General features: G+C 49.9%; 3 protein-coding genes across 3 annotated transcripts; all 3 read left to right on the top strand.

Moving 5' to 3' along the window:
• Positions 1-15,595: 15,595 nt before the first annotated feature.
• Positions 15,596-19,919, top strand: LOC142909684 (uncharacterized). The gene is made up of 2 exons (XM_076059820.1): positions 15,596-15,787; positions 18,615-19,919. Exons 1-2 carry the CDS (start codon positions 15,740-15,742, stop codon positions 19,917-19,919), a joined length of 1,353 nt encoding a protein of 450 aa, XP_075915935.1. The 5' UTR covers positions 15,596-15,739.
• A 4,338-nt stretch (positions 19,920-24,257) lies between these two features.
• Positions 24,258-40,798, top strand: LOC142909678 (uncharacterized). Its single transcript, XM_076059798.1, has 3 exons — positions 24,258-24,353; positions 36,922-38,017; positions 40,788-40,798. The coding sequence occupies exons 1-3, from the start codon at positions 24,303-24,305 to the stop codon at positions 40,796-40,798; spliced, it is 1,158 nt and encodes a 385-aa protein (XP_075915913.1). The 5' UTR covers positions 24,258-24,302.
• A 15,447-nt stretch (positions 40,799-56,245) lies between these two features.
• Positions 56,246-60,641, top strand: LOC142909685 (putative RNA-binding protein 46). The gene is made up of 2 exons (XM_076059821.1): positions 56,246-56,286; positions 58,918-60,641. The coding sequence occupies exon 2, from the start codon at positions 59,081-59,083 to the stop codon at positions 60,218-60,220; it is 1,140 nt and encodes a 379-aa protein (XP_075915936.1). The 5' UTR covers positions 56,246-56,286; positions 58,918-59,080; the 3' UTR covers positions 60,221-60,641.
• The last annotated feature ends 11,014 nt before the right edge of the window (positions 60,642-71,655 follow it).

Consider the following 71,655-nt stretch of genomic DNA (forward strand, 5'->3'; position numbering starts at 1 on the left):
TGGTGGTGGTGGTGATGTTGGTGGTGGTGGGGATGTTAGTGGTGGTGATGTTGGTGGTGGTGATGTTGGTGGTGGTGATGGTGGTGGGGATGTTGGTGGTGATGTTGGTGGTGGTGTTGTTGGTGGTGGTGGTGATGTTGGTGGTGGTGATGTTGGTGGTGGTGATGGTGCTGTTGGTGGTGGTGATGTTGGTGGTGATGGTGGTGGTGATGTTGGTGGTGATTATGTTGGTGGTGGTGATGTTGGTGGTGGTGGGGATGTTGGTGGTGATGTTGGTGGTGGTGATGTTGGTGGTGGTTATGGTGGTGGTGATGTTGGTGGTGGTGGTGATGTTGGTGGTGGTGGGGATGTTAGTGGTGGTGATGTTGGTGGTGGTGATGTTGGTGGTGGTGATGGTGGTGGGGATGTTGGTGGTGATGTTGGTGGTGGTGTTGTTGGTGGTGGTGGTGATGTTGGTGGTGGTGATGTTGGTGGTGGTGATGGTGCTGTTGGTGGTGGTGATGTTGGTGGTGATGGTGGTGGTGATGTTGGTGGTGGTGATGTTGGTGTTGGTGGTGATGTTGGTGGTGGTGGGGATGTTGGTGGTGATGTTGGTGGTGGTGATGTTGGTGGTGGTGATGGTGCTGTGGTGGTGGTGATGTTGATGGTGGTGGTGATGTTGGTGGTGGTGATGTTGGTGGTGGTGATGTTGGTGGTGGTGGGGATGTTGGTGGTGATGTTGGTGGTGGTGATGGTGGTGATGTTGGTGGTGGTGGTGGTGTTGGTGGTGGTGGTGATGTTGGTGGTGGTGATGTTGGTGGTGATGTTGGTAGTGGTGATGTTGGTGGTGATGTTGGTGGTGGTGGGGATGTTGGTGGTGATGTTGGTGGTGGTGATGGTGGTAGTGATGTTGGTGGTGATGTTGGTGGTGGTGGGGATGTTGGTGGTGATGTTGGTGGTGGTGATGGTGTTGGGTGGTGATGTTGGTGGTGGTGGTGATGTTGGTGGTGATGTTGGTGGTGGTGATGTTGGTGGTGATGTTGGTGGTGGTGGTGGTGGTGTTGGTGGTGGTGGTGATGTTGGTGGTGGTGATGTTGGTGGTGATGTTGGTAGTGGTGATGTTGGTGGTGATGTTGGTGGTGGTGGGGATGTTGGTGGTGATGTTGGTGGTGGTGATGGTGGTAGTGATGTTGGTGGTGATGTTGGTGGTGGTGGGGATGTTGGTGGTGATGTTGGTGGTGGTGATGGTGTTGGTGGTGGTGATGTTGGTGGTGGTGGTGATGTTGGTGGTGATGTTGGTGGTGTGGTGATGGTTGGTGGTGATGTTGGTGGTGGTGGGGATGTTGGTGGTGATGTTGGTGGTGGTGATGTTGGTGGTGGTGGGGATGTTGGTGGTGATGTTGGTGGTGGTGATGTTGGTGGTGGTTATGGTGGTGGTGATGTTGGTGGTGGTGATGTTGGTGGTGGTGATGGTGCTGTTGGTGGTGGTGATGTTGGTGGTGATGGTGGTGGTGATGTTGGTGGGTGGTGATGTTGGTGTTGGTGGTGATGTTGGTGGTTGTGATGTTGGTGGTGATGTTGGTGGTGGTGGGGATGTTGGGGGTGATGTTGGTGGTGGTGATGGTGGTGGTGATGTTGGTGGTGATGTTGGTGGTGGTGATGTTGGTGGTGGTGGGGATGTTGGTGGTGATGTTGGTGGTGGTGATGTTGGTGGTGGTTATGGTGGTGGTGATGTTGGTGGTGGTGGTGATGTTGGTGGTGGTGGGGATGTTAGTGGTGGTGATGTTGGTGGTGGTGATGTTGGTGGTGGTGATGGTGGTGGGGATGTTGGTGGTGATGTTGGTGGTGGTGTTGTTGGTGGTGGTGGTGATGTTGGTGGTGGTGATGTTGGTGGTGGTGATGGTGCTGTTGGTGGTGGTGATGTTGGTGGTGATGGTGGTGGTGATGTTGGTGGTGGTGATGTTGGTGTTGGTGGTGATGTTGGTGGTGGTGGGGATGTTGGTGGTGATGTTGGTGGTGGTGATGTTGGTGGTGGTTATGGTGGTGGTGATGTTGGTGGTGGTGGTGATGTTGGTGGTGGTGGGGATGTTAGTGGTGGTGATGTTGGTGGTGGTGATGTTGGTGGTGGTGATGGTGGTGGGGATGTTGGTGGTGATGTTGGTGGTGGTGTTGTTGGTGGTGGTGGTGATGTTGGTGGTGGTGATGTTGGTGGTGGTGATGGTGCTGTTGGTGGTGGTGATGTTGGTGGTGATGGTGGTGGTGATGTTGGTGGTGGTGATGTTGGTGTTGGTGGTGATGTTGGTGGTTGTGATGTTGGTGGTGATGTTGGTGGTGGTGGGGATGTTGGGGGTGATGTTGGTGGTGGTGATGGTGGTGGTGATGTTGGTGGTGATGTTGGTGGTGGTGGGGATGTTGGTGGTGATGTTGGTGGTGGTCGTGTTGGTGGTGATATTGGTGGTGGTGATGTTGGTGGTGATGTTGGTGGTGGTGATGTTGGTGGTGATGTTGGTGGTGGTGGGGATGTTGGTGGTGATGTTGGTGGTTGTGATGTTGGTGGTGGTGGGGATGTTAGTGGTGGTGATGTTGGTGGTGATGTTGGTGGTGGTGAGGATGTTAGTGGTGGTGATGTTGGTGGTGGTGGTGATGTTGGTGGTGGTGATGGTGATGTTGGTGGTGGTGATGGTGCTGTTGGTGGTGGTGATGTTGGTGGTGGTGAGGATGTTAGTGGTGGTGATGTTGGTGGTGGTGGTGGTAATGTTGGTGGTGTTGATGGTGATGTTGGTGGTGATGATGGTGCTGTTGGTGGTGGTGGTGATGTTGGTGATGGTGATGTTTGTGGTGGTGATGTTGGTGGTGGTGATGTTGGTGGTGGTGATGGTGCTGTTGGTGGTGGTGATGTTGATGGTGGTGGTGATGTTGGTGGTGGTGATGTTGGTGGTGGTGATGTTGGTGGTGGTGGGGATGTTGGTGGTGATGTTGGTGGTGGTGATGGTGGTGATGTTGGTGGTGGTGGTGGTGTTGGTGGTGGTGGTGATGTTGGTGGTGGTGATGTTGGTGGTGATGTTGGTAGTGGTGATGTTGGTGGTGATGTTGGTGGTGGTGGGGATGTTGGTGGTGATGTTGGTGGTGGTGATGGTGGTAGTGATGTTGGTGGTAATGTTGGTGGTGGTGGGGATGTTGGTGGTGATGTTGGTGGTGGTGATGGTGTTGGTGGTGGTGATGTTGGTGGTGGTGGTGATGTTGGTGGTGATGTTGGTGGTGGTGATGTTGGTGGTGATGTTGGTGGTGGTGGGGATGTTGGTGGTGATGTTGGTGGTGGTGATGTTGGTGGTGGTGGGGATGTTGGTGGTGATGTTGGTGGTGGTGATGTTGGTGGTGGTTATGGTGGTGGTGATGTTGGTGGTGGTGGTGATGTTGGTGGTGGTGGGGATGTTAGTGGTGGTGATGTTGGTGGTGGTGATGTTGGTGGTGGTGATGGTGGTGGGGATGTTGGTGGTGATGTTGGTGGTGGTGTTGTTGGTGGTGGTGGTGATGTTGGTGGTGGTGAGGTTGGTGGTGGTGATGGTGCTGTTGGTGGTGGTGATGTTGGTGGTGATGGTGGTGGTGATGTTGGTGGTGGTGATGTTGGTGTTGGTGGTGATGTTGGTGGTTGTGATGTTGGTGGTGATGTTGGTGGTGGTGGGGATGTTGGGGGTGATGTTGGTGGTGGTGATGGTGGTGGTGATGTTGGTGGTGATGTTGGTGGTGGTGATGTTGGTGGTGGTGGGGATGTTGGTGGTGATGTTGGTGGTGGTGATGTTGGTGGTGGTTATGGTGGTGGTGATGTTGGTGGTGGTGGTGATGTTGGTGGTGGTGGGGATGTTAGTGGTGGTGATGTTGGTGGTGGTGATGTTGGTGGTGGTGATGGTGGTGGGGATGTTGGTGGTGATGTTGGTGGTGGTGTTGTTGGTGGTGGTGGTGATGTTGGTGGTGGTGATGTTGGTGGTGGTGATGGTGCTGTTGGTGGTGGTGATGTTGGTGGTGATGGTGGTGGTGATGTTGGTGGTGGTGATGTTGGTGTTGGTGGTGATGTTGGTGGTTGTGATGTTGGTGGTGATGTTGGTGGTGGTGGGGATGTTGGGGGTGATGTTGGTGGTGGTGATGGTGGTGGTGATGTTGGTGGTGATGTTGGTGGTGGTGGGGATGTTGGTGGTGATGTTGGTGGTGGTCGTGTTGGTGGTGATATTGGTGGTGGTGATGTTGGTGGTGATGTTGGTGGTGGTGATGTTGGTGGTGATGTTGGTGGTGGTGGGGATGTTGGTGGTGATGTTGGTGGTTGTGATGTTGGTGGTGGTGGGGATGTTAGTGGTGGTGATGTTGGTGGTGATGTTGGTGGTGGTGAGGATGTTAGTGGTGGTGATGTTGGTGGTGGTGGTAATGTTGGTGGTGTTGATGGTGATGTTGGTGGTGGTGATGGTGCTGTTGGTGGTGGTGGTGATGTTGGTGATGGTGATGTTTGTGGTGGTGATGTTGGTGGTGGTGATGGTGCTGTTGGTGGTGGTGATGTTGGTGGTGGTGGTGATGGTGGTGGTGGATGTTGGTGGTGGTGGGGATGTTGGAGGTGATGTTGGTGGTGGTGATGGTGGTGGTGGTGATGTTGGTGGTGGTGGTGGTGGTGATGTTGGTGGTGATGTTGGTGGTGGTGATGTTGGTGGTGATGTTGGTGGTGGTGGGGATGTTGGTGGTGATGTTGGTGGTGGTGATGGTGGTGGTGATGTTGGTGGTGATGTTGGTGGTGGTGGGGATGTTGGTGGTGATGTTGGTGGTGGTGTTGGTGGTGGTGGTGATGTTGGTGGTGGTGGTGATGTTGGTGGTGATGTTGGTGGTGGTGATGTTGGTGGTGATGTTGGTGGTGGTGGGGATGTTGGTGGTGATGTTGGTGATGTTGGTGGTGGTGGATGGTGGTGGGTGATGTTGGTGGTGATGTTGGTGGTGGTGGGGATGTTAGTGGTGGTGATGTTGGTGGTGGTGATGTTGGTGGTGGTGATGGTGGTGGTGGTGGGGATGTTGGTGGTGATGTTGGTGGTGTTGGTGGTGGTGGTGGTGATGTTGGTGGTGGTGGTGGTGGTGATGTTGGTGGTGGTGATGGTGCTGTTGGTGGTGGAGGTGATGTTGGTGGTGGTGGTGATGTTGGTGATGTTGGTGGTGGTGGGGATGTTGGTGGTGATGTTGGTGGTGGTGATTGTGGTGGTGATGTTGGTGGTGGTGATGTTGGTGTTGGTGGTGATGTTGGTGGTGATGTTGGTGGTGGTGGGGATGTTGGGGGTGATGTTGGTGGTGGTGATGGTGGTGGTGATGTTGGTGGTGATGTTGGTGGTGGTGGGGATGTTGGTGGTGATGTTGGTGGTGGTGTGTTGGTGGTGGTGGGGATGTTAGTGGTGATGTTGGTGGTGGTGATGTTGGTGGTGATGTTGGTGGTGCTGGGGATGTTGGTGGTGATGTTGGTGGTGATTGTTGGTGGTGGTGGGCATGTTAGTGGTGGTGATGTTGGTGGTGGTGGTGATGTTGGTGGTGATGTTGGTGGTGGTGATGTTGGTGGTGATGTTGGTGGTGGTGGGGATGTTGGTGGTGATGTTGGTGGTGGTGGTGATGTTGGTGGTGGTTATGGTGGTGGTGATGTTGGTGGTGGTGGTGATGTTGGTGGTGGTGGGGATGTTAGTGGTGGTGATGTTGGTGGTGGTAATGTTGGTGGTGGTGGGGATGTTGGTGGTGATGTTGGTGGTGGTGGTGTCGGTGGTGGTGGTGGTGATGTTGGTGGTGGTGGTGATGTTGGTGGTGGTGATGGTGATGTTGGTGGTGGTGATGTTGGTGGTGGTGGTGATGTTGGTGATGTTGGTGGTGGTGGGGATGTTGGTGGTGATGTTGGTGGTGGTGATGGTGGTGGTGATGTTGGTGGTGCTGGGGATGTTGGTGGTGATGTTGGTGGTGGTGGTGATGTTGGTGGTGGTGGGGATGTTAGTGGTGGTGATGTTGGTGGTGATGTTGGTGGTGGTGATGGTGGTGGTGATGTTGGTGGTGATGTTGGTGGTGGTGGGGATGTTAGTGGTGGTGATGTTGGTGGTGGTGGTGATGTTGGTGGTGGTGATGGTGATGTTGGTGGTGGTGATGGTGCTGTTGGTGGTGGTGGTGATGTTGGTGGTGGTGATGTTGGTGGTGGTGAGGATGTTAGTGGTGGTGATGTTGGTGGTGGTGGTATGTTGGTGGTGTTGATGGTGATGTTGGTGGTGGTGATGGTGCTGTTGGTGGTGGTGATGTTGGTGATGTTTGTGGTGGTGATGTTGGTGGTGGTGATGGTGCTGTTGGTGGTGGTGATGTTGGTGGTGGTGGGGATGTTGGTGGTGATGTTGGTGGTGGTGGTGATGTTGGTGGTGGTGGGGATGTTAGTGGTGGTGATGTTGGTGGTGGTGGTGATGTTGGTGGTGGTGGGGATGTTAGTGGTGGTGATGTTGGTGGTGGTAATGTTGGTGGTGGTGGGGATGTTGGTGGTGATGTTGGTGGTGGTGGTGTCGGTGGTGGTGGTGGTGATGTTGGTGGTGGTGGTGATGTTGGTGGTGGTGATGGTGCTGTTGGTGGTGGTGATGTTGGTGGTGGTGGTGATGTTGGTGATGTTGGTGGTGGTGGGGATGTTGGTGGTGATGTTGGTGGTGGTGATGGTGGTGGTGATGTTGGTGGTGCTGGGGATGTTGGTGGTGATGTTGGTGGTGGTGGTGATGTTGGTGGTGGTGGGGATGTTAGTGGTGGTGATGTTGGTGGTGATGTTGGTGGTGGTGATGGTGGTGGTGATGTTGGTGGTGATGTTGGTGGTGGTGGGGATGTTAGTGGTGGTGATGTTGGTGGTGGTGGTGATGTTGGTGGTGGTGATGGTGATGTTGGTGGTGGTGATGGTGCTGTTGGTGGTGGTGGTGATGTTGGTGGTGGTGATGTTGGTGGTGGTGAGGATGTTAGTGGTGGTGATGTTGGTGGTGGTGGTAATGTTGGTGGTGTTGATGGTGATGTTGGTGGTGGTGATGGTGCTGTTGGTGGTGGTGATGTTGGTGATGTTTGTGGTGGTGATGTTGGTGGTGGTGATGGTGCTGTTGGTGGTGGTGATGTTGGTGGTGGTGGGGATGTTGGTGGTGATGTTGGTGGTGGTGGTGATGTTGGTGGTGGTGGGGATGTTAGTGGTGGTGATGTTGGTGGTGGTGGTGATGTTGGTGGTGATGTTGGTGGTGGTGATGTTGGTGGTGATGTTGGTGGTGGTGGGGATGTTGGTGGTGGTGATGTTGGTGGTGGTTATGGTGATGTTGGTGGTGGTGGTGATGTTGGTGGTGGTGGGGATGTTAGTGGTGGTGATGTTGGTGGTGGTGATGGTGGTGGTGGTGGGGATGTTGGTGGTGATGTTGGTGGTGGTGGTGTTGGTGGTGGTGGTGATGTTGGTGGTGGTGGTGATGTTGGTGGTGGTGATGGTGCTGTTGGTGGTGGTGATGTTGGTGGTGGTGATGGTGCTGTTGGTGGTGGTGATGTTGGTGGTGGTGGGGATGTTGGTGGTGATGTTGGTGGTGGTGGTGATGTTGGTGGTGGTGGGGATGTTAGTGGTGGTGATGTTGGTGGTGGTGGTGATGTTGGTGGTGATGTTGGTGGTGGTGATGTTGGTGGTGATGTTGGTGGTGGTGGGGATGTTGGTGGTGGTGATGTTGGTGGTGGTTATGGTGATGTTGGTGGTGGTGGTGATGTTGGTGGTGGTGATGTTGGTGGTGGTGGTGATGTTGGTGGTGATGTTGGTGGTGGTGATGTTGGTGGTGATGTTGGTGGTGGTGGGGATGTTGGTGGTGGTGATGTTGGTGGTGGTTATGGTGATGTTGGTGGTGGTGGTGATGTTGGTGGTGGTGGGGATGTTAGTGGTGGTGATGTTGGTGGTGGTGATGGTGGTGGTGGTGGGGATGTTGGTGGTGATGTTGGTGGTGGTGGTGTTGGTGGTGGTGGTGATGTTGGTGGTGGTGGTGATGTTGGTGGTGGTGATGGTGCTGTTGGTGGTGGTGATGTTGGTGGTGGTGATGGTGCTGTTGGTGGTGGTGATGTTGGTGGTGGTGGGGATGTTGGTGGTGATGTTGGTGGTGGTGGTGATGTTGGTGGTGGTGGGGATGTTAGTGGTGGTGATGTTGGTGGTGGTGGTGATGTTGGTGGTGATGTTGGTGGTGGTGATGTTGGTGGTGATGTTGGTGGTGGTGGGATGTTGGTGGTGGTGATGTTGGTGGTGGTTATGGTGATGTTGGTGGTGGTGGTGATGTTGGTGGTGGTGGGGATGTTAGTGGTGGTGATGTTGGTGGTGGTGATGGTGGTGGTGGTGGGGATGTTGGTGGTGATGTTGGTGGTGGTGGTGTTGGTGGTGGTGGTGATGTTGGTGGTGGTGGTGATGTTGGTGGTGGTGATGGTGCTGTTGGTGGTGGTGATGTTGGTGGTGGTGATGGTGCTGTTGGTGGTGGTGATGTTGGTGGTGGTGGGGATGTTGGTGGTGATGTTGGTGGTGGTGGTGATGTTGGTGGTGGTGGGGATGTTAGGTGGTGGTGATGTTGGTGGTGGTGGTGATGTTGGTGGTGATGTTGGTGGTGGTGATGTTGGTGGTGATGTTGGTGGTGGTGGGGATGTTGGTGGTGGTGATGTTGGTGGTGGTTATGGTGATGTTGGTGGTGGTGGTGATGTTGGTGGTGGTGATGTTGGTGGTGGTGGTGATGTTGGTGGTGATGTTGGTGGTGGTGATGTTGGTGGTGATGTTGGTGGTGGTGGGGATGTTGGTGGTGGTGATGTTGGTGGTGGTTATGGTGATGTTGGTGGTGGTGGTGATGTTGGTGGTGGTGGGGATGTTAGTGGTGGTGATGTTGGTGGTGGTGATGGTGGTGGTGGTGGGGATGTTGGTGGTGATGTTGGTGGTGGTGGTGTTGGTGGTGGTGGTGATGTTGGTGGTGGTGGTGATGTTGGTGGTGGTGATGGTGCTGTTGGTGGTGGTGATGTTGGTGGTGGTGATGGTGCTGTTGGTGGTGGTGATGTTGGTGGTGGTGGGGATGTTGGTGGTGATGTTGGTGGTGGTGGTGATGTTGGTGGTGGTGGGGATGTTAGTGGTGGTGATGTTGGTGGTGGTGGTGATGTTGGTGGTGATGTTGGTGGTGGTGATGTTGGTGGTGATGTTGGTGGTGGTGGGGATGTTGGTGGTGGTGATGTTGGTGGTGGTTATGGTGATGTTGGTGGTGGTGGTGATGTTGGTGGTGGTGGGGATGTTAGTGGTGGTGATGTTGGTGGTGGTGATGGTGGTGGTGGTGGGGATGTTGGTGGTGATGTTGGTGGTGGTGGTGTTGGTGGTGGTGGTGATGTTGGTGGTGGTGGTGATGTTGGTGGTGGTGATGGTGCTGTTGGTGGTGGTGATGTTGGTGGTGGTGATGGTGCTGTTGGTGGTGGTGATGTTGGTGGTGGTGGGGATGTTGGTGGTGATGTTGGTGGTGGTGGTGATGTTGGTGGTGGTGGGGATGTTAGTGGTGGTGATGTTGGTGGTGGTGGTGATGTTGGTGGTGATGTTGGTGGTGGTGATGTTGGTGGTGATGTTGGTGGTGGTGGGGATGTTGGTGGTGGTGATGTTGGTGGTGGTTATGGTGATGTTGGTGGTGGTGGTGATGTTGGTGGTGGTGATGTTGGTGGTGGTGGTGATGTTGGTGGTGATGTTGGTGGTGGTGATGTTGGTGGTGATGTTGGTGGTGGTGGGGATGTTGGTGGTGGTGATGTTGGTGGTGGTTATGGTGATGTTGGTGGTGGTGGTGATGTTGGTGGTGGTGGGGATGTTAGTGGTGGTGATGTTGGTGGTGGTGATGGTGGTGGTGGTGGGGATGTTGGTGGTGATGTTGGTGGTGGTGGTGTTGGTGGTGGTGGTGATGTTGGTGGTGGTGGTGATGTTGGTGGTGGTGATGGTGCTGTTGGTGGTGGTGATGTTGGTGGTGGTGATGGTGCTGTTGGTGGTGGTGATGTTGGTGGTGGTGGGGATGTTGGTGGTGATGTTGGTGGTGGTGGTGATGTTGGTGGTGGTGGGGATGTTAGTGGTGGTGATGTTGGTGGTGGTGGTGATGTTGGTGGTGATGTTGGTGGTGGTGATGTTGGTGGTGATGTTGGTGGTGGTGGGGGATGTTGGTGGTGGTGATGTTGGTGGTGGTTATGGTGATGTTGGTGGTGGTGGTGATGTTGGTGGTGGTGGGGATGTTAGTGGTGGTGATGTTGGTGGTGGTGATGGTGGTGGTGGTGGGGATGTTGGTGGTGATGTTGGTGGTGGTGGTGTTGGTGGTGGTGGTGATGTTGGTGTGGTGGTGATGTTGGTGGTGGTGATGGTGCTGTTGGTGGTGGTGATGTTGGTGGTGGTGGTGGTGATGTTGGTGATGTTGGTGGTGGTGGTGATGGTGGTGGTGAAGTTGGTGGTGGTGGTGATGTTGGTGTTGTTGGTGATGTTGGTGGTTGTGATGTTGGTGGTGGTGGGGATGTTGGGGGTGATGTTGGTGGTGGTGATGGTGGTGGTGATGTTGGTGGTGATGTTGGTGGTGGTGGGGATGTTGGTTATGTTGTTGGTGGTCGTGTTGGTGGTGGTGGTGATATTGGTGGTGGTGATGTTGGTGGTGATGTTGGTGGTGGTGATGTTGGTGGTGATGTTGGTGGTGGTGGGGATGTTGGTGGTGATGTTGGTGGTGGTGGGGATGTTAGTGGTGGTGATGTTGGTGGTGGAGGTGATGTTGGTGGTGGTGATGGTGATGTTGGTGGTGGTGATGGTGCTGTTGGTGGTGGTGATGTTGGTGGTGGTGAGGATGTTAGTGGTGGTGATGTTGGTGGTGGTGGTAATGTTGGTGGTGTTGATGGTGATGTTGGTGGTGATGATGGTGCTGTTGGTGGTGGTGGTGATGTTGGTGATGGTAATGTTTGTGGTGGTGATGTTGGTGGTGGTGATGTTGGTGGTGGTGATGGTGCTGTTGGTGGTGGTGATGTTGATGGTGGTGGTGATGTTGGTGGTGGTGATGTTGGTGGTGGTGGGGATGTTGGTGGTGGTGGGGATGTTGGTGGTGATGTTGGTGGTGGTGATGGTGGTGATGTTGGTGGTGGTGGTGGTGTTGGTGGTGGTGGTGATGTTGGTGGTGGTGATGTTGGTGGTGATGTTGGTGGTGATGTTGGTAGTTGTGATGTTGGTGGTGGTGGGGATGTTGGTGGTGATGTTGGTGGTGGTGATGGTGGTAGTGATGTTGGTGGTGATGTTGGTGGTGGTGGGGATGTTGGTGGTGAAGTTGGTGGTGGTGGTGTTGGTGGTGGTGATGTTGGTGGTGGTGGTGATGTTGGTGGTGATGTTGGTGGTGGTGATGTTGGTGGTGATGTTGGTGGTGGTCGGGATGTTGGTGGTGATGTTGGTGGTGGTGATGTTGGTGGTGGTGATGGTGGTGGTGATGTTGGTGGTGGTGGTGATGTTGGTGGTAGTGGGGATGTTAGTGGTGGTGATGTTGGTGGTGGTGGTGGTGGTGATGTTGGTGGTGGTGATGTTGGTGGTGGTGGTGGTGATGTTGGTGGTGGTGGTGATGTTGGTGGTGGTGATGGTGCTGTTGGTGGTGGTGATGTTTGTGGTGGTGGTGATGGTGGTGATGTTGGTGGTGGTGGGGATGTTGGTGGTGATGTTGGTGGTGGTGATGGTGGTGGTGATGTTGGTGGTGGTGGTGGTGATGTTGGTGTTGGTGGTGATGTTGGTGGTGGTGATGTTGGTGGTGATGTTGGTGGTGGTGGGGATGTTGGTGGTGATGTTGGTGGTGTTGGTGGTGATATTGGTGGTGGTGGTGGTGATGTTGGTGGTGGTGATGTTGGTGGTGATGTTGGTGGTGGTGGGGATGTTGGTGGTGATGTTGGTGGTGGTGATGGTGGTGGTGATGTTGGTGGTGGTGGGGATGTTGGTGGTGGTCGGGATGTTAGTGGTGGTGATGTTGGTGGTGGTGGTGGTGATGTTGGTGGTGGTGATGTTGGTGGTGATGTTGGTGGTGGTGGTGATGTCGGTGGTGGTGATGTTGGTGGTGGTGATGGTGATGTTGGTGGTGGTGATGGTGCTGTTGGTGGTGGTGATGTTGGTGATGGTGATGTTTGTGGTGGTGATGTTGGTGGTGGTGGTGATGTTGGTGGTGGTGATGTTGGTGGTGGTGATGGTGCTGTTGGTGGTGGTGATGTTGGTGGTGGTGATGCTGGTGGTGGTCATGGTGGTGGTGATGCTGGTGGTGGTGATGGTGGTGGTGATGTTGGTGGTGGTGGTGGTGTTGGTGGTGGTGGTGATGTTGGTGGTGGTGATGTTGGTGGTGATGTTGGTGGTGATGTTGGTAGTTGTGATGTTGGTGGTGGTGGGGATGTTGGTGGTGATGTTGGTGGTGGTGATGGTGGTAGTGATGTTGGTGGTGATGTTGGTGGTGGTGGGGATGTTGGTGGTGAAGTTGGTGGTGGTGGTGTTGGTGGTGGTGATGTTGGTGGTGGTGGTGATGTTGGTGGTGATGTTGGTGGTGGTGATGTTGGTGGTGATGTTGGTGGTGGTCGGGATGTTGGTGGTGATGTTGGTGGTGGTGATGTTGGTGGTGGTGATGGTGGTGGTGATGTTGGTGGTGGTGGTGATGTTGGTGGTAGTGGGGATGTTAGTGGTGGTGATGTTGGTGGTGGTGGTGGTGGTGATGTTGGTGGTGGTGATGTTGGTGGTGGTGGTGGTGATGTTGGTGGTGGTGGTGATGTTGGTGGTGGTGATGGTGCTGTTGGTGGTGGTGATGTTTGTGGTGGTGGTGATGGTGGTGATGTTGGTGGTGGTGGGGATGTTGGTGGTGATGTTGGTGGTGGTGATGGTGGTGGTGATGTTGGTGGTGGTGGTGGTGATGTTGGTGTTGGTGGTGATGTTGGTGGTGGTGATGTTGGTGGTGATGTTGGTGGTGGTGGGGATGTTGGTGGTGATGTTGGTGGTGTTGGTGGTGATATTGGTGGTGGTGGTGGTGATGTTGGTGGTGGTGATGTTGGTGGTGATGTTGGTGGTGGTGGGGATGTTGGTGGTGATGTTGGTGGTGGTGATGGTGGTGGTGATGTTGGTGGTGGTCGGGATGTTGGTGGTGATGTTGGTGGTGGTGATGTTGGTGGTGGTGATGGTGGTGGTGATGTTGGTGGTGGTGGTGATGTTGGTGGTAGTGGGGATGTTAGTGGTGGTGATGTTGGTGGTGGTGGTGGTGGTGATGTTGGTGGTGGTGATGTTGGTGGTGGTGGTGGTGATGTTGGTGGTGGTGGTGATGTTGGTGGTGGTGATGGTGCTGTTGGTGGTGGTGATGTTTGTGGTGGTGGTGATGGTGGTGATGTTGGTGGTGGTGGGGATGTTGGTGGTGATGTTGGTGGTGGTGATGGTGGTGGTGATGTTGGTGGTGGTGGTGGTGATGTTGGTGTTGGTGGTGATGTTGGTGGTGGTGATGTTGGTGGTGATGTTGGTGGTGGTGGGGATGTTGGTGGTGATGTTGGTGGTGTTGGTGGTGATATTGGTGGTGGTGGTGGTGATGTTGGTGGTGGTGATGTTGGTGGTGATGTTGGTGGTGGTGGGGATGTTGGTGGTGATGTTGGTGGTGGTGATGGTGGTGGTGATGTTGGTGGTGGTGGGGATGTTGGTGGTGGTCGGGATGTTAGTGGTGGTGATGTTGGTGGTGGTGGTGGTGATGTTGGTGGTGGTGATGTTGGTGGTGATGTTGGTGGTGGTGGTGATGTCGGTGGTGGTGATGTTGGTGGTGGTGATGGTGATGTTGGTGGTGGTGATGGTGCTGTTGGTGGTGGTGATGTTGGTGATGGTGATGTTTGTGGTGGTGATGTTGGTGGTGGTGGTGATGTTGGTGGTGGTGATGTTGGTGGTGGTGATGGTGCTGTTGGTGGTGGTGATGTTGGTGGTGGTGATGCTGGTGGTGGTCATGGTGGTGGTGATGCTGGTGGTGGTGATGGTGGTGGTGATGTTGGTGGTGGTGGTGGTGTTGGTGGTGGTGGTGATGTTGGTGGTGGTGATGTTGGTGGTGATGTTGGTGGTGATGTTGGTAGTTGTGATGTTGGTGGTGGTGGGGATGTTGGTGGTGATGTTGGTGGTGGTGATGGTGGTAGTGATGTTGGTGGTGATGTTGGTGGTGGTGGGGATGTTGGTGGTGAAGTTGGTGGTGGTGGTGTTGGTGGTGGTGATGTTGGTGGTGGTGGTGATGTTGGTGGTGATGTTGGTGGTGGTGATGTTGGTGGTGATGTTGGTGGTGGTCGGGATGTTGGTGGTGATGTTGGTGGTGGTGATGTTGGTGGTGGTGATGGTGGTGGTGATGTTGGTGGTGGTGGTGATGTTGGTGGTAGTGGGGATGTTAGTGGTGGTGATGTTGGTGGTGGTGGTGGTGGTGATGTTGGTGGTGGTGATGTTGGTGGTGGTGGTGGTGATGTTGGTGGTGGTGGTGATGTTGGTGGTGGTGATGGTGCTGTTGGTGGTGGTGATGTTTGTGGTGGTGGTGATGGTGGTGATGTTGGTGGTGGTGGGGATGTTGGTGGTGATGTTGGTGGTGGTGATGGTGGTGGTGATGTTGGTGGTGGTGGTGGTGATGTTGGTGTTGGTGGTGATGTTGGTGGTGGTGATGTTGGTGGTGATGTTGGTGGTGGTGGGGATGTTGGTGGTGATGTTGGTGGTGTTGGTGGTGATATTGGTGGTGGTGGTGGTGATGTTGGTGGTGGTGATGTTGGTGGTGATGTTGGTGGTGGTGGGGATGTTGGTGGTGATGTTGGTGGTGGTGATGGTGGTGGTGATGTTGGTGGTGGTGGGGATGTTGGTGGTGGTCGGGATGTTAGTGGTGGTGATGTTGGTGGTGGTGGTGGTGATGTTGGTGGTGGTGATGTTGGTGGTGATGTTGGTGGTGGTGGTGATGTCGGTGGTGGTGATGTTGGTGGTGGTGATGGTGATGTTGGTGGTGGTGATGGTGCTGTTGGTGGTGGTGATGTTGGTGATGGTGATGTTTGTGGTGGTGATGTTGGTGGTGGTGGTGATGTTGGTGGTGGTGATGTTGGTGGTGGTGATGGTGCTGTTGGTGGTGGTGATGTTGGTGGTGGTGATGCTGGTGGTGGTCATGGTGGTGGTGATGCTGGTGGTGGTGATGGTGGTGGTGATGTTGGTGGTGATGGTGGTGGATGGAGCGTTTGTGTGAACTAACATAAATGATGGTGTCAAAAATCATTACGTGAAAGGATTTGGCCTTTAAAAGGTAGCAAAGCATTTATTTGCAAGGCAATTTTAACAAATTGCATGAACATGAACCATTCAAAAACGTGTCATAACGTGAATGATCAAACATCACGAAAACGTCTGAGGCCTGCGCCCAGAACAATTACCGCACTCCCGGTCAAAGTGCGCCGTCTAATCTGGGAAACGGGGGCATTACAGGAGCAAGGTAAAATTTAATTTAACAACAACATCAATAATAATATTTGGACAAGTTCGGCAGGCCGGATTAAAAAGCCCAACGGGCCATCCTTTGCCCACGTCTGGCCCAGCCCGTGTAGAGACGGAGCTACGGGATCGCTTCATGACGCAGGAGTGAAGTGTAACGTGGCCCTTGCAGTACCGAGAGCAACTAACAAGGGGGGTGCCCTTCACCCCGCAGCGGATAGACCACGGCTGAGACTGATGACGGACCGGTTGAGGGTCACGGCGTTCCTCTGAGGCCGAATGAATCAGCCTCGCCCCCCTCCGCTGCACTCCGGGCTCTCACGTGATGTATCCTGTACACAAATTGAACGTCTCTGAATGTAGATTGAACTGTCGCCGGTTCCAACGTGCAAGCCTCATCTCCCCTCTTACACCAGGCACCGCCTCCGTGCGCTCTGCGCTGCAGGAGCCGAAGCTTTCTGATCGAAGCGGCGAGTTGACCTTCTTCTTGTGTAGAGGTCAACCCTCGATTCGTCATTTGCCTCGCCTTCTCCTCTTGCTGCCTCCAAGATCTGGAACTTACTTCCCTCAACCATCTGTCCACGTCCAAGCTAAATACATTTCCTCCTCTTCTCTGCCTATGGCCGTCTCTCTCTTAAAATACCGGACAAGTATCACGCCTCGTTGTTACCGGTTAGGTGCACGCGTCTGTTGTGGTATAGCGTCGTGAGATTCGGTTGCATGTAGATGCTCTCTAAATTAAAAATCGTGTTAACTTATTCTGTACAAGCTACACCACTGTCGTCATGTATAATTATCACACACACACACACCACTCGCGCTATTCGCCACCGCAGAGTTAATCGTGTAGGCAATGTCACAACAGTAGCGCAGCTACCGACCTACTCACCTACAAAGAGTGCAGTATAGCTAGGAGCTTATATGATTAAGCGATTAAGTGAATTGACCAAACTTATAACTTTTGTGTGCATGTATGTTGTTGAACTTCTTTCGCGCTGTACGGTAGTTAACCGTGCCAATCAGAGATGTGGGGGAAGGACGAAAGACTAAACACAAAGCAGTTAAATTTTAATTTAAAGCTTTCGTGACTGCAGTAATTCATATTCTTAGCTCTTTCGGTAAAGTCACGTTGAAGGGAAACAATAAAATAATAAAATATATATAAAACAATAAAAATCATGATGACCGTTTGTGTTATGGTCGAAACGTCGTGAGAATTTTTATTTTTATATATTTTATTATTTTATTGTTTCCCTTCAACGTGACTTTACCGAAAGAGCTAAGAACACAAAAAGCAGTTCTAAAGAAATGAGTTTTAAATCTAGATGTGAATGTGTATAGCTCCAGTGGCTTCCTAATATGGTAATAAAAAGTATTCCAGGCGGCTGCAGAAACACATCTGACAGCGTGCGATACAGTGACCGTCTTTGTTCGGTGACTGAGGATTAATAAACAGCGACCATTTCAGCGTCACGCTTCCCGAAGGTAGGAAACCCCCTACAAGCCACGCCCAGCATAATACAACTGATTATGCCGCACCCATAACCTCCCATCCAGTGGCACATATGCGGACAAATTTTTAAAAACTAATTGTTATCCAATTTGTCGAGTAATGAAACCGATATATTTGGTTGAGTGATCAACGACTTAAGAAATATGATGATACCCCAGCTCTAATTATAAATGCGGTTATTTAAGAGATGGTCAAAGCAAAATTCATCACCCTAATTCATGACACAAATTTATAAATTCTGATATATAAAATATTTTACTTAATTAAAACCATGCGATATTATTTATTTCGTCGTTGAGCTGCGTGAATTGTAAAACATGCACTCCATTGATTTCAAATATCCATTTAAAAATTGTATCCTTTTAGCAATTTGATCAAAACCTATTTGCGATTTCGCATCTTCATGAGATCAAAGATGAATCGGCCCACTCTGAAACACAAGCAAAATTAATATCTGAATATGAATGGCGTGACCAAATAAAACATATCCTGGATCGTTTTGGTGAACGCTACACTAACAACAATACTCATTTCTATACAATGTCTGGCTCGCATGATTACTCTGTGTGGTTCATAAGGTGGGGCGTGTGCTGCTTTGATGATGGCAATTCAATCAACCCCCGACCCACCACCCTCCCCAACAACTCGCTCCAACCATTCTGCGGTCATGATTTGGGACTGTGATTCCATTTGCAAGTAAACTCACATTTCAACAACGAGGGTTTGAAAGCATTAAGCATTAAGATCTGTCTGCATGTCTGCTCTGTTGTAAAGATGATCCAATATGAACACAATTGTAATACAACAGCTCTGTTGCTGTTAGGGACCATACAATGTTGAAAACTGGCCACAGTTGATTAAATGGCCCACTCATGGTCCAGAGCAGAACTCGGTACCACCTAAGTTAGCAAAACTTTAGTCGTACCCATTTATTTGAATGGAAAATGAAAGTAAATTACTTGATAGTCTCACTCATTGAATTTGTTTATCCCTGGCCACGTAGAGAAATTGCAACTGCTCAATTTAGGCCACCTCACGTGGTACCGACAAAGGAGACATCTCATGGGCTATGGAAAAATAAGAATAGGTTGTATCCTTTCTGGCAATAAAATAGATCTTAAGATTCATTGAAGAAGGTTTCTGTTTGGTGTTTGAACATCTAAACACCCGTTTTGTTGCCAAAAAAGGATCAAATCTATTCTTATTTTGTCATACTTTGATACCGGCAAAACGGTCTCATTTTGAAGCGTCTCATGGACTATTGGATGGGGAGAAAAAAAACGGCGCTAAAAGTCAGCGCCGACCTCTCCTGTCGTGCCCAGTGACGTCATCACGGGCAAAGTTCACCGCGCGAAGTCAAACGCCGCCTCGTGAGCGCCGCTCGAAACGCAAAATCATCGCTCGGTGAACATTTCCGAGGACAAACAAACGCATGCCGGGAACCGTGTGAGTTTGTGTTTCTTGTTTCCTCTGTGCAATGTGGGGGAGGGCTTCATCCAGCAGTGGATTGACAAAAGCGCTGTATGCATACTGCACAGGCTACGCTAACGTCACATTTAGGCCCACGGACCGAACAAACGCGTCTCTCTTTCTCCATCCGTCTCCACTCTCTCTCTTCCTCTCTTCACTGCTGGCCTGTAGGTTTGGGCCAAGCGAGTTCCTGCCGGAGATTTGGCTTTTCAGGAGCTGATTCCCCCCGTGATTTTGTCGGCACGAGGCGACCGCGCGGAGTGTCAAGGGCTCCACCGGGCCCCAAGGCGCTGCCCCAGCACCACCGTAGTAGCCAAACCACCGGTGCTCGGCATGGCCTATATGAAGGTCTTGCTGGACCGCATGTTGCGCACGGGGTACAGCATCGTCCAGGAGAACGGACAGAGGAAGTTCGGACCGCCGCCCGACTGGCAGGGGCCCCCTCCCGCCCGTGGCTGCGAGGTGTTTCTGGGGAGGATCCCGCGCGACCTCTACGAGGACGAGCTGGTGCCCGTGCTGGAGATGGTGGGGAAGCTCTACGAGCTCCGCCTCGTGATGGATTATAGCGGAGAGAACCGCGGCTACGCGTTCGCTACCTACGCCACGCGCGCCGAAGCCACGGATGCCGTCAAGAAACTCAACAAATTCGAGATCCGTCCCGGACGCCGCATTGGAGTCCGCTTCAGCGTGGACAATCGCCGCCTCTTCATTGGGGGGCTGCCAAAGGACAAGAAGCGAGCGGAGGTGATGATGGCGATGAGCGGTGCCACGGAGGGCGTGGTGGACGTCAAGATGAGCGTCTGTTGCTGGGACAAAACCCTCAACCGAGGCTACGCGTTCATCGAGTACGAGAGCCATCACGCGGCCGCCATGGCCAGGAAGAAGCTCCTTCGAATCAACTTCCAGCTATGGGGCCGGACCATCAAGGTGGACTGGGCCATCCCGGAGTGGGACACGGTGGCTGCGGCTGCGACAACCGAAGACGAGGAGGAGAAGGAGGCGGCGGTGCCAGACCTGCCAGAGCCGGAGTGCACGGGCACCGGCAAAGCCGCACACAGCCTGTTTGAGGGCTGGGGGGCACGCACGCGGCTGTGGTGGGCACCTCTCCACCTGCGGCCCATGCCCGTTGCTCTCGAGGCGCTGCCGGAGGCGGCCATGCTGTCGTGGGAGGGGCGGTTGCGGATGCTGTGTCGGACCGCCGGCGTCAGCTACCCAATCTTCGAGCTGCACGCTTACTCAGAGCCCGGGATACCCGTGGGCCTCCTCTATAAGGTGTTGATTGCCGGGATGGGAGAAGGCGCCGGCATCTTCCCCGCATTTCTGAGCTCCAGCGAGGAGGGAGCACGGGAGGTGGCGTGTCAGCTCGCCTACAACATCCTCAGCGATGCGAATCCTCTGAGAATGTGCCCAGCCCCCGCCGCCTCCCGGCGGGGGCTGAGCTGGCTAGGCCCCGCCTCCGGCCACGCCCTCTCGTGAAACCTTGGAGCAAGTGACACGAGAGGGCGTGGCTGGAGGCGTGGCTAGGCTCCGCCTCCGGCCACGCCCTCTCGTGGAACCTTCCAGCAGGTTACACGAGAGGGCGTGGCCGGAGGCGTGGCTAGGCCCCGCCTCCGGCCACGCCCTCTCGTGGAACCTTCCAGCAGGTGACCAGAGTAACTCGGCTAGCCCCACCTGTTGCCTTTGCCCCAGATGCGCCTCCTTCCCTGATTGGTTGTTACCTCTGTGGCCGTGCCGTGAAGCCCTTGCCAGGCCTCAGCAGGTGTCACCCTGTGATGTCAACAGGTGTCACGCTGTGATGTCAGCAGGTGTCACCCTGTGATGTCAGCAGGTGTCACCCTGTGATGTCAGCAGGTGTCACCCTGTGATGTCAGCAGGTGTCACCCTGTGATGTCAGCAGGTGTCACCCTGTGATGTCAGCAGGTGTCACCCTGTGATGTCAGCAGGTGTTACCCTGTCATTACACTTTAATGAAAACCGAAAACAGAATCCTTGAAGAAAAAAAACTCATTCAGGTTTTTTGACATGTCGATGCCATTTCGTTTTTGAAAATGCATTCTGATGTCAGAACATTTGATTGTTTATCAAATTGAAAAACCCTTGAACAACTTTGCTGCACACGGAGATGTCCGTGCACCGCCTCGTTTCCACGGCCTCTATCCCGGTGCCATTTGTATTTCAGTTCTGTTCCTTCACCTGAAGAAGGCTACTTGTGTTGTGGCCGAAACGTCGTGATTTTTGTTGTTTTATTTTTTACCTACGTGGTGACTTTACCGAATAGAACCAAAGAGTACACATACAGCTGTTAAAAGTTTGATGTTTTATTGATTTTTAGCTTAGGTGTGTTTTTTCCGGTAATGTTTCTGTTGTTTATGTTTCAGTGGAAATACAGTCCTAAAAAGTCTCTCTCCACTCTCTCTCTCCACTCTCTCTCTCCACTCTCTCTCCACTCTCTCTCTCCACTCTCTCTCTCCACTCTCTCTCTCTCCACTCTCTCTCCACTCTCTCTCTCCACTCTCTCTCTCCACTCTCTCTCCATTCTCTCTCTCCACTCTCTCTCTCTCTCCACTCTCTCTCTCTCCACTCTCTCTCTCTCCACTCTCTCGGCCGAGTCTGTGCCACTTGTGGTTCTGAGTGTCGCACGCTTGGGATCCTTCTTGCCCTCCTCTGCGGTTCTGTGTGTGACCGACGACGTGTGTGGAGAGCTGAAGGGTAGCGGTTAGCGCTACGCTGCACCACGATCCTGGCGACCCAAGTTCGATTCCCACTCACATCCAACATCGGTGACGATTATCTGAACCGGTCCAGGGCCTCCCCTAGGTGGACTCCGCCTCAAATGAGTACCTGGTGCGGTGTGTAAACATCGCCACTAGGGAGACAAAGGCGGCCGGGCGTGGTGTTGGCCACTCACCCCCTCGTGTACCGTGCCGGCCTTATAGGAGCTCGCTAACAGCACTTGCCCTTACAGTCTGTCAAGGCTACACGGGGGATCTTTGTCCGTGCGCGGCACGGTGAGTGTGTGCAGCCAGTGTTTCTGCTGGGCGTATCAGAAGGCAACGAAAATAAGGACAACTTGGCAGTCACACAGACACAGTGACACACACGCGCAGAGACACAGACACACACGCAGAGACACATAGACATACACACGCAGAGACAGACACACACATGCAGAGACACATAGACACACACACGCAGAGACACATAGACACACGCAGAGACATAGACATACACGCAGAAACAGACACACAGACACACATGCAGAGACACAGACACACACAGACACAGAGACACACACAGAGACACAAAGACACACACACGCAGAGACAGACACACACGCAGAGACATACACACACGCAGAGACAGACACACATGCAGAGACACAGACACACACCGATACAGACACACAGACACACGCCGAGACAGACAACAACAACCGCCATTCGCCACTAAGTGGCGGTGACGTCACCATGACGCTTGTGCCAGGCTATGTGCACCCTGAGGCCACGTGAAGTGTCGAACGCCCGCTGGCAGGAGGTCACGGGGGAGACCCAGGTGCTACGGGTCGACTGACTGAGATGACTGGCTGATGCACCACCTGTGCCCCCTACTGTGCCAACCTGCTGTGCTTTAGCCACCCGGCGCTCCGCTCGTTGTTGTGAGCGTCACTCCTCCGCCCTCCGTTGTTGAGTAGTGGTCTAGACACACACACAGACATCACACACACACAAGACACACACAGAGACATCACACACACACATGACACACACAGACATCACACACAGACATCACGCACACAAGACACACACAGACAACACACACACAAGACACACACACACACACAAGACACACACAGAGACATCACACACACACAGACAACACACACACACACAAGACACACGCAGACATCACACACACAAGACACACGCAGACATCACACACACACACAAGACACACACAGACATCACACACACAAGATACACACAGACATCACACACACAAGACACACACAGACATCACACACAGACATCACACACACACAGACATCACACACACACAGACATCACACACACACCACACAAGACACACACAGACATCACACACACACACACAAGACACACACACAGACATCACACACACACAAGACACACACAGACATCACACACACATCACACACACACAAGACACACACACAGACATCACACACACACATCACACACATACAGACACACACAAAGACACACATCACACATGAGACACATAGAGACACACACACATCACACACATACAGACACACACAAAGACACACACATCACACATGAGACACACACAGAGACACACACACATCACACACATAAAACAAACAGAGACACACACCCAGAGACACACACACAGAGACACACACATCACAGACGGAGACACACACATCACACACAGAGACACACACATCACACACAGAGACACACATACAGACACACATCACACACAGAGACACACACACATCACACACACAGAGACACACACAGAGACACACACAGACACACACAGAGACACACAACACACACACAGAGACAGACACACAGAGACACACACACATCACACACGAGACACACACAGACAACACACACACACACAACACACACACAGAGACATCACACACAGACATCACACACAAACATCACACACACACACAAGACACACAGAGACATCACACACACACAGACAACACACACACACAAGACACACACAGACATCACACACACAGACATCACACACACACACAAGACACACACAGACATCACACACACACAAGATACACACAGACATCACACACACACAAGACACACAGACATCACACACACAGACATCACACACACGCAGACATCACACACACACAGACATCACACACACACAAGACACACACACAGACATCACACACACACAAGACACACACAGACATCACACACACACATCACACACACACAAGACACACACACAGACATCACACACACACATCACACACATACAGACACACACAAAGACACACACATCACACATGAGACACACACAGAGACACACACACATCACACACATAAAACAAACAGAGACACACCCAGAGACACACACACAGAGACACACACACAGAGACACACACATCACAGACGGAGACACACATCACACACAGAGACACACACATCACACACAGAGACACATACAGACACACATCACACACAGAGACACACACACATCACACACACAGAGACACACACACAGAGACACACACAGACACACACAGAGACACACACAACACACACACAGAGACAGACACACAGAGACACACACACATCACACACGAGACACACACAGAGACACACACAGAGACACACACACATCACACACGAGACACACAGATACACAGAGACACACACACATCACACACAGAGACACACACAGACACACACGAGACACACACAGAGACACACACACAGAGACACACACAGAGACCCACACAGAGACACACAGAGAGACACACACATACATACACACAGACACACACATACACACAGATACACATACACACAGATACACACACACACTATTACACTATTCAACTATAGACGAGAGACCTGCAGTAATCTATCAGTGCAGGAGCGGAGCTGCTGTGAGGCGAGGCGCTTGGAGCTCTCTGATTGGTCCAAGCGGCGACTTGGAGCCAATCAGATTTGGTTCCTCCCTAGCCACGTGACGCGGGATTTTTTTTTCCCGCCAAATTTTTGAGACTCCTCCTCGGCCAGGCGCCATTTTGAGAGTCGTGAGGTTCGGATTTGAATTTTTTTAATTTCGGAGCAGAAATTAACGACGATGACGACCCCCCAGGGGTGCGAGATCGCCTCTCGTGAGGGAAAACGTGAGGTAAAAAGTGGCCTCAAATGTCCAGCCCGTGATTCGCAGATAGTTTAAATATGCACTGTTGAATTTATGGGCAGTGTTGGGTCTATGGGGCAGTGCTGAGTCTATGGGGCAGTGCTGAGTCTATGGGGCAGTGCTGAGTCTATGGGGCAATGTTGATTCTATGGGGCAGTGTTGAGTCTATGGGACAGTGCTGAGTCTATGGGGCAGTGTTGAGTCTATGGGACAGTGTTGAGTCTATGGGACAGTGCTGAGTCTATGGGGCAGTGTTGAGTCTATGGGGCAGTGTTGAGTCTATGGCCATTGACAAAATACAAACGATTTAATTTGTGAATAATAATGTAGCCTGGTTATTAAGTATGGTGAGTGTACTGACAGTCTATAATGTAGACTGTAGCCTGGTTATTAAGTATGGTGAGTGTACTGACAGTCTATAATGTAGACTGTAGTAATGGTTATTAAGTATGGTGAGTGTACTGACAGTCTATAATGTAGACTGTAGTAATGGTTATTAAGTATGGTGAGTGTACTACAGTCTATAATGTAGACTGTAGTAATGGTTATTAAGCTGAGTGAGTGTACTGACAGTCTATAATGTAGACTGTAGTAATGGTTATTAAGTATGGTGAGTGTACTGACAGTCTATAATGTAGACTGTAGTAATGGTTATTAAGTATGGTGAGTGTACTGACAGTCTATAATGTAGACTGTAGCCTGGTTATTAAGTATGGTGAGTGTACTGACAGTCTATAATGTAGACTGTAGTAATGATTATTAAGTATGGTGAGTGTACTGACAGTCTATAATGTAGACTGTAGTAATGGTTATTAAGCTGAGTGAGTGTACTGACAGTCTATAATGTAGACTGTAGTAATGGTTATTAAGCTGAGTGAGTGTACTGACAGTCTATAATGTAGACTGTAGCCTGGTTATTAAGTATGGTGAGTGTACTGACAGTCTATAATGTAGACTGTAGCCTGGTTATTAAGTATGGTGAGTGTACTACAGTCTATAATGTAGACTGTAGTAATGGTTATTTAGCTGAGTGAGTGTACTGACAGTCTATAATGTAGACTGTAGTAATGGTTATTAAGTATGGTGAGTGTACTGACAGTCTATAATGTAGAATGTAGCCTGGTTATTAAGCTGAGTGAGTGTACTGGCAGTCTATAATGTAGAATGTAGCCTGGTTATTAAGCTGAGTGAGTGTACTGGCAGTCTATAATGTAGACTGTAGCCTGGTTATTAAGTATGGTGAGTGTACTGACAGTCTATAATGTATACTGTAGCCTGGTTATTAAGTATGGTGAGTGTACTGGCAGTCTATAATGTAGACTGTAGCCTGGCTATTAAGTATGGTGAGTGTACTGACAGTCTATAATGTAGACTGTAGTAATGGTTATTTAGTATGGTGAGTGTACTGACAGTCTATAGTGTAGACTGTAGCCTGGTTATTAAGTATGGTGAGTGTACTGACAGTCTATAATGTAGAATGTAGCCTGGTTATTAAGCTGAGTGAGTGTACTGGCAGTCTATAATGTAGACTGTAGCCTGGTTATTAAGTATGGTGAGTGTACTGACAGTCTATAATGTAGACTGTAACCTGGTTATTAAGTATGGTGAGTGTACTGACAGTCTATAATGTAGACTGTAGCCTGGTTATTAAGTATGGCGAGTGTACTGACAGTCTATAATGTAGACTGTAGTAATGGTTATTAAGTATGGTGAGTGTACTGACAGTCTATAATGTAGACTGTAGTAATGGTTATTAAGTATGGTGAGTGTACTGACAGTCTATAATGTAGACTGTAGCCTGGTTTCGATTTAAAGCTTTCGTGACTGCAATGATTCATCTTCTTTGGTTCTTTCGGTAAAGTCACGTAGAATGAGAATAAAATAATAAATTGATAAAATAAAATAACACAATAATATTCTCACGACGTTTCGGCCACAACACAAGCGGCCTTCATCAGGTGAAGGGAGCGAGACTGTCTGGTAGGACAGCGCTGGAGTGAGAGAGCCACGTTCAGATCACGGCTTTTAAGCTGTGTGAGAGGAACAAAGAGCCTTGACGAAGGAATTAGCATAAAATTTAGCATTGAAAAGGCTGAATGATTAGCTTGTGACTGGTCACAGAAATAGCTATGTTAAAAGTTAAAGCATACACCTCCGCAGAGGCACCCATTGTTAAAAGGAATTAGCATAGAATTTAGCATTGAAATAGCTAAATTAAGGCATTCGCTTGTAACTGCTACAGAAATAGTTACGTTGAAGTCAGAGCATACACATTCACCGAGGCACTTAGTACAAATCAAAACAGGAGAATTTAGCATTGAAATAACTAGGCGAATTTAGCATTGAGCTATTCACAGTACTATATAGTGAACCAATAAAAACTAAAATATAAATTACCTTCATGTTATCAATAAACTCTATATTCTCCAATCAGCTAAGCTACCAACCATAAGTCGTTATATATCACAATGCTATATGGCGAAAAAATGGGTGGATTCTTACCCTCAAATTTCCGTACCACGGATAGCTACGGGCCCCGTTCAGACGGACGAGTTCGTCCATGGTCGGAACAGAGGAGGGGGAGAGAGACAGCTGCGAAGCCCTAGTATACTCCATGTTGTAAACCATACCATTAACCGTGGTGTGAGAGATATTAAGAGGCAATGCTGGCGAAAGAGCTGCGGTCTGAAGGTCATCGTAAAATTACAATTAATTAAGAACAGAAATGATTTAACACATCTTTCCAGTGGTTACTAAGCCTGAATCCATCTTCTCGGTTGAAATTGTCTCTGTGCTTGTATATGTGAATGGCCTCATGAACGAATCTCTCATGGTAGCCAGTTGGTTTGCAAAGAACCTCCGTCTTGGAGAAGTCAATGTCATGTGAGCCCACTGAATTGTAACAGTGATCTGCCACGGCAGAGGAGTTCGTCTTACCGTGTTTCAAGTCTGCTTTATGTTCGCGGATGCGATCCGAGATATGTCTTTTGGTTTCTCCAATGTAGCTACTACCACAGAGGCACTTTAGTTTGTAAACGCCCGGGTACTGTATGTCTGGAAGAGCATCTTTTACAGATGGAACTAAATCACGGATTTTGTGTACTGTGTTGAATCGGACCTGGATCTTGTGTTTATTCAGGATTTTGGAGATCTTTTTAGTGACCCCTGCAATGTAGGGTAAGGTGATGGTTTTGAGTGGCTCCACAAGAGGATCCTTCTTCATGACTGGAGTGATGGCTTTGCGGATTGTGTAGTCGGAGTAGCCATTAGCCCTGAGAGCCTGGTGTACGTGCTTGAGTTCACTGGTAATGTGTTCCTGGTCGGAAATGCATTGGGCTCTATGGTATAGAGTCTTGATGAGGCAGTTCTTCTGGGATGGATGGTGGTGGGAATCCGGTTTCAAGTAAGCATCTGTATGGGTAGCTTTCCTGTAGACAGAGTGGCTCATTGAACCATCATGTCTCCTTTTAATTAAGACATCCAGAAAGGGTAGTTTGCCATCTTTTTCGACCTCCATGGTAAATCTGATGGCTGGGTGTATGGAATTGATGTGGTCGCGGAATTGGTCTAGAGCAGGCTGGCCATGTGGCCAGATGACAAAGGTGTCATCAACGTACCTCTTCCATAAGGTCGGGCGTAGAGTGGCAGTCTGGATGGCGTCAGTTTCAAATTTTTCCATGAATACGTTGGCTACAACCGGAGATAGGGGGGAGCCCATTGGGGTGCCCTCAGTTTGTTTGTAGAAAGTTCCATTCCAGGTGAAGTATGTGTTGGTTAAGCAATGTCTCACCAGGGGGGGTACATCAGTATGCAGTCCTTGATGAACCAGGTCTTCAATGATAGCGATGGTGTCAGGTACCGGGACTTTGGTGAACAAGGACACCACATCAAAACTGACAAGCAGGTCGTTTGGGGACAGGGAAATGTCTTTGATTGTCGATACCAGGTGAGTAGAATTTAGTACCGCAGAGGTGGTTTTTCCAGTGAAAGGTCGCAGTATATCAGCCAGAAAACGTGCCAGTTTGTAGGTGGGGGAGCTGATAGTAGAGACGATGGGACGAAGGGGTGTATCTTCTTTGTGTATCTTTGGAAGGCCATATAATCTTGGTGGTCTGGCAGCAGAGGGTTTCAACAAGAACTGTTTGTTCTCATCAATTAATGCTGTTGAATCAGAGATAATTTTGTTCGTTTTGGTGACCAGGCTGTTGGTGGGATCTCTTTTTATTTTTGTATAGCTGCCATCGTTGAGTAGTTCTTGAATTTTGTTGTTATATTCTGTTTTGTCCATGATGACAGTGGCATTGCCTTTGTCGGCTGAGAGAACGACAATATCATCCCTCTTTTTTAATTGAGATAATTCAAAACGTTCGTCTTTGCTGATGTTGTTAGGTGGCAACTTAGCGTTTTTGAGGGTTGCAGCGATTTCAGATCTTGCTACGTCTGCAGAGATGTGACTCAAGCCCTTGAGTGCAACGTCGACATGGGCAATGATATCATTAACCGGTAAGTGTCTCGGTGTGACAGCAAAGTTTAGACCTTTAGCTAAAACGGATTTCAGACCATCAGAAATGGAACTGTTACTGCGATTAATTACGACTTTGTTGACGTCTATCTTTTCGGTGTGTGGATCCGATTTTTTGCTGGAGAGGTGATTGAATTTGGAAATCAAATTGTCCCTACATTTGTTCGACATAGTGGCAGCCGAAGAGGTAGTCATATTGTCTACATGTTCCCAATCCGATGTAGACATTGTTGCTGTCAATTTTAAGTGTGATTTGTAGAGTGTCTTGTCTAACTGATCGAGTTCGGTGCGTGTAAGTCTGATTTTTTCCGAGATAAGAGCGAAGCTAGTTCTAGCTAGAATTCGTTTTGCATTGAGAGAAGTTGCAACAGCAGAGGTTAGTGTAAATGCGGTTGGTATTACCTTAGAGTCGCGGCATCTCTTCAGAAAGGTGAGAGACTCGATTAGTTGAGCCTTCTTATCCCGAAGTCTGTTGAATGATCTTAAGGATGTGTGGAATCCCTCCCCGTAGAGGCGGTTAAATTTCGATTTAAAGCTTTCGTGACTGCAATGATTCATCTTCTTTGGTTCTTTCGGTAAAGTCACGTAGAATGAGAATAAAATAATAAATTGATAAAATAAAATAACAATAATATTCTCACGACGTTTCGGCCACAACACAAGCGGCCTTTATCAGGTGAAGGGAGCGAGACTGTCTGGTAGGACAGCGCTGGAGTGAGAGAGCCACGTTCAGATCACGGCTTTTAAGCTGTGTGAGAGGAACAAAGAGCCTTGACGAAGGAATTAGCATAAAATTTAGCATTGAAAAGGCTGAATGATTAGCTTGTGACTGGTCACAGAAATAGCTATGTTAAAAGTTAAAGCATACACCTCCGCAGAGGCACCCATTGTTAAAAGGAATTAGCATATAATTTAGCATTGAAATAGCTAAATTAAGGCATTCGCTTGTAACTGCTACAGAAATAGTTACGTTGAAGTCAGAGCATACACATTCACCGAGGCACTTAGTACAAATCAAAACAGGAGAATTTAGCATTGAAATAACTAGGCGAATTTAGCATTGAGCTATTCACAGTACTATATAGTGAACCAATAAAAACTAAAATATAAATTACCTTCATGTTATCAATAAACTCTATATTCTCCAATCAGCTAAGCTACCAACCATAAGTCGTTATATATCACAATGCTATATGGCGAAAAAATGGGTGGATTCTTACCCTCAAATTTCCGTACCACGGATAGCTACGGGCCCCGTTCAGACGGACGAGTTCGTCCATGGTCGGAACAGAGGAGGGGGAGAGAGACAGCTGCGAAGCCCTAGTATACTCCATGTTGTAAACCATACCATTAACCGTGGTGTGAGAGATATTAAGAGGCAATGCTGGCGAAAGAGCTGCGGTCTGAAGGTCATCGTAAAATTACAATTAATTAAGAACAGAAATGATTTAACACATCTTTCCAGTGGTTACTAAGCCTGAATCCATCTTCTCGGTTGAAATTGTCTCTGTGCTTGTATATGTGAATGGCCTCATGAACGAATCTCTCATGGTAGCCAGTTGGTTTGCAAAGAACCTCCGTCTTGGAGAAGTCAATGTCATGTGAGCCCACTGAATTGTAACAGTGATCTGCCACGGCAGAGGAGTTCGTCTTACCGTGTTTCAAGTCTGCTTTATGTTCGCGGATGCGATCCGAGATATGTCTTTTGGTTTCTCCAATGTAGCTACTACCACAGAGGCACTTTAGTTTGTAAACGCCCGGGTACTGTATGTCTGGAAGAGCATCTTTTACAGATGGAACTAAATCACGGATTTTGTGTACTGTGTTGAATCGGACCTGGATCTTGTGTTTATTCAGGATTTTGGAGATCTTTTTAGTGACCCCTGCAATGTAGGGTAAGGTGATGGTTTTGAGTGGCTCCACAAGAGGATCCTTCTTCATGACTGGAGTGATGGCTTTGCGGATTGTGTAGTCGGAGTAGCCATTAGCCCTGAGAGCCTGGTGTACGTGCTTGAGTTCACTGGTAATGTGTTCCTGGTCGGAAATGCATTGGGCTCTATGGTATAGAGTCTTGATGAGGCAGTTCTTCTGGGATGGATGGTGGTGGGAATCCGGTTTCAAGTAAGCATCTGTATGGGTAGCTTTCCTGTAGACAGAGTGGCTCATTGAACCATCATGTCTCCTTTTAATTAAGACATCCAGAAAGGGTAGTTTGCCATCTTTTTCGACCTCCATGGTAAATCTGATGGCTGGGTGTATGGAATTGATGTGGTCGCGGAATTGGTACGGAAATTTGAGGGTAAGAATCCACCCATTTTTTTGCCATATAGCATTGTGATATATAACGACTTATGGTTGGTAGCTTAGCTGATTGGAGAATATAGAGTTTATTGATAACATGAAGGTAATTTATATTTTAGTTTTTATTGGTTCACTATATAGTACTGTGAATAGCTCAATGCTAAATTCGCCTAGTTATTTCAATGCTAAATTCTCCTGTTTTGATTTGTACTAAGTGCCTCGGTGAATGTGTATGCTCTGACTTCAACGTAACTATTTCTGTAGCAGTTACAAGCGAATGCCTTAATTTAGCTATTTCAATGCTAAATTCTATGCTAATTCCTTTTAACAATGGGTGCCTCTGTGGAGGTGTATGCTTTAACTTTTAACATAGCTATTTCTGTGACCAGTCACAAGCTAATCATTCAGCCTTTTCAATGCTAAATTTTATGCTAATTCCTTCGTCAAGGCTCTTTGTTCCTCTCACACAGCTTAAAAGCAGTCTATAATGTAGACTGTACTGACAGTCTACATTATAGACTGTCAGTACACTCACCATACTTAATAACCATTACTACAGTCTATAATGTAGACTGTAGTAATGGTTATTAATGGTTATTAAGTATGGTGAGTGTACTGACAGTCTATAATGTAGAATGTAGCCTGGTTATTAAGCTGAGTGAGTGTACTGGCAGTCTATAATGTAGACTGTAGCCTGGTTATTAAGTATGGTGAGTGTACTGACAGTCTATAATGTAGACTGTAGCCTGGTTATTAAGTATGGTGAGTGTACTGACAGTCTATAATGTAGACTGTAGTAATGGTTATTAAGTATGGTGAGTGTACTGACAGTCTATAATGTAGACTGTAGCCTGGTTATTAAGTATGGTGAGTGTACTGAGAGTCTATAATGTAGACTGTAGCCTGGTTATTAAGTATGGTGAGTGTACTGACAGTCTATAATGTAGACTGTAGTAATGGTTATTAAGTATGGTGAGTGTACTGACAGTCTATAATGTAGACTGTAACCTGGTTATTAAGTATGGTGAGTGTACTGACAGTCTATAATGTAGACTGTAGCCTGGTTATTAAGTATGGCGAGTGTACTGACAGTCTATAATGTAGACTGTAGTAATGGTTATTAAGTATGGTGAGTGTACTGACAGCCTATAATGTAGACTGTAGCCTGGTTATTAAGTATGGTGAGTGTACTGACAGTCTATAATGTAGACTGTAGTAATGGTTATTAAGTATGGTGAGTGTACTGACAGTCTATAATGTAGACTGTAGTAATGGTTATTAAGTATGGTGAGTGTACTGACAGTCTATAATGTAGACTGTAACCTGGTTATTAAGTATGGTGAGTGTACTGACAGTCTATAATGTAGACTGTAGCCTGGTTATTAAGTATGGCGAGTGTACTGACAGTCTATAATGTAGACTTTAGTAATGGTTATTAAGTATGGTGAGTGTACTGACAGTCTATAATGTAGACTGTAGTAATGGTTATTAAGTATGGTGAGTGTACTGACAGTCTATAATGTAGACTGTAGCCTGGTTATTAAGTATGGTGAGTGTACTACAGTCTATAATGTAGACTGTAGTAATGGTTATTTAGCTGAGTGAGTGTACTGACAGTCTATAATGTAGACTGTAGTAATGGTTATTAAGTATGGTGAGTGTACTGACAGTCTATAATGTAGAATTTAGCCTGGTTATTAAGCTGAGTGAGTGTACTGGCAGTCTATAATGTAGACTGTAGCCTGGTTATTAAGTATGGTGCGTGTACTGACAGTCTATAATGTAGAATGTAGCCTGGTTATCAAGCTGAGTGAGTGTACTGGCAGTCAATAGTGTAGACTTTAGTAATGGTTATTAAGTATGGTGAGTGTACTGACAGTCTATAATATAGACTGTAGTAATGGTTATTAAGTATGGTGAGTGTACTGACAGTCTATAGTGTAGACTGTAGTAATGGTTATTAACTATGGTGAGTGTACTGACAGTCTATAGTGTAGACTGTAGTAATGGTTATTAAGTATGGTGAGTGTACTGACAGTCTATAATGTAGACTGTAGCCTGGTTATTAAGTATGGTGAGTGTACTGACAGTCTATAATGTAGACTGTAGCCTGGTTATTAAGTATGGTGAGTGTACTGACAGTTTATAATGTAGACTGTAGTAATGGTTATTAAGTATGGTGAGTGTACTGACAGTATATAATGTAGACTGTAGCCTGGTTATTAAGTATGGTGAGTGTACTACAGTCTATAATGTAGACTGTAGCCTGGTTATTAAGTATGGTGAGTGTACTGACAGTCTATAATGTAGACTGTAGCCTGGTTATTAAGTATGGTGAGTGTACTACAGTCTATAATGTAGACTTTAGTAATGGTTATTAAGCTGAGTGAGTGTACTGACAGTCTATAATGTAGACTGTAGTAATGGTTATTAAGTATGGTGAGTGTACTGACAGGCTATAATGTAGAATGTAGCCTGGTTATTAAGCTGAGTGAGTGTACTGACAGTCTATAATGTAGACTGTAGCGGTACGTAGCTAACCGTGCTAATTGTGTTTTGGTTGCATTTTGCACAATTATAATCGTACAATATGGCACCAATCTTTAGCACGAATGTTCAGTTTTATCCTGAAAATTCATCTCTGACACTTTCAGTGAATACCTGAAATGATTTCCATTGAGAATGTCAATCTCTTGACACGTAAGGGGAAAATATCCCGGTGGGTTATGACCACGCGATGCCTCGCATTCACCATGACAATGCAGTGAATGTGCTGGGGGAAAGTAAGCACATTAAGAGCAAATATCCTAAAAAAATTAAAATAAAACTTGACCATAACTTACTTTTTGGCTTTTTCGGTGAAGTCACATAACGGCCAGCATGTTTTTTTTCCCTCCAAATGTTATTGTAATCTGTGCACATGACCTGATGAAACGAATAACCTTTTTTTTAAATAACCCACGTGACAGATCCAACTCATCTCTCTTAAACTATAAACTAGTTTTTCTATTTTCTTGTACAAGGTAAGGCTCACTGAGCTATGTAGCTTTTTTTCACAAGCGACCTGGCCATCACGAATGAAAGCTCAACACAAAGTGACTTCATCGTGTGGAAATGTATCGCAGTTAAATATTTTAAATGCGTGATGTTAATTCTAAATCTGGAGGGGGGGGAAACCGGAGGAACCAGAAACAAATCCATGCAACCACGAGGCAGAGACACGCACACTCCAAATATACTACCAGCAGCTCCACTATCAACAACAACAACAACCGCAGTTCGCCACTAAGTGGCGGTGACATCACCACGACGCTTGTGCCAGGCGATGTGCACCTTGAGGCCACGTGAATTGTCGAACGCCCGCTGGCAGGAGGTCACGGGGCAGACCCAGATGCGACAGGTCGACTGACTGAGACGACTGGCTGATGCACCACCTGTGCCCCCTACTGTGCCAACTTGCTGTCCTCAACGGATGGCACCTCAGCCAGCCACTCACAGGGGGTGACTTCCTCCAATATTTGAGGCACCGCAGCCTCAGTAGAGTCATCCCCACTTTGTCCCACGTTGTTTTCCTGGCTGAGGGATTTCCCCAGGACCTCAGGAATGCTCAGAAAATCTGCAAACTTGTTCCTGGGGGTCGGATATTGGATCACCGTTCTTTCCCTTAATGATGGTAATAGGTGTGGCGCTGCAGGTTACTTTTTTGATAGAATTAAAGAGCGATTTGTGATCGTGGGCCACTGAGGCAGACTCCATCTCCACAGCAACCCGCGACCACCACCCATTCTTGCAGTGCCTCACGGCTCTCTGAACCTCCGAGCGAAGGCTGCGGTAAGCCTCCTGATTCTCCGACGTGGGATGCTGTAGCCGATGAGAGAGGGCCTGTCGATTTTTCTCAGCCGGCTTGAACACCTCCTCTGTCAGCCATGGTCTCTGGGGAGGTCTGGACCGTGTACCCAAAGCAGCCATTGCAGCTACATGAGCTACAGTCCTAAACCTCGCCCATTTCCCCTCGACATCAAGAGGAGTGGGGGACGATGCCAATCCCAGCCGCAAGCGATGATGAAATTCTCGTTTGTAACTTTCATCAGCTAGCTGAGACCATGCCACTAAGGGTTTGAATGGGGTCCTGGGTGTACACCCACCACCGGAGTGGAATAATTGCAGGTGCATCTTACAGATGACAAGTCGATGGTCAGTGGGCAGATCAGCTCCACGGTAGGTCCTGGTGTCAAGGACATGGGCCCGCATTCGCTGTTCCGTCACTATGTAGTCCAGCAGATGATCTTGCTTGGACCCGGCATGCATCCATGATGTGGTGTGGATGCGCCGATGCCGGAACAGCGTGTTGGTAATTACAAGCCCATGGGCTGCACAAAAATTTAGCAGCCTCCTGCCGTTGTTATTGAGCTGGTCTGCCCGATGCCTTCCAATTACTCCAGACCAGGTGCCAGCATCATGACCAACTCGGGCATTGAAGTCACCCAACAAGATGACTCTATCCCGAGGGGCCACTTTAGCCAGCACCTGTGACAGGAGGTCATAGAAGGCATTTGACTCATTGGCCTTGCTTGCATCCCTCCACGGATGTTCGTCTTTGGTGGGGGCATAAGTTACCATGACCACCACTCCTCACCTGTGGTTGATGGGAAGGCGAGCCCAAAGTAGCCTGGGGCTTACAGCTTCCCACAACTCATCACCACGCTCTCACACCCCTTCATTCTTTTATTCAGAAAAAGAGCCACACCCTGTTGTTTGGCAGTCTCCTGCCCCGTGTAGAGGACTGTCCACCCCTCATGGTGGCAGGAGCCAGAGCCGGTCCACAGGACCTCCTTATTGCCACAGAGATCCAGGCGGTACCGGTCCAGCTCTTGACAGAGGAGTGGCAGCCTCTCCTCCGCAGTGAGCGTTCGAACATTCCACGTGGCCACACGTAGTGGTTTTTTGTTGTTTTTGGAGGAGCCCCGAGGGGAAGGATTCAGTCTCCTGGCTTCGCCAAATGGGGTTTGGTCAGGAGACGTCATAGACGCCTGTCCCCCCGTGGCCTCCGGCACAAGCTTATTTATAAAATGTTGGTGGTTTAGTGGTAATTAATTGGAGGTGGAGGGGTTACCAGCCCCTCACACCTGTCCAGAGCCCCCACTTAGCCACTGTGGTGGTTACAAACGCCATGAGGGGAAAGGCCAATCCGAATTGGCCCTCCCCCCCGGCACTGCCCACGGCAGCGTTGCCCGTCCGGCACCACAAGGAGGTAGGGGGTTGTTTTGTCGGACACCACCACCATTACCACCAATTCTACCACCAACACTACCACCACCATTACACCACCACTACTACCACCACCACTAGCACCATTACCACCACCACTTCCACCACTTCCACCATTACCACCACTACTACCATACACTACCATCACTACCACCACCACCATTACCACCACTACTACCAGCAACGCTACCACCACCATTACACCACCACTACTACCACCACCACTAGCACCATCACCACCACCACTTCTACCACCACTTCCACCATTACCACCATTACCACCACCACCACTACTACCGTACACTACCATCACTACCATCACCACCACCATTACCAACATCACTACAATCACTGACCACCACCGCTACCACCAATACCACCACCACTACCAGGACTTTTGCGTGCTGAATGCTGGAATCTGATCCCGCGTCTCCTCCCTCTCCTCCGGCCCTCCCCCCTCACCAGCGGCCTCCCAGACAGCCTCCCCTGGCCCCGGCCCCGACCCCGGCCACGGCCACGGCCGCCCCCTCCGCGAGGGCTCGCTCCTCCTGGCCCATCTGGGTGCCCAAGCACTCCGCGGACGACGCCGGAGGAGGAGGAGCCGAGTCCCACGCGGCGCCCTCCAAGGTCGCTCGCCCGCTCGGCGACGACGCCGGGGGGCCGGGGCCCGCGCCGGGGCCTCCCCGCCGCGGCCGTCGTCTTCGTCGCCCCGTGACGCTCCGGGCTCTCGAGGGGGGGGGGCGCCGCCGCCGGGAGACTCCGGCGGTGGCGGCGCCCCCCCGGGAGAGCTGCCACGGCGGCGGCGGCGGCAGCGGCGGCGCCCGGACGACGCCGACGCCGGGAATCGGCCCGAGGGTCGCCCCGGAGCGCGGAGACGGCGGCGGAGAGTCGGGGCCGGCGCTCGGCGCTGACGAGGCGGCGGGCGAGGAGGAGGAGGAGGAGGCGGAGAGACGCAGGGAGGACGCGGTTGAACCGCGTGCGGCGTGGAAGAGACACTTCGACTTTTGGTGGCAGGGCATGGGCAGGAGGGGGAGCAGCAGGAGGGGCGGAGGAGGAGGCGGAGTGAGACGAGGAGGAGGGGAAGAGGAGGCCGAGGCGGCGATGAAGGCGGAAGAGGAAGAGGAGGAGGAGGTTTTGACCGGGCGGTCGCCGCTAAGCAAGCGGCGGGAGGCTGCGGCGGCGGATTGCCCGGCGGGACCGAATCCCGATCCCTGCCCGGGCTCCTCTACCTGCCGCGCTCCTCCGCCTCCTCCGCCTCCTCCGCGCTCGGCCCCGCGTGGGGCGACGTTCCACTTCTTCTCGCTGATGCCGTGGCCGCTGGCTGAGCCGCCACCACCGCCCACCGGGAGGCGCCGGGGTCGCGCTCTGGAGAAGCAGCGGCAGCGACGGAGACAAATTCAGCAACAATACCGGCAGCAGAGAGCGTCGTCATCGTCGTCCAACTGTTGGTCGTTCTCGGACGCATCGTCGTCGTCGTCTTCATCGCCGGAGGTGGTGGTGGAGGGTGACGAGGTGAAGGAGCGGAGGGACGACGAGGAGGAGGGGGAGGTGGTGGTGGAGGGTGACGAGGCAAAGGAGTGGAGGGACGAGGAGGAGGAGGGGGAGGTGGTGGTGGAGGGTGACGAGGTGAAGGAGCGGAGGGACGATGAGGAGGAGGAGGGGGAGGTGGTGGTGGAGGGTGACGAGGCAAAGGAGTGGAGGGACGAGGAGGAGGAGGGGGAGGTGGTGGTGGAGGGTGACGAGGTGAAGGAGCGGAGGGACGACGAGGAGGGGGAGGTGGTGGTGGAGGGTGACGAGGCAAAGGAGTGGAGGGACGAGGAGGAGGAGGAGGGGGAGGTGGTTGTGGAGGGTGACGAGGTGAAGGAGCGGAGGGACGATGAGGAGGAGGAGGGGGAGGTGGTGGTGGAGGGTAACGAGGTGAAGGAGCGGAGGGACGAGGAAGAGGAAGTGGTGGTGGAGGGTGACGAGGTGAAGGAGCGGAGGGTCGACGAGGAGGAGGAGGTGGTGGTGGAGGGTGACGAGGTGAAGGAGCGGAGGGACGAGGAGGAGGAGGAGGTGGTGGTGGAGCGTGACGAGGTGAAGGAGCGGAGGGACGAGGAGGAGGAGGAGGGGGAGGTGGTGGTGGAGGGTGACGAGGTGAAGGAGCAGAGGAACGAGGAGGAGGAGGTGGTGGAGTCTACGGGGGGCGTCCGCAGGCTGCTGCTGAAGTTTCGCGCTAGCCGCCTGCAGCCAAACGTCGACAGAGCACGAGACGAGGAGGAGGCGGCGGACAACGAGGAGGAGGAGAACGAGGAGGAGGAGAGGAAGACGAGGAGGATGAAGAAGAAGAAGAGGAGGGGACTACGGAGATCACGCAGTGCAACCGATGATGGCGACTGCAAGTCGGGCGACGAGGTGGAGGAGGAGGAGGAGGAGAGGGTGGCGAGTCTCAAGAGGGTGGAGGAGTGCCGGATTCTCAAGCAGATAGACGACATCATGGCTGAGATACACCAGCTGGAGGGGAGATGCAGGGTGAGGAGGAGCAGATGAGGTGTAGGGTGGTGAGGAAGGGCTGGGTGGTGAGGTGTAGGGTGGTGAGGAGGGGCTGGGTGGTGAGGAGGGGCTGGGTGGTGAGGTGTAGGGTGGTGAGGAGGGGCTGGGTGGTGAGGTGTAGGGTGGTGAGGAGGGGCTGGGTGGTGAGGTGTAGGGTGGTGAGGAGGGGCTGGGTGGTGAGGAGGGGCTGGGTGGTGAGGTGTAGGGTGATGAGGAGGGGCTGGGTGGTGAGGTGTAGGGTGGTGAGGAGGGGCTGGGTGGTGAGGTGTAGGGTGGTGAGGAGGAGGGTGAGGAGACTCCAGGGCAGCGGGTGAGGGCGTTGGGAGTGGCTCACTCGCTCACTCGCTCGGACACTCAGTCACTCACTCAGTCACTCACTCAGACACTCAGTCACTCACTCAGTCACTCAGTCACTCACTCAGACACTTACTCAGTCACTCACTCAGTCACTCACTCAGACACTTACTCAGACACTCACTCAGACAGTCACTCAGTCACTCAGACACTCAGTCACTCAGACATGTACTCAGACACTCAGTCACTCAGACAGTCACTCAGTCACTCATTCAGACACTCAGTCACTCAGACACACACTGACACACACACACACTGACACACACACTCAGACACACACTGACACACACACACTGACACACACACTGACACACACAGCATGATACACACACTGACTGGAGGAGGTGGAGCGTGGTCAACACATCTACGCCTGAAACATTTTAGAAAGAAGCGGAGAATACGGAACAACCCACCTGTTGTACATTTCGATTTCCGCGTTGCCTCTAATCTTCAGTCTTGCTGTGTATCCACCGTCAGCTGGAGCTCGCCTTCTATAGCGAGGATATCCATCATCTCCAGTTTGTGTGTCTTTAATCAATTGTCTCGGATATTTCTTGCTGCTCTCTATGTCCTTCATACATGCTGCTGCATTGACATTAAGGTTTCCGCATGGCCCATGAATCATATTTGCGGTCACTACTGCAAACAGATTTTGAGGCTTCCTCTGGATTTGGAAACTCGGCAGATATAACATCGATTTGGTTCGGATGATTTTTTTCTTTCAGCCAGATTAAAATATGAGCGTGGGGAAGTCATCTACATCATTAGACCACCTTTGGCAGTACCAAAATATAATAATAGGGTTTTTTTCCCCTTTTTTCTGGCAACAAAACTGAAACCTTTTTACAAGGATTCATGTTACAGCATTAACCACAATACCTGCAGTCAAAATGCAAACAAAACACACGCACTATGATCATATATGTGGCATTGTCCTTGAAACCGATTGGTCCACACCAAGGGACGGCTTTCTTGAGAGCCTCGACCCAATTGGTGCTCGACCAGAGGACGCCAAAAGGTTTCAGTTTTGTTGCCAGAAAAAAAAGGGGAAACCCCTATGATGTGGAAGTCCTCGTTTCTGCCACTCAGTTGAGTACATCCAGCATCTTGATTCTCCAAAAAACACGACTCTCAGTGAATGCTCTCGATGAATTTAACTTGCTTTTGTCTGAACACCCTGGCTGTGAAGTCGTATCGACGGCTGGGTGTCTGGCCGAATGAAAGTTTTTATTATTTTTGTTTTATTTCAGGCCAAGTTGGATTACATGTAAAGGTAATAAATAAGTCGGGGACATCCATACGCTCGAACGTATGACATGGCACCTTGAGCATATTCGTGCATGCGTCTAGGGCTTCCTGTGAACGTAGCAGACGCCTAGATGTTACAAGGGGGGGGGGGGATGATGTTGCGCCATTGTTGGGCTGTATGCGTATTACCACGGGAGCTGACCTGTAATAGTGGACATGCGTCAGCAGGGGGTGGTGGACAGACCAGGTGGGACGAACAGGGCCCCCAGACCCCAAGAGGAGGGGGGGGCTGGGGGATGTTCCAGGGCCCCCTAGAGAGTCCCAGAAGGCTTGGCCAGGGGCGGAGAGACCCTGGAACGGGGATAAAAGCCGGACCCCTGAACGGGTTTGGCGGTCCTCGTCCACCTGAAGCTCTGAAGAAGACTCTGAGCGCTACCCTGAAGACCCTGAAGCGAAGAGCCCAGTGACCCTGGCTAGGGTCGGGTTCAGACATAACCAGTGTAGGGTTAGCGCTAGAACCAGAGTAAGGGCACCGTAGTGTGGAGGGACTGCCTCCTGAGGTTATCGGCTGTGAGGGGTCGTCACCCCTCTGTGTTGTGGTTCCCTTGTTGAATAAACGTGTTGCCTCCAGCGAACCGTCTCGCCTCATCTTGGACCCACTGCACGTGTAACCTGTGGTAATGAAACCTCTTGTCGCAAAAAATTAGCGGCGTGCGAACATGAAAGGTGTTAACGAAGTAAAAATAAATTTTGATTTTAAGCTTTCGTGACTGCTAGGAATTCATGTTCTTGGTTCTTTCGGTAAAGTCACCACGTAGAAGGGAAACAATAAAATAATAAAAATATAAAACAATACAATTCTCACGACGTTTCAACTGCAACACAAGCAATCGTCGTCAGATGTGAAAACCACAACAAGAAAAATAATAAAAATATAAAATAAAAATTCTCACGTTTCGACTGCAACACAAGCAATCACCATCAGGTGTGAAAACCACAGCAAGAAAATTTGAAAAAAGTGGCGCTTTTTTAACGTTAGCACCACGGAGAGCGATTTGACAGTCATTCAGATGGACGAGCCCATCTATGTTCGGGATAGAGGAGGGGGGAGACGAAAATAATGGATGCGGTCTGAAAGCCACCATAAGTGTGAACAATCATTTAAGACCCGAAATGGTTCATCAAATCCTTCCAATGATTGCTAAGCCAGAATTCCTTCCTCTCGGTTGAAATTGTCTCTGTGTATATGTGGATAGCCTCATGAACGAATCTCTCATGGTAGCCAGATGGATTGCAAAGAACCTCCGTCTTGGAGAAGTCAATGTCATGTGAGCCTACTGAATTATAAGTGATCTGCCACGGCCGAGGTGTTGGTCCTACTGTTTTTTAGGTCTGCATTCTGTTCACGAATGAGGTCCGAGACATGTTGTTTGGTTTCTCCAATGTAACTACTACCACAGAGGCAACTTTTTTTGTAGACGCCAGGGTACTGTATGTCCGGAATCACATCTTTTACAGACGGAACCAGATCACGGATTTTATGTAATGTGTTGAAACGAACCTGGATCTTGTCTTTAGTCAAGATTTTGGAGATCTTTTTTTGTGATCCCCGCAATGTAGGGTAAAGTGATGGTTTTGAAAGTCTCCTCAAGAGGGTCCTTCTTCATGGTTGGAGTGATAGCTTTGCGGATTGTGTAGTCGGAGTAACCATTAGCCTTAAGAGCTTGGTGTACGTGCTTGAGTTCACTGGCTATGTGTTCCTGGTCGGATATGCATTGGGCTCTATGGTGCAGAGTCTTGATGAGGGAATTCTTCTGGGATGGATGGTGGTGGGAATCCGGTTTCAGGTAAGCATCCGTATGGGTAGCTTTCCCGTAGACAGAGTGGCTCATTGAACCATCAATTTTTTTTTACCAATTCCCCTTTACAGTAAAATTGTAGACACGGCACAATATATACTTCTGAATCTTTATTTTTACCAACATTAAAAAAAAAATTCTCCGTTAAGGCAAAATTCTGAAATATTGGATTTTTTACAAAGCCTTGTGAATTTACCTTGTATCTGAACAAGTTAAATTTGTGCAAATATTTGTTTTCAAACGTAAAAATAACAAAGACATTGCTTACAAATATCAGCTCTATGTTTTCAAGTAAATACATTTTGGGTAGTGAATAAATTATAGTCTAAATAAGCTACACATGACGAATTGTAGGCAATTATAGTTATAATCAAATACATTTTTAAACAATCACGTGGTCCCTCTAGTCGCCGTTAGAGACAATCTGCTTGAAACAGTTTATCAACATATACGAATACATTGATTCGAATAAGCAGAGTTAATTTCCTATTTATGGCATGCCAGTTATGTGTCAGTTTTCGATATCAACATCACCTTATAAAAGAATAACATTTAAAGTACGCACAGACAAGTATTCATTCGTAATTATTGACAGGCATATTAACAAAATTGAATTACTGCAGTGAAATTGACTGCATCAGGTTACATCATATTAACAAGAAGCTATTTTAAAAATACGCACCGCCTGCTTAACAGTGTATGTACAACAAACTATTGTAGTGTCATTCAAAACGAGTAGGCCATTTCATGCTTGCATCTGGGTCAAAATGTAGCAAATTCTAAACATTGCCAACAAATAATAGATCACGGAGTTTAGATCGCAACACAAACAATCGTCATCAGGTGGGACAACCACAGCAGCAAGAAGACAAAACTGCTGAAGTAGGCGCCTACTTCAGCGTCTTCTTCTTGCTGTGGTTGTCCCACCTGATGACGATTGCTTGTGTTGTGATCTAAACGCCGTGATCTGTTATGTTTCTACCCACGTGGTGACTTTACCGAAATAACTAGAGAGTGTGGATTCCTGCAGTCACAAAAGCTTCGAATCAAGATTGCCGACAAACTACACAACTGAGATGATGCATCAATCATCGCCCCCTACTGACAGGCTCTTGTCCACATGCAGGCCGGTGCAGGGCCACCACCTTGTACCAAACAGGGGCAGCTGCTACTTGGGGATGCTCTTCAAGCATCTCAGACGAGATACGAAACTCCGAGTTGCCGAGGCGATTAAGCAAGCACCATGTAAAAGCAATTATCATTAGAACATCGTGAATGCTTGGGAGCTTATTGGCTCTCGCTCCTGGTCAGAGATTGACCCAACCCACAGGTCCACAAAGACTGGCCGCTCGCTCTTACTCTGCAGGTTGAACCTAGAAATTGAGTGTTCAACTTCACATTCTTGTCATTAAAGGCCTGTGACAAAGGTGCATCTATTGTATCGACATCGTCTCTGGCTTACACATCTACCGGGTCTCCACTTGACTTTGTATTGTCTAGGAAGTCCACCCACACCTCCACTTCCACAAACTGCTGGGAGTTGCCTCGCTCTGCCTCACAGTCAGAATTCTCCTCCTGCTTCACGTTGCCTCCATCGATGTGAAGGTCCCATTTTGGAGTTGAATCTTCATCTTCACATTTCACCTTCACTTCTTCACATTTCACCATCACTTCTTCACATTTCACCTTCACTTCTTCGCTCTTCACCATCACTTCTTCCCTCTTCACCATCACCTCTTCATATTTCACCTCGATACCTTTAAAAGTGTCCAAGCTGGGATTTTCTTCCGGTTCTTGTTTAATGAGGGATGGGCTCATGGTGGCACTTTGACTTTCACAAGCTGATTTCAGACTCCACTCCTTGCAGATCTTCTGATGCTTCTGTGTTCTCTGGTGTACTTGAAGATTTGATGAATCTCCAAACGCCTTCCCACACACACTGCACTTGAAGGGTTTCTCTCCCGTGTGTGTTCTATGGTGTACTATAAGAAGAGATGAACGTGCAAATGCCTTCACGCACACACTGCACTTGAAGGGTTTCTCTCCTGTGTGTGTCCTCTGGTGTATTACAAGAGCAGATGAATATGCAAACGCCTTTCCACACACACTGCACTTGAAGGGTTTCTCTCCTGTGTGTGTTCTCTGGTGTGCTACAAGAGTACATGAATGTGCAAACGCCTTCATACACACACTGCACTTGAAGGGTTTCTCTCCCGTGTGTGTTCTCTGGTGTGTTACAAGAGCAGATGACCGTGAAAATGCCTTCCCACACACACTGCACTTGAAGGGTTTCTCTCCCGTGTGTGTTCTCTGGTGTGCTACAAGAGTAGATGAATCTGCAAACGCCTTCCCACACACACTGCACTTGAAGGGTTTCTCTCCTGTGTGAGTTCTCTGGTGCCGTGTCAAATCTCCAGTCCGATTCGTGCTGTATGCACACCGGTCGCATTGTTGCCTTGTCGTACCGAGCTGCGCTGAGTGCATTTGCTCCATCAGACCAATTCTGCAGAGGAAGCGTCAGAGGAAGCGTCAGCTGCAGACAGAAAAAAATAATATCCACACCATCTACACGTCAGTATCGATGCACAGAGGAAAGCATATATACACAGTAACACGTGTGTCTATACTTATTCATATATTCATGATATAGTGGAAAAGTGTCCCAAATTCATCACACGGGCTGTTATGGCACACAATGAGAGGGCAAATGGTTATAAACATGCCTGGAAGCCCTCGTATCTTCAAAATGAATGTTCACCAAAAGCTCCGAGCACACAATTTCAGCTGTCTGGCTACAAAAGGAATATTTATGAGAGCTAAATTCAGCTGACATAGCAAAGGGTGTTGAAAACAATACTATTTGTGTTAGGCAGAAATGCATAAATTAACGTTCAATCGCAACTTAGAGGTGTGAATCCAGGCTCAGATGTCCTTGAATGCTGGGATGAACAGTTCCGACTTCAGCTGCATGTGCGTGCTGTGTTCACCTCCTGTTTCCATTCTTACAAAGAGTTCCAGAGGAAAACAAAAATAAACTATTGTTTTGATATAACCTCCGTGTTCAATAGAGTTGATAGACTTTACTGCAAACACAAACTTGACACTGTCACACACTGGCGGTGGCGTGTCCAGAATCATGCCTGGCCACCTTCATCTGCTCAGCATTAATGCTTCCTCACTACACCAAGTAATTAATCGAGGATCAACGAACATAGCCGAGGCTAACTGGAGTTTGCGTGTCTCTCTCCGTGGTGAGATGTTAACTACCTCACCTGGTGTACAGGAAGTCGTGGGTTCGATCCCGACCGTGACGCCTGCTGTATATTTGGAGTTTGCGCGTCTCTCCGTATAGCGTCTTTGACCGATAGACATTGACACACGTATTCTTGTTTCTTTCAGTAAAGTTACGTAGACAGAAAATAACCATAACTGATAATACAATTACATTAAATAAAGACCACTTGTGTTGCGATCAAAACGACGTCAGTTTTTTTAGCTTTATTTACAATTTTTTTAAATTATTTTTATTATGTTATTTTAATTTAACTTTATATCTACGTGACTTTACCGAAAAAACCAAGAATATTAATTCCTGCAGTCACCAAAGTTTTAAGTCAAAACATTCACACACGTTGACAAAGCCTCACCTTGTGTTGTTGTGGGCAGGTCGCTTCTGATAACAAGAGCGGTATAGCAGCTCAAGCGGGCTTGGCCTGCTAACAAAAGAAAATAAAAACTGCGTGAATGTTTACAATAAAACAAAGTTACAAAGTGGCGAGCCGGGTGAAGACATTAAACTTAAGCGAGATAATTAAAGTGAATGCAATCAGGCGAGGGCAGGAGGCAAGGCCCCACGTGGCTAGGCCCCGCGTTGTAAAGTTCCAACCTGGACATCGATTCCCATGCTCGCTGCTACTCAACTGACATCCCTACGAGAGAGCGAGGCTCTATCTTGGTAAACAACAACAACCACCACAACCACCACCACAACAATCACAATCGCAATGAGAATTTCTCACATCAGATTTCAGTGCAGGAAGCGATAGCTTAGGAAACAGGAAGCGATAGCTTCCTGTTTCCTCGTGACGTCACGCGGCAGCAGGTGACATGACGTCACTTCAGGGGAACGAGACACGCTCCTCCCACAATGAGCTGCTCCGTAAATAAGAAAACTAGATTTCGATTTAAAGCTTTCGTGACTGCAATGATTCATCTTCTTTGGTTCTTTCGGTAAAGTCACGTAGAATGATAATAAAATAATAAATTGATAAAATAAAATAACACAATAATATTCTCACGACGTTTCGGCCACAACACAAGCGGCCTTCATCAGGTGAAGGGGGCGAGACTGTCTGGTAGGACAGTGCTGGAGTGAAAGAGCCACGTTCAGATACGGCCTTTAAGCTGTGTGAGAGGAACAAAGCGCCTTGACAAAGGAATTAGCATATAATTTAGCATTGAAATGGCTGAATGATTAGCTTGTGACTGGTCACAGAAATAGCTATGTTAAAAGTTAAAGCATACACACCCGCAGAGGCACCCATTGTTAAAGGGATTAGCATAGAATTTAGCATTGAAATAGCTAAGTTAAGGCATACACATCTTGACAATGGAATTAGCATAGAATTTAGCATTGAGATAGGTGAGTGATTAGCTTGTACCTGCTGCAGAAATAGAGCTTGTACCTGCTGTAGAAATAGCTACGTTAAAGTCAGAGCATACAGATTCACCGAGGCCCTTAGTACAAATCAAACAGGATAATTTAGCATTGAAATAACTAGGCGAATCCAGCATTGAAACAACTGAGTGATTAGCTAGTGACTGGTCACAGAAATGACTACACATCTGAGATATTCACAGTACTATATAGTGAACCAATAAAAACTAAAATATAAATTACCTTCATGTTATCAATAAACTCTATATTCTCCAATCAGCTAAGCTACCAACAATAAGTCGTTATATATCACAATGCTATATGGCGAAAAAATGGGTGGATTCTTACCCTCAAATTTCAGCACCACGGATAGCTACGGGCCCCGTTCAGACGGACGAGTTCGTCCATGGTCGGAACAGAGGAGGGGGAGAGAGACAGCTGCGAGGCCCTAGTATGCTCCATATTGTAAAACTATACCATTAACCATGGTGTGAGAGGTATTAAGAGGCAATGCTGGCGAAAGAGCTGCGGTCTGAAGGTCATCGTAAAAATACAATTAATTAAGAACAGAAATGATTTAAAACATCTTTCCAGTGGTTACTAAGCCTGAATCCATCTTCTCGGTTGAAATTGTCTCTGTGCTTGTATATGTGATGGTCTGAAATCCGTTTTAGCCAAAGGTCTAAACTTTGCTGTCACACCGAGACACTTACCGGTTAATGATATCATTGCCCATGTCGACGTTGCACTCAAGGGCTTGAGTCACATCTCTGCAGACGTAGCAAGATCTGAAATCGCTGCAACCCTCAAAAACGCTAAGTTGCCACCCAGCAACATCAGCAAAGACGAACGTTTTGAATTATCTCAATTAAAAAATAGGGATGATATTGTCGTCCTCTCAGCCGACAAAGGCAATGCCACTGTCATCATGGACAAAACAGAATATAACAACAAAATTCAAGAACTACTCAACGATGGCAGCTACACAAAAATAAAAAGAGATCCCACCAACAGCCTGGTCACCAAAACGAGCAAAATAATTTCCGATTCAACAGCATTAATTGATGAGATCAAACAGTTCTCGTTGAAGCCCTCTGCTGCCAGACCACCAAGATTATATGGCCTTCCAAAGATACACAAAGAAGATACACCCCTTCGTCCCATCGTCTCTACTATCAGCTCCCCCACCTACAAACTGGCACGTTTTCTTGCTGATATACTGCGACCTTTCACTGGAAAAACCACCTCTGCGGTACTAAATTCTACTCACCTGGTATCGACAATCAAAGGCATTTCCCTGTCCCCAAACGACCTGCTTGTCAGTTTTGATGTGGTGTCCTTGTTCACCAAAGTCCCGGTACCTGACACCATCGCTATCATTGAAGACCTGGTTCATCAAGGACTGCATACTGATGTACCCCCCCTGGTGAGACATTGCTTAACCAACACTTACTTCACCTGGAATGGAACTTTCTACAAACAAACTGAGGGCACCCCAATGGGCTCCCCCCTATCTCCGGTTGTAGCCAACGTATTCATGGAAAAATTTGAAACTGACGCCATCCAGACTGCCACTCTACGCCCGACCTTATGGAAGAGGTACGTTGATGACACCTTTGTCATCTGGCCACATGGCCAGCCTGCTCTAGACCAATTCCACGACCACATCAATTCCATACACCCAGCCATCAGATTTACCATGGAGGTCGAAAAAGATGGCAAACTACCCTTTTTGGATGTCTTAATTAAAAGAAGACATGATGGTTCAATGAGCCACTCTGTCTACAGGAAAGCTACCCATACAGATGCTTACTTGAAACCGGATTCCCACCACCATCCATCCCAGAAAAACTCCCTCATCAAGACTCTATACCATAGAGCCCAATGCATTTCCGACCAGGAACACATTACCAGTGAACTCAAGCACGTACACCAGGCTCTCAGGGCTAATGGCTACTCCGACTACACAATCCGCAAAGCCATCACTCCAGTCATGAAGAAGGATCCTCTTGTGGAGCCACTCAAAACCATCACCTTACCCTACATTGCAGGGGTCACTAAAAAGATCTCCAAAATCCTGAACAAACACAAGATCCAGGTCCGATTCAACACAGTACATAAAATCCGTGATTTAATTCCATCTGTAAAAGATGCTGTTCCAGACATACAGTACCCGGGCGTTTACAAACTAAAGTGCCTCTGTGGTAGTAGCTACATTGGAGAAACCAAAAGACATATCTCGGACCGCATCCGCGAACACAAAGCAGACTTGAAACACGGTAGGACGAACTCCTCTGCCGTGGCAGATCACTGTTATAATTCAGTGGGCTCACATGACATTGACTTCTCCAAGACGGAGGTTCTTTGCAAACCAACCGGCTACCATGAGAGATTCGTTCATGAGGCCATTCACATATACAAGCACAGAGACAATTTCAACCGAGAAGATGGATTCAGGCTTAGTAACCACTGGAAAGATGTTTTAAATCATTTCTGTTCTTAATTAATTGTATTTTTACGATGACCTTCAGACCGCAGCTCTTTCGCCAGCATTGCCTCTTAATACCTCTCACACCACGGTTAATGGTATAGTTTTACAATATGGAGCATACTAGGGCCTCGCAGCTGTCTCTCTCCCCCTCCTCTGTTCCGACCATGGAAGAACTCGTCCGTCTGAACGGGGCCCGTAGCTATCCGTGGTGCTGAAATTTGAGGGTAAGAATCCACCCATTTTTTCGCCATATAGCATTGTGATATATAACGACTTATTGTTGGTAGCTTAGCTGATTGGAGAATATAGAGTTTATTGATAACATGAAGGTAATTTATATTTTAGTTTTTATTGGTTCACTATATAGTACTGTGAATAGCTCAGATGTGTAGTCATTTCTGTGACCAGTCACTAGCTAATCACTCAGTTGTTTCAATGCTGGATTCGCCTAGTTATTTCAATGCTAAATTATCCTGTTTGATTTGTACTAAGGGCCTCGGTGAATCTGTATGCTCTGACTTTAACGTAGCTATTTCTACAGCAGGTACAAGCTCTATTTCTGCAGCAGGTACAAGCTAATCACTCACCTATCTCAATGCTAAATTCTATGCTAATTCCATTGTCAAGATGTGTATGCCTTAACTTAGCTATTTCAATGCTAAATTCTATGCTAATCCCTTTAACAATGGGTGCCTCTGCGGGTGTGTATGCTTTAACTTTTAACATAGCTATTTCTGTGACCAGTCACAAGCTAATCATTCAGCCATTTCAATGCTAAATTATATGCTAATTCCTTTGTCAAGGCGCTTTGTTCCTCTCACACAGCTTAAAGGCCGTATCTGAACGTGGCTCTTTCACTCCAGCGCTGTCCTACCAGACAGTCTCGCCCCCTTCACCTGATGAAGGCCGCTTGTGTTGTGGCCGAAACGTCGTGAGAATATTATTGTGTTATTTTATTTTATCAATTTATTATTTTATTATCATTCTACGTGACTTTACCGAAAGAACCAAAGAAGATGAATCATTGCAGTCACGAAAGCTTTAAATCGAAATTTAACCGCCTCTTCGGGGAGGGATTCCACACATCCTTTAGATCATTCAACAGACTTCGGGATAAGAAGGCTCAACTAATCGAGTCTCTCACCTTTCTGAAGAGATGCCGCGACTCTAAGGTAATACCAACCGCATTTACACTAACCTCTGCTGTTGCAACTTCTCTCAATGCAAAACGAATTCTAGCTAGAACTAGCTTCGCTCTTATCTCGGAAAAAATCAGACTTACACGCACCGAACTCGATCAGTTAGACAAGACACTCTACAAATCACACTTAAAATTGACAGCAACAATGTCTACATCGGATTGGGAACATGTAGACAATATGACTACCTCTTCGGCTGCCACTATGTCGAACAAATGTAGGGACAATTTGATTTCCAAATTCAATCACCTCTCCAGCAAAAAATCGGATCCACACACCGAAAAGATAGACGTCAACAAAGTCGTAATTAATCGCAGTAACAGTTCCATTTCTGATGGTCTGAAATCCGTTTTAGCTAAAGGTCTAAACTTTGCTGTCACACCGAAACACTTACCGGTTAATGATATCATTGCCCATGTCGACGTTGCACTCAAGGGCTTGAGTCACATCTCTGCAGACGTAGCAAGATCTGAAATCGCTGCAACCCTCAAAAACGCTAAGTTGCCACCCAGCAACATCAGCAAAGACGAACGTTTTGAATTATCTCAATTAAAAAATAGGGACCAAAACGAGCAAAATAATTTCCGATTCAACAGCATTAATTGATGAGATCAAACAGTTCTCGTTGAAGCCCTCTGCTGCCAGACCACCAAGATTATATGGCCTTCCAAAGATACACAAAGAAGATACACCCCTTCGTCCCATCGTCTCTACTATCAGCTCCCCCACCTACAAACTGGCACGTTTTCTTGCTGATATACTGCGACCTTTCACTGGAAAAACCACCTCTGCGGTACTAAATTCTACTCACCTGGTATCGACAATCAAAGGCATTTCCCTGTCCCCAAACGACCTGCTTGTCAGTTTTGATGTGGTGTCCTTGTTCACCAAAGTCCCGGTACCTGACACCATCGCTATCATTGAAGACCTGGTTCATCAAGGACTGCATACTGATGTACCCCCCTGGTGAGACATTGCTTAACCAACACTTACTTCACCTGGAATGGAACTTTCTACAAACAAACTGAGGGCACCCCAATGGGCTCCCCCCTATCTCCGGTTGTAGCCAACGTATTCATGGAAAAATTTGAAACTGACGCCATCCAGACTGCCACTCTACGCCCGACCTTATGGAAGAGGTACGTTGATGACACCTTTGTCATCTGGCCACATGGCCAGCCTGCTCTAGACCAATTCCACGACCACATCAATTCCATACACCCAGCCATCAGATTTATCATGGAGGTCGAAAAAGATGGCAAACTACCCTTTTTGGATGTCTTAATTAAAAGAAGACATGATGGTTCAATGAGCCACTCTGTCTACAGGAAAGCTACCCATACAGATGCTTACTTGAAACCGGATTCCCACCACCATCCATCCCAGAAAAACTCCCTCATCAAGACTCTATACCATAGAGCCCAATGCATTTCCGACCAGGAACACATTACCAGTGAACTCAAGCACGTACACCAGGCTCTCAGGGCTAATGGCTACTCCGACTACACAATCCGCAAAGCCATCACTCCAGTCATGAAGAAGGATCCTCTTGTGGAGCCACTCAAAACCATCACCTTACCCTACATTGCAGGGGTCACTAAAAAGATCTCCAAAATCCTGAACAAACACAAGATCCAGGTCCGATTCAACACAGTACATAAAATCCGTGATTTAATTCCATCTGTAAAAGATGCTGTTCCAGACATACAGTACCCGGGCGTTTACAAACTAAAGTGCCTCTGTGGTAGTAGCTACATTGGAGAAACCAAAAGACATATCTCGGACCGCATCCGCGAACACAAAGCAGACTTGAAACACGGTAGGACGAACTCCTCTGCCGTGGCAGATCACTGTTATAATTCAGTGGGCTCACATGACATTGACTTCTCCAAGACGGAGGTTCTTTGCAAACCAACCGGCTACCATGAGAGATTCGTTCATGAGGCCATTCACATATACAAGCACAGAGACAATTTCAACCGAGAAGATGGATTCAGGCTTAGTAACCACTGGAAAGATATTTTAAATCATTTCTGTTCTTAATTAATTGTATTTTTACGATGACCTTCAGACCGCAGCTCTTTCGCCAGCATTGCCTCTTAATACCTCTCACACCACGGTTAATGGTATAGTTTTACAATATGGAGCATACTAGGGCCTCGCAGCTGTCTCTCTCCCCCTCCTCTGTTCCGACCATGGACGAACTCGTCCGTCTGAACGGGGCCCGTAGCTATCCGTGGTGCTGAAATTTGAGGGTAAGAATCCACCCATTTTTTCGCCATATAGCATTGTGATATATAACGACTTATTGTTGGTAGCTTAGCTGATTGGAGAATATAGAGTTTATTGATAACATGAAGGTAATTTATATTTTAGTTTTTATTGGTTCACTATATAGTACTGTGAATAGCTCAGATGTGTAGTCATTTCTGTGACCAGTCACTAGCTAATCACTCAGTTGTTTCAATGCTGGATTCGCCTAGTTATTTCAATGCTAAATTATCCTGTTTGATTTGTACTAAGGGCCTCGGTGAATCTGTATGCTCTGACTTTAACGTAGCTATTTCTACAGCAGGTACAAGCTCTATTTCTGCAGCAGGTACAAGCTAATCACTCACCTATCTCAATGCTAAATTCTATGCTAATTCCATTGTCAAGATGTGTATGCCTTAACTTAGCTATTTCAATGCTAAATTCTATGCTAATCCCTTTAACAATGGGTGCCTCTGCGGGTGTGTATGCTTTAACTTTTAACATAGCTATTTCTGTGACCAGTCACAAGCTAATCATTCAGCCATTTCAATGCTAAATTATATGCTAATTCCTTTGTCAAGGCGCTTTGTTCCTCTCACACAGCTTAAAGGCCGTATCTGAACGTGGCTCTTTCACTCCAGCGCTGTCCTACCAGACAGTCTCGCCCCCTTCACCTGATGAAGGCCGCTTGTGTTGTGGCCGAAACGTCGTGAGAATATTATTGTGTTATTTTATTTTATCAATTTATTATTTTATTATCATTCTACGTGACTTTACCGAAAGAACCAAAGAAGAAGAAAATTAGAGTATGATTAAATTATGTGAATGTCACATGCGATATATCGTAGGTGCTGAACCCATCGCAATAAACCCGCGACGGCTTTAACGGATACATTATGTTAATGAGCCGCCAGTGACTGGGCGTAGCTTTGCCCAAATAAGGATTGGCACTGGAACGATATCGGCAGTGACGCAGGCGGAGGTGACGTCACGCTCAAGAGCGCAGTGGACGGGTGAGGGATGAATACCTTGGTGACATGACGTCACTATCGAGGTACACCTCCCCCTGGCGTTTCACGCCAATGAAGAAATGCTGAGAGATGACGTCACAGAGCGGGATTGGAGTTTAAGTTGATTTAGATTCATTTTCCATTGCTCCCTCCCTTGGGTGCGTGGGCTCAGCTACAACAACAACGTGGACATTATTGTGTATACAGTGTGTGTGTACACTGTGTGTGTGTACACTGTGTGTGTGTATATACTGTGTGTACAATGTGTGTGTGTGTACACTGTGTGTGTACACTGTGTGTGTATACTGTGTGTGTGTATACACTGTGTGTATACACTGTGTATGTGTACACAATGTGTGTGTGTGTACACTGTGTGTGTGTACACTGTGTGTGTGTACACTGTGTGTGTACACTGTACACTGTGTGTTTACACAATGTGTGTGTACACTGTGTGTGTGTACACTGTGTGTGTGTACACACTGTGTGTGTACACTGTGTGTGTACACTGTGCGTGTGTACACTGTCTATGTGTGTACACTGTGTGTATACACTGTGTATACTGTGTGTGTGTACACTCTGTGTGTGTACACTATTGTGTGTACACTGTGTGTACACTGTGTGTGTACACTGTGTGTGTGTGTACACTCTGTGTGTGTACACAATGTGTGTGTACACAATGTGTGTGTGTGTACACTGTGTGTGTGTGTACACTGTGTGTATACACTGTGTGTGTGTACACTGTGTGTGTGTGTACACTGTGTGTGTACACTGTGTTTGTTTACACTGTGTATATACACTGTGTGTGCACACTGTGTGTGTGTGTACACTGTGTGTGTACACTGTGTGTGTACACTTTGTGTGTGCACTGTGTGTGTACACTGTGTGTGTGTACACTGTGTGTGTGTACACTGTGTGTGTGTACACTGTGTGTGTGTACACTGTGTGTGTACACAATGTGTGTGTACACTGAGTGTGTGTGTACACTGTGTGTACACTGTGTGTGTACACTGTGTACACTGTGTGTGTGTACACTGTGTGTGTGTACACTGTGTGTGTACACTGTGTGTGTGTGTACACTGTGTGTTTACACTGTGTGTGTGTACACTGTGTGTGTGTACACTGTGTGTATACTGTGTGTGTACACTGTGTGTGTGTGTACACTGTGTGTTTACACTGTGTGTGTACAGTGTGTGTGTGTGTACACTGTGTGTGTGTACACTGTGTATATACACTGTGTGTGTACACTGTGTGTACACTGTGTGTGTGTACACTGTGTGTGTACACTGCGTGTGTGTGTGCACTGTGTTTACACTGTGTGTGTACACTGTGTGTGTACTCTGTGTGTACACAGTGTGTGTACACACAGTGTGTACAGTGTGGGTGGGTGAGTGGGTGAGTTTGGCGCAGTAGCGGGTACAGGTGGTGCATCAGCCAGTCATCTCAGCCGTCTCAGTCAGTCGACCCGTGGCACCTGCTGGGCCTGCCCCGTGACTTCCTGCCAGCGGGCGTTCGACCCTTCACGTGGCCTCAAGGTGCACCTAGCCTGGCAGAAGCGTCGTGGTGGCGTCACCGCCACTTAGTGGCGAATGGCGGTTGTTGTTGTTGGCAAAAACAACTCCTTACCTCCGCGTGGTGCCGGACGGGCAACGTTGTCGTGGATAGTGCTGTGGGGTGGAGGGCCAATTCCAATCGGCCTCTTCTCTCAGGGCATTTGCGACCACCATAGCGGCTAATTAATTGAAGGTGGAGGGGCTGGTAACCCCTCCACCTTCATTTACTTAATTGAAGGTGGAGGGGTTACCCACTCACCCACCCACTCACTCAGACACTCACACATCCACCCACTCACCCAGTCGCCCACCCACTCACCCAGACACTTACCCAGACACTCACCACCCACTCACTCACCCGTCCACACACATCCACCCACTCACCCAGTCGCCCACACACCCAGCCACTCACAACAATCGCCACTAATTGGCGGTGACGTCACCACGACGCATGTGCCAGGCTCACGTGGTTAGCAGTAATTAATTAATTAAGCCCCTCTCCACCTTCAATTAATTAACCCCTCCACCTTCAATTGATTACCGCTAACCACGTGACCCTGGCACAAGCGTCGTGGTGACGTCACCGCCAATTAGTGGCGATTGTTGTGAGTGGCTGGGTGAGTGGCTGGGTGAGCGAGCAGGTGAGTGAGTGGGTGAGTGGCTGGGTGAGCGAGCAGGTGAGTGAGTGGGTGAGTGGCTGGGTGAGTGAGTGGGTGAGTGGCTGAGAGATTGGGTGAGTGAGTGGGTGAGCGTGTGGGCATCTGGGTGAGTGGGTGGGTGAGTGGGTGGTGAGTGTGTGAGCGACTGGGTGAGTGTGTGGGTGGGTGAGTGAGTGGGTGAGTGAGTGTGTGAGCTGAGTGTGTGGGCGACTGGGTGAGTGGGTGGGTGAGTGGGTGGTGAGTGTGTGAGCGACTGGGTGAGTGAGTGTGTGGGTGGGTGAGTGAGTGAGTGGGTGAGTGAGTGAGTGTGTGAGGTGAGTGTGTGGGCAACTGGGTGAGTGGGTGGGTGGATGAGTGGGTGGGTGACTCTGTGAGTGAGTGAGCAACTGGGTGAACAACTGGGTGAGTGTGTGAGGTGAGTGTGTGGGCGACTGGGTGAGTGGGTGGGTGAGTGGGTGGTGAGTGTGTGAGCGATTGGGTGAGTGTGTGGGTGAGTGGGTGAGTGAGTGTGTGAGGTGAGTGTGTGAGCGACTGGGTGAGCGACTAGGTGAGTGTGTGGGTGGATGAGTGGGTGGGTGACTGTGTGAGTGAGTGAGCAACTGGGTGAGCAACTGGGTGAGTGAGTGTGTGTGCGACTGGGTGAGTGAGTGGGTGTGTGTGTAGATGAGTATGTGAGCGACTGGACGAGTGAGTGTATGAGTGGTTGGGTGAGTGTGTGGGTGGGTGAGTGGCTGAGTGAGTGGGCGAGTAAGTGAGCAAGTGAGTGGGTGAGTGGGTGAGCCAGCAGGTGAGTGATTGGGGAGTGGCTGAGTGAGTGGGTGAGTAAATGGGTGGGTGAATGTGTGAGCGACTCGGTGAGTGAGTGGATGAGTGAGGAGGGGTACTGCGGAGGGTGGTGGGGGTGTACCAGGGGTGAGGGGTAATGATTATTATACAGGGCGGTACAAAAGTCAGGACACAGTTTCTTGGGTTTCTCTTTAAGTTTATTGTGATTTTTCGAGTTTATATAGTTTAACACGTAGCAGGCTTTCGCGACCAATATTATTCATAATAAAGGTTTTTGGGTAAGATCGCGTTATTTATAAATGTGTCGTAACCCTCCACCACCTGACACGGCCAATCAGCAAAAAAAGTGTCACGTTGACAAAAGACAAATAATTCACTACTTTAGCCCACCGGTGTGTTGAAGAGTGAATCCACAACATTTACAGTTTGAGTAGTGTGACGTTTCGCTGGTAATTACATCCAGCATCATCGGGCAATTCGCCAGAATGGTAAAGCCCTCTCCACTTGCTCCCGGTCTTAAATAGAGCAGCAGCAGGGTGACGTCATCATTTAACTCATATCAGGTGCAGTGATTTGAGGCTGAGGGGGGGGGTATTGTAATTATATAATCGAATAGTAATCAGTCAATGGTTATGATTAGTAATGAGTTGTAGATTAGCAATTAGTTGTAATGTGTGTTAGTAATCCGTTAATTAGTATGTATTTCCCCTATAAGGAATTGTAATATGTATTATTTAATAATACGCTTCCAGGCCGCACTAAGCCTGTAGCTGTCAGAGCGATTAAAGTTATTTTTATTCCTCTCAATTTCAATGGATTCTCTAATTAGTCTTTGCCAGCAATAATTAGTTTTACACAACACTTCAACGTTATCAAAATCAATTGAGTGTCCTTGTTGACAAGCATGTTCTGCCACTGCCGACAGTTGTGTTTGAGATAATTTTATATTTCTCTGATGTTCTTTTAGTCTTACGCTCATGTTACGTACCGTCTGTCCAATATAGCATCTGCCACATAAACAATTAATCCGATATACACCTTCTGTTGATAATTTAGGTAATGCGTTTTTAGTGTAAGATACTAGTTTTTGAATTTTGTGTACTGTACCAAATCTTACTGTAATGTTTTGCTTTTGCAAAACACGGGCTAATTTGTCAGTTACTCCTGAGATATATGGAATTTTTATTGTTTTAACAATGTGATCGCTTTCAGCAGTATTGCTTTGCGATCGTGATTTGGCATTCAGTGCTCTGTTGATTTGAGCATTATTGTAGCCATTCTGTCCTAGTGCGTCTTTAACGTGTTTGATCTCTCTCACTAGACTCTCTCCATCTGACACTGTTTTAGCCCGATGTATCAGCATCTTGATAAGAGAGGATTTCTGAGCTGGATGATGATGTGAATCTGCATTCAGATAGGCATCAGTGTGCATTTGCTTTCTGTAAACGCTGTGTGTTATTTTATCGTTTAGGCCATGTCCAAGCAAAATATCTAGGAATGGGAGTGTGTTATTCACCTCCATTTCCATGGTGAACTGGATGGCCGTGTTTTGTGCATTGAGATGATTTAGAAAATCATTAAGCGTATCTTTACCATGTGGCCAGACAACCAAAGTGTCATCCACATATCTAAACCAAAAAGATGGTTTTAATGTGAATTATTTGTCTTTTGTCAACGTGACACTTTTTTTTGCTGATTGGCCGTGTCGGGTGGTGGAGGGTTACGACACATTTATAAATAACGCGATCTAACCCAAAAACCTTTATTATGAGTTTATATAGGTCGCTCTGCTTAAACGCGTCTCTCTCTCTCTCTCCATCCATCTCTGTCTTCACTCTCTCCCTCTCTTCATATCCCCTGTAGGTTCGGGCCCGAGCGAGTTCCTGCCGGGGATTTGGCTCTTCAGGAGTTGATTCCCCCCGTGACTTTGTCGGCACGAGGCGACCGCGCGGAGCGTCAAGGGCTCCACCGGGCCCCAAGGCGCCGCCCCAGCACCACCGTAGCAGCCAAACCACCGGTGCTCGGCATGGCCTGCATGAAGAAGGTCCTGCCGGACCTCATGTTGCGCACGGGGTACAACATCGTCCGGGAGAGCAGACAGAGGAGGTTCGGACCGCCGCCCGACTGGCGGGGGCCCCCTCCCGCCCGTGGCTGCGAGGTGTTTCTGGGGAGGATCCCGCGCGACCTCTACGAGGATGAGCTGGTGCCCGTGCTGGAGACGGTGGGGAAGCTCTACCAGCTCTGCCTCGTGACGGGGCACAGCGGAGAGACCCGCGGCTACGCGTTCGCTACCTACGCGACGCTCGCCCAAGCCACGGATGCCGTCAAGAAACTCGACAAGGTAGAGATCCGTCCCGGACGCCGCATTGGAGTCTGCTTCAGCGTGGACAATCGCCGCCTCTTCATTGGGGGGCTGCCAGAGGACAAGAAGCGAGCGGAGGTGATGATGGCGATGAGCGGTGCCACGGAGGGCGTGGTGGACGTCAAGATGAGCGTCTGTTGCTGGGACAAAACCCTCAACCGAGGCTACGCGTTCGTCGAGTACGGGAGCCATCGCGCGGCCGCCATGGCCCGGAAGAAGCTCCTTCGAATCGCCTTCCGGCCGTGGGGCCGGACCGTCAAGGTGGACTGGGCCATCCCGGAACGGGCGGCCGCGGCCGCGGCGGCGGCGGCGGCAACGGAAGACGTGGAGGAGACGGAGCCGGCGGTGCCAGACCTGCTGCAGCCGGAGTGCACGGCCACAGGCAAGGCCGCCCACAGCCTATTTGGGAGCAGGGGGGCACGCACGTGGCTGTGGTGGGTACCTCTCCACCTGCGGCCCATGCCCGTGGCTCTCGAGGCGCTGCCAGAGGCGGCCGTCCTGTCGTGGGAGGGGCGGCTGCGGATGCTGTGCTGGACCACCGGCGTCAGCTACCCGACCTTCGAGCTGCACGCTCACTCGGGGCCCGGGATGCCCGCGGGCCTCCTCTATAAGGTGTCGGTTCCCGGGATGGGAGAAGGCGCCGGCATCTTCCCCGCATTTCTGAGCTCAAGCGAGGAGGGAGCGCGGGAGGTGGCGTGTCAGCTCATCCACAACATCCTCAGCGATGCGAATCCTCTGAGAATGTGCCCAGCCCCCGCCGCGACACCGCCTCCCAGCCGCCTCTTCCAGGACCTCTCGGCTTAACCCGGCTCCTTCCCCATGACCCGGCAGGCGGTCGCCATGTACTGTACCTGCATCAAAAGCGACGTGTACCCGTAGCGACATGTGTCCATTGCAGCGGCGTTCGTCAGACCGCTGACGATGTTCTACCCACGAGCCCTCACTTAGCGTTCACTTTGAACCTCACGTCCATTGCGGCGTCCAAACTGCAAATTGCCCGGCCGCTCGCTCTCCACGTTCACGTCCCCGCACGCTCTCCACTCAGCCATCCGTCCCCTTTCCTTTTTACCTCGTGGGGGGGGGGGACCACCCCTGACTTCGTTTGACTTGTCGCTCCTTCTCACCGGACCACGCGCCGCTACCTCGCTCGCTACGCACGTCTCACCAAATGACTCTCCACGTTAACGTCTCGTCACTGTGCCGGCCCTTCTTGGCCACGATTCCGGATGGCGGTGTGACGGCGACGGAGAGAGATGTCGGCGAACGGCGACACGCCAGGACCCGGGACCCCACGCACGAGGCCCGAGCTCCGGGGCCGCTCCCCCTTATATCCCCCCAGGCGTGGCTAGGCCTCGCCTCTGGCCACGCCCTCTCGTGTAACCTTCCAGCAGGTTCCACGAGAGGGCGTGGCCAGAGGCGTGGCTAGGCCCTGCCTCCGGCCACGCCCTCTCATGGAACCCTTCGAGCAGGTGACCGGAGTAACTCGGCTAGCCCCACCTGTTGCCCTTGCCCCAGATGTGCCTCCTTCCCTGATTGGTTGTTACCTCTGTGGCCGTACCCCTGAAGCCCTTGCCAGGCCAGCAGGTGTCACCCTGTCAAGTCAGCAGGTGTCACCCTGTGATGTCAGCAGGTGTCACCCTGTGATGTCAGCAGGTGTCACCCTGTGATGTCAGCAGGTGTCACCCTGTCATGTCAGCAGATGTCACCCTGTCAAGTCAGCAGGTGTCACCCTGTGATGTCAGCAGGTGTCACCCTGTGATGTCAGCAGGTGTCACCCTGTGATGTCAGCAGGTGTTACCCTGTGATGTCAGCAGGTGTCACCCTGTCATGTCAGCAGGTGTCACCCTGTGATGTCAGCAGGTGTCACCCTGTGATGTCAGCAGGTGTCACCCTGTGATGTCAGCAGGTGTCACCCTGTGATGTCAGCAGGTGTTACCCTGTGATGTCAGCAGGTGTCACCCTGTGATGTCAGCAGGTGTCACCCTGTCATGTCAGCAGGTGTCACCCTGTCATGTCAGCAGGTGTCACCCTGTCAGCAGGTGTCACCCTGTGATGTCAGCAGGTGTCACCCTGTGATGTCAGCAGGTGTCACCCTGTGATGTCAGCAGGTGTTACCCTGTCATTACACTTTAATGAAAACCGACAACAGAATCCTTGAAGAAAAAGACTCATTCAGGTTTTTTGACATGTCGACGCCATTTCGTTTTTGAAAATGCACCGGAGAAAAATATATTTTGTTCACGTCGCATTCTGATGTCAGAACATTTGATTGTTTATCAAATTGAAAAACCCTTGAACAACTTTGCTGCACACGGAGATGTCCGTGCACCGCCTCGTTTCCACGGCCTCTATCCCGGTGCCATTTGTATTTCAGTTCTGTTCCTTCACCTGAAGAAGGCTACTTGCGTTGTGGCCGAAACGTCGTGATTTTTGTTGTTTTATCTTTTTACTTACGTGGTGACTTTACCGAATAGAACCAAAGAGTACACATAGAGCTGTTAAGAGTTTGATGTTTTATTGATTTTCAGTTTAGGTGTTTTTTTCCGGTAATGTTTCTGTTGTTTATGTTTCAGTGGAAATAAAGTCCTTTAAAAGTATCTCTCCACTCTCTCTCTCCACTCTCTCTCTCCACTCTCTCTCTCCACACTCTCTCTCTCCACTCTCTCTCTCTCCACACTCTCTCTCTCCACTCTCTCTCTCCACTCTCTCTCTCTCCACTCTCTCTCCACTCTCTCTCTCCACACTCTCTCTCTCCACTCTCTCTCTCCACTCTCTTTCTCTCCACTCTCTCTCTCTCTCTCCACTCTCTCTCCACTCTCTCTCTCTCTCCACTCTCTCTCCACTATCTCTCTCTCCACTATCTCTCTCTCCACTCTCTCTCCACTCTCTCTCCACTATCTCTCCACGCTCTCTCTTCACTCTCTCTCCACTCTCTCTCCACTATCTCTCTCCACTATCTCTCCACTCTCTCTCCACTCTCTCTCCACTATCTCTCTCTCCACTATCTCTCTCTCCACTCTCTCTCTCCACTATCTCTCTCCACTCTCTCTCTCTCTCTCCACTCTCTCTCTCTCTCCACTATCTCTCTCCACTATCTCTCTCTCCACTCTCTCTCTCCACTCTCTCCACTATCTCTCTCTCCACTATCTCTTTCTCTCCACTCTCTCTCTCCACTATCTCTCTCCACTATCTCTCCACTCTCTCTCTCCACTCTCTCTCTCTCCACTATCTCTCTCTCCACTCTCTCTCTCCACTCTCTCTCTCTCTCCACTCTCTCTCCACTCTCTCTCCACTCTCTCTCCACTCTCTCTCTCCACTCTCTCTCTCCACTCTCTCTCTCTCCACTCTCTCTCTCTCCACTATCTCTCTCTCCACTCTCTCTCTCCACTCTCTCTCTCTCCACTCTCTCTCTCCACTCTCTCCACTCTCTCTTCACTCTCTCTCTCCACTCTCTCTCCACTCTCTCTCTCCACTATCTCTCTCCACTCTCTCTCTCCACTCTCTCTCCACTATCTCTCTCCACTATCTCTCTCTCCACTCTCTCTCCACTATCTCTCTCTCTCCACTCTCTCTCCACTCTCTCCACTCTCTCTCTCCACTCTCTCACTCTCTCTCTCCACTCTCTCCACTCTCTTTCTCTCTCCACTCTCTCTCCACTCTCTCTCTCCACTCTCTCTCTCTCTCCACTCTCTCGGCCGAGTCTCTGCCACTTGTGGTTCTCAGTGTCACACGCTTGAGATCCTTCTTGCCCTCTGCGGTTCTGTGTGTGACCGACGACGTGTGTGGAGAGCTGAACGGTAGCGGTTAGCGCTACACTGCACCACGATCCTGGCGACCCAAGTTCGATTCTCACTCGCATCCAACATCGGTGACGATTATCTGAACCGGTCCAGGGCCTCCCCTAGGTCGACTCCGCCTCAAATGAGTACCTGGTGCGGTGTGTAAACATCGCCACTAGGGAGACAAAGGCGGCCGGGCGTGGTGCTTGCCACCCACCCCCTCGTGTACCGTGCCGGCCTTATAGGAGCTCGCTAACAGCACTTGCCCCTACAGTCTGTTAAGGCTATACGGGGGATCTTTGTCTGTGCGCGGCACGGTGAGTGTGTGCAGCGAGTGTCTCTGCTGGGCGTATCAGAAAGCAACGAAAATAAGGACAACTTGGCAGTCACACAGACACAGACACACACGTGCAGAGACAGACACACACATGCAGAGACATAGACACACACACGCAGAGACACAGACACGCAGAGACATAGACACACACGCAGAGACACATAGACATACACGCAGAGACAAATAGACACACAGAGACACATAGACACACGCGTAGAGACATAGACACACACGCAACCACAGACACACACACAGAGACAGACACACAGACACACACAGAGACACATAGACACACACACGCAGAGACATACACACGCAGAGACAGACACACAAGCAGAGACACAGACACACACCGATACAGACACACACAGACACACGCCGAGACAGACAACAACAACAACCGCCACTAAGTAGCGGTGACGTCACCACGACGCTCGCGCCAGGCTATGTGCACCCTGAGGCCACGTGAAGTGTCGAACGCCCGCTGGCAGGAGGTCACGGGGCAGACCCAGGTGCCACGGGTCGACTGACTGAGACGACTGGCTGATGCACCACCTGTGCCCCCTACTGTGCCAACTTGCTGTCCTCAACGGATGGCACCTCAGCCAGCCACTCACAGTGGGTGACTTCCTCCAATATTTGAGGCACCGCAGCCTCAGCAGGGTCATCCCCACTTTGTCCCACGTTGTTTTCCTGGCTGAGAGATTTCCCCTTCCCCAGGATCTCAGAAATGCTCAGAAAATCTGCAAACCTGTTCCTGGGGGTCGGATATTGGATCACCGTTCTTTCCCCTAATGATGGTAATAGGTGTGGCGCTGCAGGTTACTTTTTTGATGGAATTAAAGAGCGATTTGTGATCGTGGGCCACTGAGGTAGACTCCATCTCCTCAGCAACCCGCAACCACCACCCATCCTTGCAGCGCCTCGCGGCTCTCTGAACCTCCGAGCGAAGGCTGCGGTAAGCCTCCTCATTCTCAGATGTGGGATGCTGTAGCCGATGAGAGTGGGCCTGTCGATTTTTCTCAGCCAGCTTGAACACCTCCTCTTGTCAGCCAGGGTCTCTGGGGAGGTCTGGACCGCGTACCCAAAGCAGCCATTGCAGCTGCATGAGTCACAGTCCTAAACCTCGCCCATTTACCCTCGACATCAGGAGGAGTGGGGGACGATGCCAATCCCAGCCGCAAGCGATGATGAAATTCTCGTTTGCAACTTTTATCAGCTAGCGGAGACCATGCCACTAAGGGTTTGAATGGGGTCCTGGGTGTACACCCACCACCGGAGTGGAAGAATTGATGGTGCATCTTACAGATGACAAGTCGATGGTCAGTGGGCAGATCAGCTCCACGGTAGGTCCTGGTGTCAAGGACATGGGTCCGCATTCGCTGTTCCGTCACTATGTAGTCCAGCAGATGTTCTTTCTTGGACCCGGCATGCATCCATGATGTGATGTGGATGTGCCGATGCCGGAACAGCGTGTTGGTAATTACAAGCCCATGGGCTGCACAAAAAATTAGCAGCCTCCTGCCGTTGTTATTGAGCTGATCTTTCCGATGCCTTCCAATTACTCCAGACCAGGTGCCAGCATCATGACAACTCGGGCATTGAAGTCACCCAACAAGATGACTCTATCCCGAGGGGCCACTTTAGCCAGCACCTGTGACAGGAGGTCATAGAAGGCATTTGACTCATTGGCCTTGCTTGTATCCCTGCACGGATGTTCGTCTTTGGTGGGGGCATAAGTTACCATGACCACCACTCCTCGCCTGTGGTTGGTGGGAAGGCGAGCCCAAAGTTTCCTGGGGCTTACAGCTTCCCACACCTCATCACCACGCTCCCACGCCCCCTTCATTCTTTTATTCAGAAGAAGAGCCACACCCTGTTGTTTGGCAGTCTCCTGCCCTGAGTAGAGGACTGTCCACCCCTCATGGTGGCAGGAGCCAGAGCCGGTCCACCGGACCTCCTTATTACCACAGAGATCCAGGCGGTACCGGTCTAGCTCTTGACAGAGGAGTGGCAGCCTCTCCTCCACAGTGAGCGTTCGAACATTCCACGTGGCCACACGTAGTGTTTTTTTTTGTTGTTTATGGAGGAGCACCGAGGGGAAGGATTCAGTCTCCTGGCTCCGCCAAATGGGGTTTGGCCAGGAGACGTCATAGATGCCTGTCCCCCCGGGGCCTCCGGCACAAGCTTATTTATAATATGTTGTGGTCGTGGTTTAGTGGTAATTAATTGGAGGTGGAGGGGTTACCAGTCCCTCACACCTGTCCAGAGCCCCCACTTAGCCGCTGTCGTGGTTATAAACGCCATGAGGGGAAAGGCCAATCCGAATTGGCCCTCCCCCCCGGCACTGCCCACGGCAGCGTTGCCCGTCCGGCACCACAAGGAGGTAGGGGGTTGTTTTGCCGGACACCACCACCATTACCACCACTACTACCACCAACACTACCACCACCATTACACCACCACTACTACCACCACCACTAGCACCATCACCACCACCACTTCCACCACTTCCACCATTACCACCACTACTACCATACACTGCCATCACTACCACCACCACCATTACCACCACTACTACCAGCAACGCTACCACCACCATTACACCACCACTACTACTACCACCACCACTAGCACCATCACCACCACCACTTCTACCACCACTTCCACCATTACCTCCACCACCACTACTACCATACACTACCATCACCACCACCATTACCAACATCACTACAATCACTGACCACCACTGCTACCACCAATACCACCACCACTACCGGGATGTTTGCGTGCTGAATGCTGGAATCTGATCCCGCGTCTCCTCCCTCTCCTCCGGCCCTCCCCCCTCACCAGCGGCCTCCCAGAAGGCCTCCCCCGGCTCGGGCCCTGACCCCGACCACGGCGACGGCCACGGCCGCCCCCTCCGTGAGGGCTCGCTCCTCCCGGCCCATCCGGGTGCCCAAGCGCTCCGCGGATGACGCCGGAGGAGGAGGAGGAGCCGAGTCTCACGCGGCGCCCTCCAAGGTCGCTCGCCCGCTCCACGACGACGCCGGGGGGCCGGGGCCAACGCCGGGGCCTCCCCGCCGCGGCCGTCGTCTTCGTCGCCCCGTGAAGTTCCGGGCTCTCGAGGGGGGGCGCCGCCGCCGGGAGACTCCGGCGGCGGCGGCGCCCCCCCCAGGAGAGCTCCCACGTTGGCGGCGGCGGCGGCGCCCGGCCGACGCTGACGCCGGGAATCGGCCCGAGGGTCGCCCCGGAGCGCGGAGACGGCGGCGGAGAGTCGGGGCCGGCGCTCGGTGCCGACGAGACGGCGGACAAGGAGGAGGTGGAGGAGGCGGAGAGACGCAGGGAGGCCGCGGTTGAACCACGTGCGGCGTGGAAGAGACACTTCGACTTTTGGTGGCAGGGCGTGGGCAGGAGGGCGAGCAGCAGGAGGGGCGGAGGAGGAGGAGGCGGAGCGAGAGGAGGAGGAGGGGAAGAGGAGGCCGAGGCGGTGATGAAGGCGGAGGAGGAAGAGGAGGAGGTTTTGGCCGGGCGGTCGCCGCTAAGCAAGCGGCGGGAGGTGGCGGCGGCGGCGGATTGCCCGGCGGGACCGAATCCCGATCCCTGCCCGGGCTCCTCTACCTGCCGCGCTCCTCCGCCTCCTCCGCCTCCTCCGTCTCCTCCATCGCCGCCGGCTCCTCTTCCGCCGCCGCCGCCGGCGCCGGCGGTCGCGGGCAAGCGGGGCTCGCCCCCGCGTGAGGCGACGTTCCACTTCTCCTCGCTGATGCCGCGGCCGCTGGCTGAGCCGCCGCCGCCCACCGAGAGGCGCCGGGGTCGCGCCCTGGAGAAGCAGCGGCAGCGACGGAAACAAATTCAGCAACAATACCGGCAGCAGAGAGCGTCGTCATCGTCGTCCAGCTGTTGGTCGTTCTCGGACGCATCGTCGTCGTCGTCGTCTTCATCATCGTCATCGTCATCGCCGGAGGAGGTGGTGGAGGGGGACGAGGCGAAGGAGCGGAGGGACGACGAGGAGGAGGAGGGGGAGGTGGTGGTGGAGGGTGACGAGGTGAAGGAGCGGAGGGACGATGAGGAGGAGGAGGGGGAGGTGGTGGTGGAGGATGACGAGGTGAAGGAGCGGAGGGACGACGAGGAGGAGGAGGAGGGGGAAGTGGTGGTGGAGGGCAACGAGGTGAAGGAGCGGAGGGATGAGGAGAAGGTGGTGGTGGAGGGTGACGAGGCGAAGGAGCGGAGGGACGAGGAGGAGGAGGTGGTGGTGGATGACGAGGTGAAGGAGCGGAGGGACGACGAGGAGGAGGAGGGGGAGGTGGTGGTGGAGGGTAACGAGGTGAAGGAGCGGAGGGACGAGGAGGAGGAGGTGGTGGTGGAGGGTGACGAGGCGAAGGAGCGGAGGGACGAGGAGGAGGAGGGGGAGGTGGTGGTGGAGGGTGACGAGGTGAAGGAGCGGACGGACGACGAGGAGGAGGAGGGGGAGGTGGTGGTGGAGGGTGACGAGGTGAAGGAGCGGAGGGACGAGGAGGAGGAGGTGGTGGAGTCTCCGGGGGGTGTCCGCAGGCTGCTGCTGAAGTTTCGCGCCAGCCGCCTGCAGCCGGGCGTCGACAGAGCACGAGACGAGGAGGAGGCGGCGGACAACGAGGAGGAGGAGAAGGAGGAGGAGAGGAAGACGAGGAGGAGGAAGAAGAAGAAGAGGAGGAGGAGGAGGGGACTACGGAGATCACGCAGTGCAGCCGATGATGGCGACTGCAAGTCGGGCGACGAGGTCGAGGAGGAGGAGGAGGAGAGGGTGGCGAGTCTCAAGAGGGTGGAGGAGTGCCAGATTCTCAAGCAGATAGACGACATCATGGCTGAGATACACCAGCTGGAGGGGAGATGCAGGGTGAGGAGGAGCAGATGAGGTGTAGGGTGGTGAGGAGGGGCTGGGTGGTGAGGTGTAGGGTGGTGAGGAGGGGCTGGGTGGTGAGGTGTAGGGTGGTGAGGAGGGGCTTGGTGGTGAGGTGTAGGGTGGTGAGGTGGGGCTGGGTGGTGGGTCTTCCTCTGGATTTGGAAACTCGACAGATATAACATCGATTTGGATTGGATGATTTTTTTCTTTCAGCCAGATTAAAATATGAGCGTGGGGAAGTCATCTACATCATTAGACCTCCTTTGGCAGTACCAAAATATAAGGGGTTTTTCCCCTTTTTTCTGGCAACAAAACTGAAACCTTTTTACAAGGATTCATATTACAGCATTAACCACAATACCTGCAGTCAAAATGCAAACAAAAAATCACGCACTATGATAATATATATGTGGCATTGTCCTTGAAACCGCTTGTTCCACACCAAGGGACGGCTTTCTTGAGAGCCTCGACCCAATTGGTGCTCGACCAGAGGACGCCAAAAGGTTTCAGTTTTGTTGCCACAAAAAAAGGGGAAACCCCTATGATGTGGAAGTCCTCGTTTCTGCCACTCAGTTGAGTACATCCAGCATCTTGTTTCTCCAAAAAACACGACTCTCAGTGAATGCTCTCGATGAATTTGACTTGCTTTTGTCTGAACACCCTGGCTGTGAAGTCGTATCGACGGCTGGGTGTCTGGCCGAATGAAAGTTATTATTATTTTTGTTTTATCTCAGGCCAAGTTGGATTACATGTAAAGGTAATAAATAAGTCGGGGACATCCATACGCTCAAACGTATGACATGGCACCTTGAGCATATTCGTGCATGCGTCTAGGGCTTCCTGTGAACGTAGCAGACGGCTGGATGCTACGGGGGGGGGGGGGGGGGGGATGATGTAGCGCCATTGTTGGGCTGTATGTGTATTACCACGGGAGCTGACCTGTAATAGCGGACATGCGTCAACAGGGGGTGGTGTACAGACCAGGTGTGACGAACAGGGCCCCCAGACCCCAGGGGGGGTGGGGGGGGGATGTTCCAGGGCCCCCTAGAGAGTTCCAGAAGGCTTGGCCAGGGGCGGAGAGACCCTGGAACGGGGATAAAAGCCGGACCCCTGAACGGGTTTGGCGGTCCTCGTCCACCTGAAGCTCTGAAGAAGTCTCTGAGCGCTACCCTGAAGACCCTGAAGACCCTGAAGACCCTGAAGCGAAGAGCCCTGTGACCCTGGCTAGGGTCGGGTTCAGACATAACCAGTGTAGGGTTAGCGCTAGAACCAGAGTAAGGGCACCGTAGTGTGGAGGGACTGCCTCCTGAGGTTATCGGCTGTGAGGGGTCGTCACCCCTCTGTGCTGTGGTTCCCTTGTTGAATAAATGTGTTGCCTCCAGCGAACCGTCTCGCCTCGTCTTGGACCCACTGCACGTGTCACCTGTGGTAATGAAACCTCTTGTCGCGAAAAATTAGCGGCGTGCGAAAGTGAAAGATGTTAACGAAGTAATAATAAATGTTCATTTAAAGCTTCGTGACTGCGAGGAATTCATGTTCTTGGTTCTTTCGGTAAAGTCACCACCACGTAGAAGGGAAACAATCAAATAATAAAAATATAAAACAATAAAATTATCACGACGTTTCGACTGCAACACGAGAAGCAATCGACGTCAGGTGTGAAAACCACAGCAAGAAATTTTGAAAAAAGTGGCGGGCTTTTTTAACGTTAGCACCACGGAGAGCGATTTGACAGTTTGTTCAGATGGACAAGTCCATCTATGTTCGGAATAGAGGTGGGGGGAGATGAAAATAATGGAATGCGGTCTGAAAGCCACCGTAAGCGTGAACAATCAATTAAGACCCGAAATGGTTTATCAAATCCTTCCAATGATTGCTAAGCCACAATTTCTTCCTCTCGGTTGAAATTGTCTCTGTGTATATGTGGATGGCCTCATGAACGAATCTCTCATGGTAGCCAGATGGATTGCAAAGAACCTCTGTCTTGGAGAAGTCAATGTCATGTGAGCCTACTGAATTATAACAGTGATCTGCCACGGCCGAGGTGTTGGTCCTACCGTGTTTTAGGTCTGCATTCTGTTCACGAATGAGGTCCGAGACATGTAATTTGGTTTCTCCAATGTAACTACTACCACAGAGGCAACTTAATTTGTAGACGCCAGGGTACTGTATGTCCGGAATCACATCTTTTACAGACGGGACCAGATCACGGATTTTATGTAATGTGTTGAATCGGACCTGGATCTTGTGTTTATTCAAGATTTTGGAGATTTTTTTGTGATCCCCGCAATGTAGGGCAAAGTGATGGTTTTGAAATGCTCCTCAAGAGGGTCCTTCTTCATGGTTGGAGTAATAGCTTTGCGGATTGTAAGAGCTTGGTGTACATGCTTGAGTTCACTGGCTATGTGTTCCTGGTCGGATATGCATTGGGCTCTATAGTGCAGAATCTTGATGAGGGAATTCTTCTGGGATGGATGGTGGTGGGAATCCGGTTTCAGATAAGCATCCGTATGGGTAGCTTTCCCGTAGACAGAGTGGCTCATTGAACCATCAATTGTTTTTACCAATTCCACTTTACAGTAAAATTGTAGACACGGCACAATATATACTTCTGAATCTTTATTTTTACCAACCTTTTAAAAAATATTCTCCGTTAAGGCAAAATTCTGAAATATTGGATTTTTTACAAAGCCTTGTGAATTCACCTTGTATCTGAACAAGTTAAATATGTGCAAATATTTTTTTTCAAACGTATAAATAACAGACATTGCTTACAAATATCAGCTCTATGTTTTCAAGTAAATACATTTTGGGTAGTGAATAAATTATAGTCTAAATAAGCTACACATGGCGAATTGTAGGCAATTATAGTTATAATCAAATACATTTTTAAACAATCACGTGGTCCCTGTATTCGCCGTTAGAGACAAAATCTGCTTGAAAACAGTTTATCAACATATATGAATACATTGATTCCAATAAGCAGAGTTAATTTCCTATTAATGGCACGCCGGTTATGTGTCAGTTTTCGATATCAACATCACCTTATAAAAGAATAACATTTAAAATACGCACAGACAAGTATTCATTCGTAATTATTGACAGGCATATTAACAAAATTTAATTACTGCAGTGAAATATACTGCATCAGGTTACATCGTATTAACAAGAAGCTATTTTTAAAATACGCACCGCCTGCTTAACAGTGTATGTACAACGTACTATTGTAGTGTCATTCAAAAGT

The sequence above is a fragment of the Petromyzon marinus genome, unplaced genomic scaffold, assembly GCF_048934315.1.
Source record: "Petromyzon marinus isolate PM22_M1 ecotype Great Lakes invasive population unplaced genomic scaffold, UKy_Petmar_22M1.pri1.0 PM_G_Scaffold_131, whole genome shotgun sequence".
NCBI lineage: Eukaryota > Metazoa > Chordata > Hyperoartia > Petromyzontiformes > Petromyzontidae > Petromyzon > Petromyzon marinus.

Excerpts from the sequence above, each read along its gene's own strand:
- LOC142909684 (XM_076059820.1), top strand. The coding sequence starts at position 15,740 with ATGAATCAGCCTCGCCCCCCTCCGCTGCACTCCGGGCTCTCACGTGAT. Across the intron at positions 15,788-18,614 it reads ACTCCGGGCTCTCACGTGAT|GTTTGGGCCAAGCGAGTTCC; the intron begins GTATCCTGTACA and ends GCTGGCCTGTAG.
- LOC142909678 (XM_076059798.1), top strand. The coding sequence starts at position 24,303 with ATGACGACCCCCCAGGGGTGCGAGATCGCCTCTCGTGAGGGAAAACGT. Across the intron at positions 24,354-36,921 it reads CTCGTGAGGGAAAACGTGAG|CGGCCTCCCAGACAGCCTCC; the intron begins GTAAAAAGTGGC and ends CCCCCTCACCAG.
- LOC142909685 (XM_076059821.1), top strand. The coding sequence starts at position 59,081 with ATGGCCTGCATGAAGAAGGTCCTGCCGGACCTCATGTTGCGCACGGGG.